The following is a 72089-nucleotide window of genomic DNA, read 5'->3' as shown; positions in this document are numbered from 1 at the left end:
TAGGGTCCTTTTTCAATAAAAACTCATATATCTTCTATAATTTTAGCCGGAGAGCAAAAATATGCGATGACCACATTTATACCCATAAAACGACTCTATGCTGTAGTCTAACACAAAATCTGACACCGAAAAATTTCGGGCATTATCTCTGACCCCGGCCCTTACTCGTTTCGGACCCCAAAAATAGGGTCCTTTTTCAATAAAAACTCTTATATCTTCTATAATTTTAGCCGGAGAGCGAAAATATGCGATGACCACATTTATACCCATAAAACGACTCTATGCTGTAGTCTAACACAAAATCTGACACCGAAAAATTTCGGGCATTATCTCTGACCCCGGCCCTTACTCGTTTCGGACCCCAAAAATAGGGTCCTTTTTCAATAAAAACTCTTATATCTTCTATAATTTTAGCCGGAGAGCGAAAATATGCGATGACCACATTTATACCCATAAAACGACTCTATGCTGTAGTCTAACACAAAATCTGACACCGAAAAATTTCGGGCATTACCTCTGACCCCGGCCCTTACTCGTTTCGGACCCCAAAAATAGGGTCCTTTTTCAATAAAAACTCATATATCTTCTATAATTTTAGCCGGAGAGCGAAAATATGCGATGACCACATTTATACCCATAAAACGACTCTATGCTGTAGTCTAACACAAAATCTGACACCGAAAAATTTCGGGCATTACCTCTGACCCCGGCCCTTACTCGTTTCGGACCCCAAAAATAGGGTCCTTTTTCAATAAAAACTCATATAACTTCTATAATTTTAGCAGGAGAGCGAAAATATGCGATGACCACATTTATACCCATAAAACGACTCTATGCTGTAGTCTAACACAAAATCTGACACCGAAAAATTTCGGGCATTATCTCTGACCCCGGCCCTTACTCGTTTCGGACCCCAAAAATAGGGTCCTTTTTCAATAAAAACTCATATATCTTCTATAATTTTAGCCGGAGAGCGAAAATATGCGATGACCACATTTATACCCATAAAACGACTCTATGCTGTAGTCTAACACAAAATCTGACACCAAAAAATTTCGGGCATTATCTCTGACCCCGGCCCTTACTCGTTTCGGACCCCAAAAATAGGGTCCTTTTTCAATAAAAACTCATATATCTTCTATAATTTTAGCCGGAGAGCGAAAATATGCGATGACCACATTTATACCCATAAAACGACTCAATGCTGTAGTCTAACACAAAATCTGACACCAAAAAATTTCGGGCATTATCTCTGACCCCGGCCCTTACTCGTTTCGGACCCCAAAAATAGGGTCCTTTTTCAATAAAAACTCATATATCTTCTATAATTTTAGCCGGAGAGCGAAAATATTCGATGACCACATTTATACCCATAAAACGACTCTATGCTGTAGTCTAACACAAAATCTGACACCGAAAAATTTCGGGCATTATCTCTGACCCCGGCCCTTACTCGTTTCGGACCCCAAAAATAGGGTCCTTTTTCAATAAAAACTCTTATATCTTCTATAATTTTAGCCGGAGAGCGAAAATATGCGATGACCACATTTATACCCATATAACGACTCTATGCTGTAGTCTAACACAAAATCTGACACCGAAAAATTTCGGGCATTATCTCTGACCCCGGCCCTTACTCGTTTCGGACCCCAAAAATAGGGTCCTTTTTCAATAAAAACTCTTATATCTTCTATAATTTTAGCCGGAGAGCGAAAATATGCGATGACCACATTTATACCCATAAAACGACTCTATGCTGTAGTCTAACACAAAATCTGACACCGAAAAATTTCGGGCATTACCTCTGACCCCGGCCCTTACTCGTTTCGGACCCCAAAAATAGGGTCCTTTTTCAATAAAAACTCATATATCTTCTATAATTTTAGCCGGAGAGCGAAAATATGCGATGACCACATTTATACCCATAAAACGACTCTATGCTGTAGTCTAACACAAAATCTGACACCGAAAAATTTTGGGCATTATCTCCGACCCCGGCCCTTACTCGTTTCGGACCCCAAAAATAGGGTCCTTTTTCAATAAAAACTCATATATCTTCTATAATTTTAGCCGGAGAGCGAAAATATGCGATGACCACATTTATACCCATAAAACGACTCTATGCTGTAGTCTAACACAAAATCTGACACCGAAAAAATTTCGGGCATTATCTCTGACCCCGGCCCTTACTCGTTTCGGACCCCAAAAATAGGGTCCTTTTTCAATAAAAACTCATATATCTTCTATAATTTTAGCCGGAGAGCGAAAATATGCGATGACCACATTTATACCCATAAAACGACTCTATGCTGTAGTCTAACACAAAATCTGACACCGAAAAATTTCGGGCATTATCTCTGACCCCGGCCCTTACTCGTTTCGGACCCCAAAAATAGGGTCCTTTTTCAATAAAAACTCTTATATCTTCTATAATTTTAGCCGGAGAGCGAAAATATGCGATGACCACATTTATACCCATAAAACGACTCTATGCTGTAGTCTAACACAAAATCTGACACCGAAAAATTTCGGGCATTATCTCTGACCCCGGCCCTTACTCGTTTTGGACCCCAAAAATAGGGTCCTTTTTCAATAAAAACTCTTATATCTTCTATAATTTTAGCCGGAGAGCGAAAATATGCGATGACCACATTTATACCCATAAAACGACTCTATGCTGTAGTCTAACACAAAATCTGACACCAAAAAATTTCGGGCATTACCTCTGACCCCGGCCCTTACTCGTTTCGGACCCCAAAAATAGGGTCCTTTTTCAATAAAAACTCATATATCTTCTATAATTTTAGCCGGAGAGCGAAAATATGCGATGACCACATTTATACCCATAAAACGACTCAATGCTGTAGTCTAACACAAAATCTGACACCAAAAAATTTCGGGCATTATCTCTGACCCCGGCCCTTACTCGTTTCGGACCCCAAAAATAGGGTCCTTTTTCAATAAAAACTCATATATCTTCTATAATTTTAGCCGGAGAGCGAAAATATTCGATGACCACATTTATACCCATAAAACGACTCTATGCTGTAGTCTAACACAAAATCTGACACCGAAAAATTTCGGGCATTATCTCTGACCCCGGCCCTTACTCGTTTCGGACCCCAAAAATAGGGTCCTTTTTCAATAAAAACTCATATAACTTCTATAATTTTAGCCGGAGAGCGAAAATATTCGATGACCACATTTATACCCATAAAACGACTCTATGCTGTAGTCTAACACAAAATCTGACACCGAAAAATTTCGGGCATTACCTCTGACCCCGGCCCTTACTCGTTTCGGACCCCAAAAATAGGGTCCTTTTTCAATAAAAACTCATATAACTTCTATAATTTTAGCAGGAGAGCGAAAATATGCGATGACCACATTTATACCCATAAAACGACTCTATGCTGTAGTCTAACACAAAATCTGACACCGAAAAATTTCGGGCATTATCTCTGACCCCGGCCCTTACTCGTTTCGGACCCCAAAAATAGGGTCCTTTTTCAATAAAAACTCATATATCTTCTATAATTTTAGCCGGAGAGCGAAAATATGCGATGACCACATTTATACCCATAAAACGACTCTATGCTGTAGTCTAACACAAAATCTGACACCAAAAAATTTCGGGCATTATCTCTGACCCCGGCCCTTACTCGTTTCGGACCCCAAAAATAGGGTCCTTTTTCAATAAAAACTCATATATCTTCTATAATTTTAGCCGGAGAGCGAAAATATGCGATGACCACATTTATACCCATAAAACGACTCAATGCTGTAGTCTAACACAAAATCTGACACCAAAAAATTTCGGGCATTATCTCTGACCCCGGCCCTTACTCGTTTCGGACCCCAAAAATAGGGTCCTTTTTCAATAAAAACTCATATATCTTCTATAATTTTAGCCGGAGAGCGAAAATATTCGATGACCACATTTATACCCATAAAACGACTCTATGCTGTAGTCTAACACAAAATCTGACACCGAAAAATTTCGGGCATTATCTCTGACCCCGGCCCTTACTCGTTTCGGACCCCAAAAATAGGGTCCTTTTTCAATAAAAACTCTTATATCTTCTATAATTTTAGCCGGAGAGCGAAAATATGCGATGACCACATTTATACCCATAAAACGACTCTATGCTGTAGTCTAACACAAAATCTGACACCGAAAAATTTCGGGCATTATCTCTGACCCCGGCCCTTACTCGTTTCGGACCCCAAAAATAGGGTCCTTTTTCAATAAAAACTCTTATATCTTCTATAATTTTAGCCGGAGAGCGAAAATATGCGATGACCACATTTATACCCATAAAACGACTCTATGCTGTAGTCTAACACAAAATCTGACACCGAAAAATTTCGGGCATTACCTCTGACCCCGGCCCTTACTCGTTTCGGACCCCAAAAATAGGGTCCTTTTTCAATAAAAACTCATATATCTTCTATAATTTTAGCCGGAGAGCGAAAATATGCGATGACCACATTTATACCCATAAAACGACTCTATGCTGTAGTCTAACACAAAATCTGACACCGAAAAATTTTGGGCATTATCTCCGACCCCGGCCCTTACTCGTTTCGGACCCCAAAAATAGGGTCCTTTTTCAATAAAAACTCATATATCTTCTATAATTTTAGCCGGAGAGCGAAAATATGCGATGACCACATTTATACCCATAAAACGACTCTATGCTGTAGTCTAACACAAAATCTGACACCGAAAAATTTCGGGCATTATCTCTGACCCCGGCCCTTACTCGTTTCGGACCCCAAAAATAGGGTCCTTTTTCAATAAAAACTCATATATCTTCTATAATTTTAGCCGGAGAGCGAAAATATGCGATGACCACATTTATACCCATAAAACGACTCTATGCTGTAGTCTAACACAAAATCTGACACCGAAAAATTTCGGGCATTATCTCTGACCCCGGCCCTTACTCGTTTCGGACCCCAAAAATAGGGTCCTTTTTCAATAAAAACTCTTATATCTTCTATAATTTTAGCCGGAGAGCGAAAATATGCGATGACCACATTTATACCCATAAAACGACTCTATGCTGTAGTCTAACACAAAATCTGACACCGAAAAATTTCGGGCATTATCTCTGACCCCGGCCCTTACTCGTTTTGGACCCCAAAAATAGGGTCCTTTTTCAATAAAAACTCTTATATCTTCTATAATTTTAGCCGGAGAGCGAAAATATGCGATGACCACATTTATACCCATAAAACGACTCTATGCTGTAGTCTAACACAAAATCTGACACCAAAAAATTTCGGGCATTACCTCTGACCCCGGCCCTTACTCGTTTCGGACCCCAAAAATAGGGTCCTTTTTCAATAAAAACTCATATATCTTCTATAATTTTAGCCGGAGAGCGAAAATATGCGATGACCACATTTATACCCATAAAACGACTCAATGCTGTAGTCTAACACAAAATCTGACACCAAAAAATTTCGGGCATTATCTCTGACCCCGGCCCTTACTCGTTTCGGACCCCAAAAATAGGGTCCTTTTTCAATAAAAACTCATATATCTTCTATAATTTTAGCCGGAGAGCGAAAATATTCGATGACCACATTTATACCCATAAAACGACTCTATGCTGTAGTCTAACACAAAATCTGACACCGAAAAATTTCGGGCATTATCTCTGACCCCGGCCCTTACTCGTTTCGGACCCCAAAAATAGGGTCCTTTTTCAATAAAAACTCTTATATCTTCTATAATTTTAGCCGGAGAGCGAAAATATGCGATGACCACATTTATACCCATAAAACGACTCTATGCTGTAGTCTAACACAAAATCTGACACCGAAAAATTTCGGGCATTATCTCTGACCCCGGCCCTTACTCGTTTCGGACCCCAAAAATAGGGTCCTTTTTCAATAAAAACTCTTATATCTTCTATAATTTTAGCCGGAGAGCGAAAATATGCGATGACCACATTTATACCCATAAAACGACTCTATGCTGTAGTCTAACACAAAATCTGACACCGAAAAATTTCGGGCATTACCTCTGACCCCGGCCGTTACTCGTTTCGGACCCCAAAAATAGGGTCCTTTTTCAATAAAAACTCATATATCTTCTATAATTTTAGCCGGAGAGCGAAAATATGCGATGACCACATTTATACCCATAAAACGACTCTATGCTGTAGTCTAACACAAAATCTGACACCGAAAAATTTCGGGCATTATCTCTGACCCCGGCCCTTACTCGTTTCGGACCCCAAAAATAGGGTCCTTTTTCAATAAAAACTCATATATCTTCTATAATTTTAGCCGGAGAGCGAAAATATGCGATGACCACATTTATACCCATAAAACGACTCTATGCTGTAGTCTAACACAAAATCTGACACCGAAAAATTTCGGGCATTATCTCTGACCCCGGCCCTTACTCGTTTCGGACCCCAAAAATAGGGTCCTTTTTCAATAAAAACTCTTATATCTTCTATAATTTTAGCCGGAGAGCGAAAATATGCGATGACCACATTTATACCCATAAAACGACTCTATGCTGTAGTCTAACACAAAATCTGACACCGAAAAATTTCGGGCATTATCTCTGACCCCGGCCCTTACTCGTTTCGGACCCCAAAAATAGGGTCCTTTTTCAATAAAAACTCTTATATCTTCTATAATTTTAGCCGGAGAGCGAAAATATGCGATGACCACATTTATACCCATAAAACGACTCTATGCTGTAGTCTAACACAAAATCTGACACCGAAAAATTTCGGGCATTACCTCTGACCCCGGCCCTTACTCGTTTCGGACCCCAAAAATAGGGTCCTTTTTCAATAAAAACTCATATATCTTCTATAATTTTAGCCGGAGAGCGAAAATATGCGATGACCACATTTATACCCATAAAACGACTCTATGCTGTAGTCTAACACAAAATCTGACACCGAAAAATTTCGGGCATTATCTCTGACCCCGGCCCATACTCGTTTCGGACCCCAAAAATAGGGTCCTTTTTCAATAAAAACTCATATATCTTCTATAATTTTAGCCGGAGAGCGAAAATATGCGATGACCACATTTATACCCATAAAACGACTCTATGCTGTAGTCTAACACAAAATCTGACACCGAAAAATTTTGGGCATTATCTCTGACCCCGGCCCTTACTCGTTTCGGACCCCAAAAATAGGGTCCTTTTTCAATAAAAACTCATATATCTTCTATAATTTTAGCCGGAGAGCGAAAATATGCGATGACCACATTTATACCCATAAAACGACTCTATGCTGTAGTCTAACACAAAATCTGACCCCGAAAAATTTCGGGCATTATCTCTGACCCCGGCCCTTACTCGTTTCGGACCCCAAAAATAGGGTCCTTTTTCAATAAAAACTCATATATCTTCTATAATTTTAGCCGGAGAGCGAAAATATGCGATGACCACATTTATACCCATAAAACGACTCTATGCTGTAGTTTAACACAAAATCTGACACCGAAAAATTTCGGGCATTATCTCTGACCCCGGCCCTTACTCGTTTCGGACCCCAAAAATAGGGTCCTTTTTCAATAAAAACTCATATATCTTCTGGACATTATCTCTGACCCCGGCCCTTACTCAATTCGGACCCCAAAAATAGGGCCCTTTTTCAATAAAAACTCATATATCTTCTATAATTTTAGCCTTAGAGCGAAAATATGCGATGACCACATTTATACCCATAAAACGACTCTATGCTGTAGTCTAACACAAAATCTGACACCGAAAATTTTGGGACATTATCTCTGACCCCGGCCCTTACTCGATTCGGACCCCAAAAATAGGGCCCTTTTTCAATAAAAACTCATATATCTTCTATAATTTTAGCCGGAGAGCGAAAATATGTGATTACCACATTTATACCCATAAAATGACTCTATGCTGTAGTCTAACACAAAATCTGACACCGTAAATTTTGGGATATTATCTCTGACCCCGGCCCTTACTCGATTCGGACCCCAAAAATAGGGCCCTTTTTCAATAAAAACTCATATATCTTCTATAATTTTAGCCTTAGAGCGAAAATTTGCGATGACCACATTTATACCCATAAAACGACTCTATGCTGTAGTCTAACACAAAATCTGACACTGAAGATTTTGGGACATTATCTTTGATCCCGGCCCTTACTCGATTCGGACCCCAAAAATAGGGCCCTTTTTCAATAAAAACTCATATATCTTCTATAATTTTAGCCGGAGAGCGAAAATATGCGATGACCACATTTATACCCATAAAACGACTCTATGCTGTAGTCTAACACAAAATCTGACACCGAAAATTTTGGGACATTATCTCTGACTACGGCCCTTACTCGATTCGGACCCTAAAAATAGGGCCCTTTTTCAATAAAAACTCATATATCTTCTATAATTTTAACCGGAGAGCGAAAATATGCGATGACCACATTTATACCCAAAGGCAGCTTTGGGGCTCCTTCATGCTCTTGAAAAATTTGATTCTTATATAAATGATCTTTGTCTCTTGTAAATAAAATTGTTTTAGATAATTAATCTATTTAGTTTTTTTCTGACCGTAATCCATTGTCTTTGGTTAGCAGAATTAAAATACTTTAACACTATGGGCCTTGGTCCTGCAGCTGTATTGCAATGGGATATTGCATATCAAAGGTAACATTAAACCCCATTGCTGACATGCTTCCAGATGTTGACTTTTGCTTCTGTATACTAAAATTCTAATCTATCAGTTTGTTACTTGGATCTGCAATGTTCTGTCTGCTCTCAGAGGGGGGGCGTTGTTATATAATGTATTCTCTTGAAATTTGTTTCCTTTGTGTACTTAAATGAAATTTTCTTTGTAATTTTATTGTAATTTTATAGTCTTGTATTTGGTTAATCTTGCTGCTATAGTTTAATCTTTGAAAGTTTGTTTTCAAGACTAGATTCATAGTCTGTAACTTTAAAGGTTTAATCTAATTCTCAAAGTAATTTCGTAATCTGCTCCCGCAGGAACTTGGTTAATGTCTTTACCTAATTCTATTATGCTTTTCAGTCTTATTGTTTTATGTCTTGATTTGGAAGTTTTGATAAGATAAACTTCACTTCTACATAAAGTCTTGTAAAAATATAAATCAAGTTAACTTCCCTTTAGTTTTTGTCGCCCTTATTATCAGTATTGTTACCAGTAGCGTAACTATACATATTTTGGTAGAAGTTTTTATAGTATATATAGGAAAAATATTTGTTTTTACTGTTCTTAAGATATTTAATTTTTCCTTGTTACCTTTCCTCACTGGGCTATTTCCCCTGTTGGAGCCCCCGGGCTTATAGCATCATGCTTTTCAAACTAGGGTTTTAGCCCAGTAAGTAATAAGCTCTTAAATCTTTCTTTACTCGTAAAAGCATATATGAGGTTTTCAGCGAGGGAGAAAGATCATTAGTCTTAAGTGAACTCTTAAATGGTAGAAATGTCCCCTAGTCCCGTGCAGCCCTTTCAAGTGGGAGAGGGGTGCGAAGTATCTAAGTAAAAAGATGATAAATCCAGCGGAAAGTTTAACAATTTAGAGAAGCCTTTGTCAGTTCTTTTAAAATATGGCCTGGATATATATATATTCACTGAAAGAAGACTGACTGAATTCAAAAATAAAAAAAAAATAAAAACCGATGGAGGAACGTGGTTTCTACATTCTGGGAGAGCATGGCACAATATAGGAAGTAGGATGATTTTTTTTCTAATGAGCTGATAAGTGGGAAACACTGTATTTTCACATAGCAAAGCATAAAATAAATAAAAATAGAATTAAAATTTATATTCAATTCTTTTAAAAAGTATAAAAACTCAAAAATTATAAGTATTTAAAACTATAAAATAAAATAGAAATTGGAACCATTTTACTTATCTTCCAGAATTTCGACAGGAACGGGGAAATGATTCTCGATTGGATGAATGACCATGGGTTAGTCCTATTGAATGGAGATTTAAGATGTAAAGGTATTTATACATGGGAAAGATTGCAACAAAAAAGTGTAATAGACTACGTACTAGTAAACGAACAAATGTATAAATACTTTAGGGAAATGATTATAGACGAGGAAAAATTGAACTTTGACGTCTCAGATCATATTCTGATCACTATAGAGCTGAAATTCATGAGTGACCAGAATAAAAATTTTAATAAAGGAAGATGGGAGGAAGTAAAATACTTTAGGACAGATGAAAATAGTTTAAGAGAATATACAACAATAGTAAGAGATAGACAAATAGACAGAATAGAAGGAATGGATCTGATAATAAAAGAGGCTGCAGAAGAAAAATTGGCAAGAGTATATAAAAGGAAAGTTCTTGATGAAGAAAAGGTACATGAGCAACCCTGGATGAACGATGAAATAAGAAAAGGCATAAAGGAAAGGAAGGATTTGAACAGAAAGAAAAGAAATGAATCCAACATCGAAGTAAAAAAGGTATTAGAAGAGAGATATGATCAAAAGAAGAGGGAAGTGCAAGAAATGATGAAGAAGGAAATTACTAGATTTGAAAAAAAGGTAACGGAAGAAATACAAATGGATAAAAATAAAAAACTCTGGGAGAATATTGATAGAATAAGGAACAGACAGAAAGCCCATGGCAAAGTTATACAACTTTATGGAGAACAAGGAAATAAGCTAAATGAGGAAGAAACAAAAGAGGAATTAATCAAGTACTGGAATACTATATATTGTAAACATGAAAATAAAATACTCAGTCTGGAATGAAGAAAAACAGATAGAATATGAAAATGAAATAGCGCATCAGGAAGACACTACAAGAATAGATGAATATAATATCCCGGGCATACTTAGGGAACACTATGACCTTGTAATGGTAACAAAAGGGAAAATAAAACCAATGAAAAATCCAAAAATCACAACAGAAAAATTAAAGAATTGCCTGGGAAAATTAATGGCAAAAAAAGCGGCAGGACCAGATGGCCTAAAACCCGAACTATATAAGGCACTAGGAAAAAGCAAAATATGTCTTGAAACCATACAGAAATGTTATCAAAATGAGTTTGACGAAAAAGAAAAACCAAATATGAGTTTGACGAAAAAGAAAAACCAAATATGTGGAAGAAGTCAAGAACAAAGATGATTGAAAAGAAAAGAAGGCCAATGGCAAAAGACTTAAGACCCATAGCTCTATTAAATATTTCTTATAAAATATTCATGATGATGGTGAAAGAGGAAATAGAAGACCACATAAGAATGAATGAAGAAGACAATGAATGTCAAGCAGGATTTACAGGTGGAGGCAGGATAGAGGACAATATCTTTATATTGCAGTATTGTGTGGAAGAGAGCTATAGTAACAAGAAACCCCTAATAGTAACCGCGATAGACTTTAGTAAAGCATTTGACTTTGTAAAAAGGGAGGTATTAATAGAAGTTTTAAAAAAATATAAATTTAACACCAAAATTATAAGTGCAATTGCAAATATTTATCAAGGAGATACTACGGGCATTGGCTTAGGAGAAGGTATAGAACAAGAAATGGAGGTTACAAGTGGAATTAAACAAGGTTGCACAGGATCAACTTCACTTTTTAAACTGATTACGTATATTGTCATGAAGAAAATAGAAGAGGAAGGAAACGGTTTCAGAAATCTATTAATAAAGATAGAATCATTATTTTTTTGCAGATGATGCCTTAATAATTGCACAGGATATACATAATGCAAAGCGTAACATCCAGATATTAGTAGAAACTAGTAAAAAATGTGGGTTGGAAATTAATAAAGAAAAGAGTAATATTATGATTTACAATATGAAAGAAAAGCCAGATAACATAGAGGGAATCAAAGTAGTAGAAAGTTTGACATACTTAGGAATAAAGCTAGACAATAGTAGGAATATATTTAAAACTCAGAAAAGGGTAATGATAGAAAAGGCACAAAAATGAGCTAATCTAACATATTCAGTTATAGAGAAAAGTTGCAATAAAGTGATGATAGGAAAAACGTTCTGGAAAAGTATTGCTTTACCATCTATTTTGTATGGAACAAATGTTATAAATCTAACAGAAACTGAAATAGAGAAACTACAAAGAATAGAGAATGGGGTATATAGGAAGATTTTAGGCGCCACTAAAAGCACAGCTAATACTGCTATAATAGGGGAGATAGGTGCATCTTCTATGAAAGCAAGGGTGATGGATGGGAAGCTGCAGTACTTAAATCGTACCCTGAGTGGAAAGAAGGAAATACTGAAAATAATTATCCAGGATATTCAAGAAAAAGAAGGAAGATGGTGGAAACAACCTGCAAAGTATTTGGAAGAATTAAGTTTAGGCATAAGACAAATAAGAAGAATGAACAAGGCAGAAATAAAAACGGAAACCAGAAAGTGGGATACTGAAAAGTGGAAAGAAGAAATAGAAAGTAAAGTGAGCTTAGAAATATATAGAACGTGGAAGAAAGAAATTAATGAAGAGTTAATTTATGACAATACATTTGCTTCAGTGATATTTTTTAGAGCAAGAACTAATACGTTAAAACTAAATATTGTAAATAGACACAACGGAGGGAATGTAAACTGTATTTTTTGTGAAAATGAGGAGGAAGATTTGATACATTTTTTTGTTATTTTTCCAGGAATATAGAAAAGAAAGGAATGAAGTACTTGAGCTACAACAACCATACGACGAAGACCCAAAGAAAATAGTAGGATTATTTTTATTTAGTGAAACAAATATAGAAAAGAAAAAAGAAGTATTAAACATAATGTGGAAGAAAAGACAAAACAGTACAAGAAGATAAGCGTTAGAGGCGTTATATCAATTTCGACGTTGGTATGATTGACAAAATTTTATTAAAATCTGAAACTCCCCTATATGATAATGAGCAAGTCTCTCTCTCTCTCTCTCTCTCTCTCTCTCTCTCTCTCTCTCTCTCTCTCTCTCTATATATATATATATATATATATATATATATATATATATATATATATATATATATATATATGTGTGTGTGTGTGTGTGTGTGTGTGTGTGTGTGTGTGTGTGTGTGTGTTTGCTGAGTGAAAATCCGAAAATTAGTTCGTGGGGGGGGGGGGGAAGTCAGAAAAGTAGTTCATGGCATTTCCTGCTTTTTATCGTAAAATCAGCGGAGTTAAGTATGCATCTAGTACAGTATTTTTTATTTTAACTATATATCAAAGTATTGAAGGGAGAGATGCAATTAGATTATGATTCAATAAAGAAGAAAACCATTTTTCTACATTCCGATATTCCTGGCTACTCTGGAAGAAATAAACCGCGGCGCCAATAAATTGTTTAAATGGCCTTTACAAATGCAATTTCTTTTATAATAATTTCAAAGTGGAAATGTAGATCGATTATTCTATTTCAAATTTCAATGGTTCACAGACAGTTTAAACCATCGTTGTAGAGTCAAAAACAAGATTAACTGACACGCTAAATCAGTTAATGTGCAGGTATTAACCCAGGTCAGATTCTTCACTCATAGTTTCATTGCCTGCTGAGTACTGGCATTATTGTACATGGTACGCAAGCCCTGAAGAGTACATGTACCATTATTATGGTACATATTTTAACCCTGCATACAATGTCTATCAGCTTTTTTTTTTTTTTAAAGTGGGAAAAGGATAAGGAAACTGTTAATTTGTAATTGACCAAACAATCAAACGTGTCACAGATGCGACCAACATATCCAAAACGACTTTGTTTCCGATTTGCAAGGAAAATTGGGTCAAGGCTATTAAGCATACTGATAACATTATAAAGGAAGACATGATAAATGACGTCTGTATTAGCTAATTCATTAAATCTTTTGTGACAGAACTAACTTCATCGGAGGAAGAGTCACCATAAACACGTTTGCTAACTGAACCTTTGTTGTAAAAACTTTTTTTTCCATTAATTGAACAAATTCTAAAACAATACAATCACCAATGTAAATATACTATATTAAACTTAGTTAATTGAATCCTCTTATGATTATGTTGAATTAACAACAAATCTCTTATTTTGCTAATCTTAATTTTGTTAAATGTCATTCAACTAGTATTTAATTTTGCAAAAAAATATACGGCTTTATTTTTGAATAAAAATTATGTAAATTTTTCGATATCATACTCTTCTACAAAAGCTTAGTTGATTGATCTCGATCTCCGCCCTACTTATCTATTTCTATAATATATAATATCAATAGTTTTTAGTACCAATTTAATGATGGCCAAGTTACTATAATTGGGCTACTTTGCCAGGTATGGAGATTTATCCCTAGAGTTTGGGATTTTGGGTGTCTGATGGGGATATTCTGTTCAAATTTCTATGAAGAAAAAAAAGACGAGTAAACTTTAATATTGTTGCAATTAATTTGCTTACGCTTATATGAAGTATATTGAGTAATTTCTATTTTAGTAAAGCCTGCGTGATCAAGACAGAAGAGAACATATTTGTGGAAATGGGGATTTTTAGGTTGTTTTGGGGATATTTTATGAGTTTTGGGGATTTTTATACTAACCCATCTGGCAACACTGGTCATGACTCATTACATTGACGGTAGCAGTTGAAGGAAGACACGTTTCTGATATTTCCAGCAGTTAAACATCTTACGTTTCTCCAGAGGTTGGTACCGTTAATTTACTTACCAGGTCGGGTATATTAATGTATCATTAGAGTTATTTTTGAATAAGAAATGGGTAGATATTTAATGTTGCAGTGTTGGTTGGCCTACTCCATTTGGAGCCGGGAGTCAATGGCCAAGGCATTTTACCAGTGGCAGAACTTCGTAGGTCCAAATCCTATTTATGTGTAATGAATATTAGATTTAATAGGCCATAGAAGTTTTTGCAATATGTTTTTCCTCTTCTGAGTGAAAATATAATTTTATTTCGAATTATAAAAGGAGTTGTGACTGTAAGCATACTCTGGTAAAATTATAGAACAACACGGAACTACATTTCTAATAGTTTAAACAACTTTTCCTACAGTGAATATTGTGCTTTCAACGAATTCTACCTTAATTTCTACGCAAATAAACCGTTCTCCTATTATCCCTCCCCTTTACCAACAGACACAGGTAGGAACCTGAGACTTTGGGGGAACGAAAACAGGAAAAATGCGATTATTTAACACTTTCTTGATTCGTAAACGGCTGCAGAACCTAACAAACCTAACCTAATAATTCCCAGGTCACAGACCTAAGGGGGGGGGCCAGGTCCCTCAGACCCCTCTGACCCCTCTTACCCCTCTTACCAGATCGCAAACCTGCCTAGGTCACAGACCTAGCTGGTAACAGCCCCTAGACCCTCCTTCCCAGGTTACAGACCTAGATGTAAACAAAAGGGAAATACACATTTCAGGGTAATAGAATGCCAATATTTTGAAATTTTATTTTGGATTTATTATGCATCCCAGAGAATAATGCATAAAGGAAAAAAAGACTATAGTAAAACCATTCTGTCGTGGCCGCTGAGACGGTTTCTGTTCCCCTGTACAGCGTACCCATGTCAAAATATTTCGACCACTTTAAGGAAAAATGAACACTGCGGTTAGAGACGAGCCATACAAACTGAGTGAGACTAATGCTACCGTTAATGACAGATAATATTCCTCAGGGTATGCCTAGGGTGCATCCCCACCTTTTTCACTAATCTCACTGGATTAAGACAAGTGAATCTGCTCTCTCTCTCTCTCTCTCTCTCTCTCTCTCTCTCTCTCTCTCTCTCTCTCTCCTGTTATTCTTGTCGAGCATACAGTATATATTTCATTAGGTACACAGGTAAATAAGCGTAATTTTAATAGAACATTATCCATAAAAATATACTGTTCTTAGCCGTAATTCAGTAAAATATGGGAGAGTGTAATTTTTACCCTACCCTGTTATCTTATTATGGGTTGATGATCATAATATCACTATTTAACGTCAATATTTCCGTTTATAAGACGGTAATTGCCTGACAACATCTATTACTGGATTTTTACCGGTTTTTTGGCATATTTCAACAGTGTATGGTATTCATTTCTATAAGGATAATTACAACCAAGTACATGTCCCCCAAAATCATAATCCCAGGATATTTGTCATTTTTATCTTACCGTCTTAATATGACTCGGACAGATGGTAAGTTTTAAATCCGATTGATCTGTCCTTGGAGGTCTCAAGGGTAAATTTATGTAGCAAATATCAGCGAGCCATATCTAATCCCTTGAATGGTTGGTCTTGGGGTATAAATAAAATTTAGTGTTTGAGGCAGTGACTGCATTATCTAGTAAACATAAAGCATGGAAACATCTCCAAACCGTGTTCTCTGCCCCAATGCAAGGGAAATAGTACATAGTGTGTACAAGTATTTCACAAAAGAAAAGATGAATCGCGGCCCTTTTACTGATGTCACCAAAGCATGTATCCGTACTTCTGAAGACACAAATGTTCCAGAAAGAGAGAGAGAGAGAGAGAGAGAGAGAGAGAGAGAGAGAGAGAGAGAGAGAGAGAGAGAGAGAGGGGAGGGGGGTGAGATACAACAAAGATTAAATTGACTTCCTTTAAGAAATCCTAATCTTATAAGCTGGATGACCATTGATTGACAGATGTGACCCGACCACCATAAGTTTGGAGATATCAGTTATGAAAGATAAGTATCTGACAAAGGCAGCACAATAAAATTATTTGAAATATCTCCATATATATTGCAGTGTGCCAGCAGAAAAAACGATAATCAAGGAAGTATAGTAAAGCTGATTTTATTTAGATGATTTAGTACAGTTGTAAAGAAAGGGTAAGGAAAATGGGGTGCCTAATCTCTTAATCTGGCTTTATCTTTGTTTTCAAAGGTTTTCGACTTGTCTTTAAAGAGTGATTCCTTCAAATGAAAATGAACCAAGTGTTTACACTCGAACACGATACCTTTTGGAAATGAGCTCTTCTCAACGGCCACGACAGAATGGTTTGACTATAGTAAACCATTATCGATTCACCAGTAAATTTTCCCCACCCAAATCCCTCGGTTCACATTGGGTGCTCCGTTACCGTAGGATATATTACGGTACATCCTATTAACTATTTATTTGCGATGGAAATGAAGGTCATTTTCTTAAAAAGAAAAAAAAAAAAAACGCAAACAGGAGTTTTTCTATATGAAACTACATTCCTTTATTAGTAAAGCTTTTTCAGTGTTTTTTCTATATCAAATCACAAGTGTATGGTACCTATAATTGGTAAAAATCAACAAGATATTTTTACATTTTCTAAAATTTATTGGTTGTTACATACTTTAATTTTCTATAAGAATATTTGGTTCATGTATTCGTTTAAAATTGTAAAGTATATATTTACCCTTTTATCATATGACTCAACTATTAGAAGAATGCCTACCTGTAGGCCTAGATAAGTTTTTTTCTTGCTGATACCCATTTAAACTATGTAGGGGTTCAAATATTATTTATGGTGTGCAATGATTTATATTTTTAATTTTGAGAAATCTGGTAGTTTGGGTGATTGTGTACACCTAATTGTTCTAGGTTGGTTTACTCTTTAAGTGCTTTGTTTAGTGTATTACATCCTTTTTATAAAAAGCAGAGCAGGAATCTCATCTTTTAGGTGGGCCTAAACCCCCCAGTAAGGCTTAATTATACATATCAGCTCCCAGATAATGGACGGCCCAGTTGGGAAGTCGGGATTTTTGTGTACGGTTGAGCTTTTTGTGTACGGTTGAGCTTTTTGTGTACGGTTGAGCCCATCTTGAAATGTACTGTAATGCACTAATCAAGAAAGTGTGATGTCCATAAATTTTGTCCTAATATTTACATCAAAATTCAACTTTCGTTCCCCAATATTGCAAAAAAAAAAAATCTACAATATAATATATGAATACACAGAACGATAGGGATGTCTTAGCCTAGGGACCAGATCCTGACCTAGCTAACCTGAAATCTTCTCCCAACTAGCAAGACATTAGAAAATGCAAATTGAATAAGGTTAGGTGGGTGCCTACTGAAAAGACCTTTCATAATGTAGCATACAACGTTGTAGACTACAACCAAAATTACAGTCCAGACATAAGATTTAAGACAACCCTTTTAAAGCATTACTACAAAATGCTTCCTATTATATAAAGTAAATATGGGGCTGCCTGGTATATTCAAACAAGATTTACTGCCTATCCCTACCTTAATGCCTATCTAGAAATGTGTACTAATCTTAACCTAACCTAGGATGTGGTCTCCTTACCTAGCCATACTGAGACGCCCCCCTAACCTATGTGACTTATAATGTTGTAGATAGAATTAAATTGAGGATATACAGTATTCCAACTTCACATACAATGCTGTAGATTAAATCAAATTATGGAATTACATCCTAACTTAACCTACCGCGTGACATATTCCTGTTTAGAACATAACTCGAAAAGTTGTCAAACCTTTAATGTAGAGTTTTAAGCTTTGTAATATAGCTTGTGATACAGTTTGGCTCATCAAAATTTCACCTAAGGCACAACTAACAAAAATTCACAGCATAACACTTGGCAACTGTATACTGTAATAGTTAAATAACTTGGCAAAATTAGATTTGCCTATAAGTAGTATATTTTTTTACTTGTTTAAGCATAATTTGTTCTGAACTTGAAGCAGAAAGAGAATAATAACTTGAATATAAAGCAACACGTGTATAGAACTTGCTAGTATATAATGCATTAATTGGTAATATATACTGTACTTATTTCTAGCAAAACTGGAATTTTCTATGGGAAATGGACGGATGCTGGCTATTTTGGCATATTTCTCCATATAGGTAATTGGGACCGGGTCATAATTACTTGTGTATTACTCAATTGTTCACTTTTGAGAGACTGATTGTTACTGCACAAGCATTGCTTTTCAGTCGTTTTTGGTAGCTTTGTTTTTTTGCATAAAGTAATCCTTAGCTTGCTTTATGATTGAATTAAGAGCTGCTAAATATTTATGCGTAAATTTCCCGATGTTGTTTTACAAAGCCATTTTTTCCCATCCGAATCAGTTCCACCATGTCTACCGTTGGGAGAAAATGTCCTCCGTGTGGGAATTCAATCTATTTCGAAATTTAGTGTAATTTAATTTATTTTTGTCATTGATTGTTTAAAATACTCAGTTCAGTATATAGCTATTGTTGCTCGTGTGATAGTGAAACTATCCCCTGGTTAATACGTTATACTCGATTTTCCAGCAGAACTGGAATTTGCTATAAAAAATGGATGTGTGCTAGCTACTTTGGCATTTTTCTCAGTATGATTATTGGGGGTCTGTGATCTAAGTGTCGTCCGATTCAAATGTGGATATTATTTCCAAGTCTTGTCAGTTGTTTACCTTCCGAAACCTAATGGTGGGTTATTAGACGTTTGTTAGTTTCAATTGCTTGGGGAACTGTGTGTTTTTTTAATGACATATTTATCAGCTTGTTTTTTAACCAATTAAGAGCTTATAAGTACTGTACAGTACTTATGCTCAAGTCCCCGAATGTACTTGTACTTCCCCTATCGTCACCCCCATTTTTCTTTAGTTCCATCATGACTAGCGTATGCTCGTGGTGTTATTTAATAGAGTGGGAGGTAACATAAGTATGTTTTAGGAAATATATGACCTGGTATAAGAGTTTTTACACAAATCTGGAGTCATCTCTTCATCCATATAATGCGCTACCTGCGGACATCCGTATGTCTTTAGACCTCAATTGAATCTGTGGGCTTGTAATCAATCGGTCAAGGTTGCTAAGAAAGAGAAAGCATCATGCATGCAGGTTTTTTAACCACATTTAAGGGCATTTTTTTTTTTTTTAAAGCCTACGTTCAAGGGTGACAACTCCTGATTGTGAATATTTTCCTTTAAAGGACCTTTCAGCATGGCACTATTGTCCAGAATTTACTGGCAATTGGAGGGCCTGGCATAGTTGGTGAATTGGATGAATCCAAGTTTGGAGTGTCCAAATACAAAAAGGGTAGACCTTTGTGTGGTGTGTGTATTTGGTGGCATAGAGCTGGAGAGCAAAAAACTTCCAAAAAATGGATACTCACTTGTGCCCTTGATAAAACGTTTTATTAAGTTGGGGTGCTTAATCCAGAGTGATTCATAGGAAAGCTATAAAGGTGTTGCCACTTACGGATATACGAACCTGTGTTAATCATTCAGAACATTTTATGGATACAGACAGGTGCAGGTACCCAAAACATAGAGAGGTTTTAGGGAGATGTCAAAAGTTACATTCTCGGTGGTGGAATGCAAAAGGAATATTTAGTTCAATATTTATCTTATGCTTTATCCACCAGGTAAAATTCATTTTAATACAAATTTTGAATTTTATGTATTTTGTTTTTCCATGAACTATCATACTAATGTGTTTATTTTACCACCACAGGAGGTCCGAGCATTTACATCATTTACTGCCTCAAGCTACCATTTTGTATCCTGACCCAGTGCTCCCACCATCTATAGAGGATCCTCAACCATCTACCTCATAAATTTGAGGTAATGATTGCTGTATGACTACAGTACTTATGATACTTTAGTAGTGACTCTGGATATCCTGTGCAGCATAACCATGTAATGCTTGCCAGAACAGAGCTGTGTGTAATCTTTATTTTTTAGCAAAGTGACTCACGGTGGTACAAAAACTTATTTGAGGGACAAGTGAATCATAGGTAATTATGATTTAGTTTCACTCCACTTATAACATGTCATTTCCTGCTTTTTTATCGTAAAATCAGCGGAGTTAGGTATGCATTTAGTACAGTATTTTTTATTCTAACTATATATCAAAGTATTTGAGAGAAAAACACAAAGGATGATTCAATTAAAAATGAAAGAACATTTTTCAACATTCCAATATTCCTGGAAAATGTATTGTTCTGCAGTCAGGTGTTCCATTTCACTGACGGTAGTAGTTGAAGGAAGACACGTTTCCGACATTTTCAGCAGTGTTAAACATCTTATGTTTCTCCAGAGGTTGGTACCATTAACTTATATACCAGGTCGGGTATATTAATGTATCATTAGAGTTATTTTTGAATAAGAAATGGGTAGATATTTAATTTTGCAGTGTTGGTTGGCCTACTCCATTTTGAGCCGGGAGTCAATGGCCGAGGCATTTTACCAGTGGCAGAACTTCGTAGGTCCAAATCCCATGTTCTGCCTAAGGCCAAGTCTTATGTGGAATGATTATTAGAGTTAATATGCCATAGAATTTGAAAACAATTTAGAGGCCTCCGTTTTAGAAGATTTTTCAATAATGTTTTTCCCCCTGGTAGTGAAAATATATTTTTAATTCGAATTATAAAACAAAATTGTGACTGCAAGGATACTGAAGTATGACTAAATCTCGGGTAAAATTATAGAACAACACAGAACCACATTTCCAATTGATAAAACCACTTTTCGTACAGTAAATAATGCGGTTTCAATGAATTTGACCTTTATTTCTACCGCAAATAAATAGTTGTGCCATTATCCCTCCCCTTTACCAACGGACACAGGTAGGAACCTGGGACTTTGGGGGGGAACGAAAACAGGGCAAACGTGATTAATTAACACTTTAGAGATTCGTAAACGACTGCTGAACCTAACAAACCCACCTAACCTAACCTAATAATTCCCAGGTCACAGACATAAGCAGTGGCAAGCCCCCTGACCACCTTCCCAGGTCACAGACCTAGGTGGGTGCAGGTCCCCAAGACCCTTCTTACCAGGTCACAGACCTAGGTGGGTGCAGGTCCCCAAGACCCTTCTTACCAGATCACAAACCTGCCCAGGTCACAGTCCTAGCTGGGAGAAAGCCCCCAGACCCCCTTCCCAGATCACAGACCCAGATGTAAACAAAAGTGTAATACATATTTCAGGGTAAAAGGATGCCAATATTTTGTGAAATTTTTTTTGGATTTATTATGCATCCCTGAAAATAATGTGTAAAGGGGAAAAGATTAGTTAACGATTATCGATTTGCCTATAAACTTTCCCCCACACAAACCCCTGGTTCCCACTTCCAAATATTTATGCTTAAGTTACAAGAGCAATTTTTTCCCATCCGGATTAGGTTTCACCATGATTACTGCTGGAAGAAGTCTATTTCGGACATTGTTTAAAACTGTTTCTGTTCAGTAAATTGCTATTGTTGCTCATATGAAAGTAAAAAAATACCCCCTAAATGATGACCCACATGATTAATGTGCACAGCTCATCCATGTACCCCTTGCCAGAGCCTAGGAGCAGTGAGATAATGTATATTTGCGACCGAAGCAAGCCACAATGGAACCAAAACCATTTGAGGGATATGATATAGATTATAGGTAATTATGATATTTGAATAGTAACCCATGGAGATAGCGTGTGTAGCACATCCATTTACCGCTTGCCAGAACAAAGGACCAGTGAGACAATCTTTATTTGCGAGCAAAGTGAGCCAGGTCCCAGTAAAAACCACTTGCCGGTCGTAATGTGAATCATGAACAATGACCATACTTCTTACCACTTAAACGATCCATATATTTTTCACCTGGTTATTTTGTGTTTATTATGCAGTTCTGATCATTACTATAGGTGCAAATCACTCTTTTCTGGGGTTTCTCCATTCAAAATCCCGATTTCCCCAAAGTCCCCCTTAATTGTTATTATATGGTGGGTGGTGTTAGAAAACTCATGAACGGATGATGTGCCCCAATAATCTATTTTTTTCTGGCTGATACCCATTTAAACTATGTAGGTGGTCAAATATTATCAATGGTGTGCTGTAATTTATATTTTCAATTCTGAGAATTCTGATAGTTTGGGTGATTGTGTACACCTAATTGTTCTAGGTTTTTGTTTGTTTTATAAGTGTACTGTTTAGTGTATTAGATCCTTTTATAAAAATCAAAGCAGGAATCTCATCTTTTAAGTATGCCTAAACCACCCAGTAAGGCTTATACATATCAGCTCCCAGATAATGGAGGGCCCAGTTAGAAAGTCGTAGTTTTAGGGCATGGTTGAGCACATCCTGAATGTACTGTAATGCACTAATCATGAATGGGGGTTGTCCATAAGTTTTGTCATAATATATGTACATCAAAATTTAACTTTCATTCCCTAATATTGCAAAATAATATAATATATGAATACACAGAACGATAGGGATGTCTTACCCTAGGGACCAGATCCTGACCTAGCTAACCTGAACTCTTCTGCCAACTAGCAAGACCTAAGAAAATGCAAATTGAATAAGGTTAGGTGGGTGCCTACTGAAAAGACCTTTCATAATGTAGCCTACAATGATATAGACTAAAACCAAAATCATGGTCCTGACCTATGATTAAAGGCAACCGTTTTAAAGCATTACTACAAAATGCTGCCTATTATATAAACTAAATATGGGGCTGTCTGGTATGTTCAAACAAGATTTACTGCCTCTCCATACCTTAACACTTATCTAGAAATGTGTACTAACCTTAACCTAACCTAGGATGCGGGCTCTTACCTAGCCATACTGAGATGCTCCCCTAACCTATGTGACTTATAATGTTGTAGATAGAATTAAATTGAGGATATACAGTATTCCAACTTCACATACAATGCTGTAGATTAAATCAAATTATGGAATTACATCCTAACTTAACCTACCGCGTGACATACTCCTGTTTAGAACATAACTCAAAAAGTTGTCAAACCTTTACTGTAGAATTATAAGTTTTGTAATATAGCTTGTGATACAGTTTGGCTCATCAAAACATTACCTAAGGCACAACTAACAAAAATTCACAGCTTAACACTTGGCAACTGTATACTGTAATAGTTAAATAACTTGGCAAAATTAGATTTGCCTATAAGTAGTATATTTTTTTACTTGTTTAAGCATGATTTGTTCTGAACTTGAAGAAAATAATAACTTGAATATAAAGTAACACGTGTATAGAACTTGCTAGTATATAATGCAATAATTGTTAATATATACTTATTTCTAGCAAAACTGGAATTTTCTATAGGAAATGGACGGGTGCTGGCTATTTTGGCCTATTTCTCTTTATAAGTAATTGGGACTTGGTCACAATTGTGTATTGTTCAATTGTTTACTTTTGAGAGAGAGATTGTGAGTTACTGCACATGCATTGCTTTTCATTCGCTTTTGGTATCTATGTTTTTTGTATGATGTAATCATTAGTTGGCTTTATGATTAAGAGCTGCTAGATATTTATGCGTAAGTTCCCCGATGTTTTAAAAATGCATTAGTTCTGCCATGTCTACCATTGGAAGAAAATGTCTTCCATGTGGGAATTCAATCTATTTCGAAATTTAGTGTAATTTCATTTATATTGGTCATTGATTGTTTAAAATGCTCAGTTCAGTATATAGCTATTGATGCTCATGTGATACTGAAACTATCCCCTGCTTAATACGTTATACTCGATTTTCCAGCAGAATTGGAATTTGCTATAAAAAATGGATGTGTGCTAGCTACTTTGGAATTTTTCTCAGTATGATTATTGGGGGTCTGTGACCTAAGTGTCGTCCGATTCAAATGTGGGTATTATATCCAAGTCTGTTAGTTGTTTACCTTTGGGAACCTAATGGTGGGTTATTAGACATGCATTAGTTTCATTTGCTTGGGGGACTGAGTGTTTTTTAATGACATATTTATCAGCTTGTTTTTTTAACTAATTAAGAGCTTATAAGTACTGTACTTCCGCTAAAGTCCCTGAATGTACTTTAACTTCTCCCATCCTCGCCCCTATTTTACTTTGGTTCCATCATGACTAGCGTATGCTCGTGGTGTTATTTAATAGAGTGGGAGGTAACATAAGTATGTTTTAGGAAAAAATGATCCGGTATATGAGTTTTTACACATGACGAGCCATTCCTTCATCCGTACAATGCGCTACCTGCGGACATCCGTATGTCTTTAGACCTCAATTGAATCTGTGGGCTTGTAATCAATCGGTCAAGGTTGCTAAGAAATAGAAAGCATCATGCATGCAAGTTTTTTTAACCACATTTAAGGGCACTTTATTTTTTTTTTTTTTAAGGCTACGTTCAAGTCTAACAAAAACTCCTGATCGTGAATATTTTTCTTTGAAGGACCTTTCAGCATGGCACTATTGTCCAGAACTTACAGGCTAATGGTGGACCTGGCATAGTCGATGAATTAGATGAATCCAAGTTTGGAGTGTCCAAATACAAAAAAGGTAGACCTTTGTGTGGTGTGTGGGTATTTGGTGGCATAGAGCTGGAGAGCAAAAAAAAATTTGGTTGATCAACCAAAAAATGGACACTCACTTGTGCCCTTGATAAAACATTTTATTAAGTTCGGGTGCTTAATCCAGAGTGATTCATAGGAAAGCTATAAAGGTCTTGCCACTTACGGATATACGAACCTCTGGGTTAATCATTCAGAATGTTTTATGGATACAGACAGGTGCAGGTACCCAAAACATAGAGAGGTTTTAGGGAGATGTCAAAAGTTACATTCTCGGTGGTGGAATGCAAAAGGAATATTTAGTTCAATATTTATCTTATGCTTTATCCACCAGGTAAAATTAATTTTAATACAAATTTTGAATTTTATGTATTTTGTTTTTTCATGAACTATCATACTAATGTGTGTTTATTTTACCACCACAGGAGGTCCGAGCATTTACATCATTTACTGCCTCAAGCTACCATTTTGTATCCTGACCCAGTGCTCCCACCATCTATAGAGGATCCTCAACCATCTACCTCATAAATTTGAGGTAAGAATTACTGTATGCCTACAGTACTTATGGTACTTTAGTAGTGACTCTGGATATCATGTGCAGCATAACCATGTAATGCTTGCCAGAACAGAGAAGCTGTGGGATAAGATTTATTTTTTTAGGAAAGTGACTCACGGTGGTGCTAAAACTATTTGAGGGACAAATGAGTCATAGGTAATTATGATTTAGTTTCACTCCACTTATACTAGGGTTCCCCATGATTTTAATTATAGATAGGGAGTAGAAAACCTTATTTACAGGTGTTGTCCCCTAACAATCATGGTAAAAAAAATGAATGAGTAGGGAAAATATATGGTTCATGTACTGTGCAAGCGAGCCAAAGTGGAGCAGAGCCATTTGAGGTACATGATATAAATTATAGAATATTATATTTTGATAGCACAGCACATCTATGTACCGTGTGCAAAGAACTTGGGTCATTGAGATAATGTTTATTTGTTAGCAAAGTGAGTCACAAGATTACAAAAAACCAGTTGAAGGACATGTGAATCATATGAATTTATGCTATAGTTTTGCGGCACTTACAATGGAGCCCCTCATTATTATTATTGGGGAGACGGTGTGAACAGCTGTTTTCCCCTAATAATCATGGTAAAAAAATTAATAAACCACAACATAATGAGTAGGGAAAATATATGGTTCATGTATTTGGCTAGAAGGTAAAGTATTATATATTTACTGTTCAATTTATAGCTATACAGGAATACACTACAAGAAATGGTTGAGTGCTGACTATTTTGCCATGCTTCTCTGTATGGCCAATGAGCCTTGGGCATAATAACTTGGGTATCGATTGACTAAAATGTGAAAGCCGCTTACTTTTCTAAGTTCATTGTATACTTTTGAGACTGTTTGTGGGCTGCAGTACTTTAGTAGTTACTCAAGAGGATGGATTGTGTAGCGGATCCATTTACCACTTGCCAGAATAGAAGAGCAGTAAGATAATGTTTATGGGAGTGAAGCGAGTGACGTAATGTGAATCACAGGTAATTTGGATACTTTACCTTCATGCCATTTACACGAACCATATAATTTTGCAACTCGTTATCTTGTGTTTATTATACATTTCTTATTATTCCTATTGCTGAAAATCATTTTTTTTTTTTTCCAAAACTCTGGTTTCCCACAGGGATCCCATATGATTGTTATTGTATGGGGTATAGTACAGCGGCATAGCAGACCAATTGTTCAAATTGGTCTAAAAGCACCAAAATTGGCACACATGTAGATTAATATATTCTAAACATTTTTGGATATGGAGGCATTCAAGATTAGCCCTTAGGAAGATATGGCGGCCATTGTTCAAAATGGCCGCCATTTAACATTAGCGTCATTACATAGACTTCATTATGTGGTGTTAGTTTGGTGCTAGATGGGCCAAAATTCCCTTTTTTTACATCAGAATTAACATCAATAAATGTTTAACAGATATTTAGATGAATCTTCTCAAAAATGGCCCCCAAACTGGCCGCCATTTTGTGGAAAAAGTGGACATTTGATGAAGATTTCAATACTCAATGACATAATACCTCTAATAACCAGTACCTGATTTCAGGAACACACTTTAATTGCTCAAGTTGCTTTTTTATTTCAAATTGCTGGCAAAATTGCTAGTCAAAATAATACACAGAGTACGGGATGCAGATTGAAGTCGTCAAATTCCACAATCACTCTAGCAACCTCCGGTCCGGCAACCATCCAGCGCCTCAGTGCAGTTGGATTGTCTGTGAGGCCGATGGCTCCTCCATCACCCTTGACATACGCGTTGTTCTGCTCATGTCCTTGGTCAAGAGGGATTGCTGAAAAGATCCTCTTGGTCTTCTGGACTGTGAAGTGTCCCTTGCTAAACTCTGTGAAGACGTCTGGATGTTTGTTTGCCAGTTCTGCCATGTCCCGTAGATGCACTGGTATCCATCGGGCATAGTTCGTGTGGTCTAGTGCGAAGAACCACGGAGCCAGTTCTGTCAGAGCATCCACGTACATGCTAAAATTGGCTTCTCTCAGAGATCGCACATAGATCAGAGTGGACAGCTCCAGTGCCAAGACTGTTGACCAGTACTGAAACTGCGGATAACTCTGTTCTCTCTGACTGCACCAGTCTTCGAAGCTTTCAGGGTGCTCATCATCTTCTGTATTGGTGGTGCTGTACTTGTCATAGGCACGCCGTTGGAGATTATACAACGCAGCCGCTGTGACTTGGTGTGCTCTTCTGGTGCGTGTGACGTGAGCTGCTCGAAGAAATGAGTCTGCTATTCCTTCAGTTGTGATCTCTGCTTGTACCAGTGCTTGGGTCCACCCACTTCCCTGCAACCAGTCACCCAGGGTCTTCAGTGCCGTCATCTCAATATGCAACCCCCCAAACATCACCACCAGTTGGTCTTCTCCATATGTGTTTGGCCACTTCCACTGGATCTGTTTTGCTAGAGTGAATAGTGGCTGGTCGCAAGTCAGAACTGGAGTTTGGCCTGGGTTGAGATGTTTAACTGCACTCCTGACTACATCAATAGAGTGTCTGATCATTGCCACAGTGTGAGCACTCTCCTGGAACAAGGGAAGCAGGGACGTTGGTGTGATGACTGGTTGCTTTGGATCTTGGTGCCTTGCATGGTATGCAGCCCATGATGTGTTTTCACAGGCCTCAACATCATCTTTGAGAACACTTCTCGTGTTCTCCAGCCACATATACTCATCTTCTATGTGCTGCTCACAGTTGTGGCGTCTAAGAGAGGTCACAGAAGTAGCTGGGATCATTTGCCCTTTGACAGAAGAAGCAACAGGACGTACATCCGTGTAATATTCTGGTAGAGGCTCAACCGTCTTTGATCCAGTATCACGCCCAGTGAGAGCAATGCTACGATCCACTCCCTCATCTGCACACGTTGGGTGTTGAAAAAGTGAGATTCCTGTTCCATGGAATGAATTCTTGGCTGTGGTGGCACTTGGGTTGTGGTCAATGTTGTCCACAGCCGCAGTTGTGAACACATTGCTACGCAGGGTAGGCGGGCAGACCACTTCCTCTATGCGGTACAGCTGACACACGCTGTTTCCCATCTGGGCAGAAAGACGTAGGACTCTGTCATATGAGATGCTTAGGCCCAGAGAGAAGAGCTTGTCCACAAGTCCTCTCTTGCGTGTTTCAGCATACAGCATCAGCCCAACATAGGTTGGAAGAGGAGTTTCTTGAGACGTACTGTGTCTGACAGCTGGAGGCTCCTGTGTCTTGGTTGCTCCCTGCTTCCGACTTTGCTTGACACTGTTGAACTTGAGAAGCTGCGCAATGGAAAGAGCTGCTTGTGTTGAAGAGGAATGGCTTTGATTCTTGATGGTGGGGCCATCCAGCACCATATTTACCATTGCAACTAGTACGTTTGGCACAGAGTCCTCCTGACAGCCGCCCGGGAATGATCCACGGAATTGGTAAGTGTCTTCAAACATATATCGACGAACTATCTGTGCAGCACGCGCAAGGTGAATTGCCTCAGTGTCACAGTCTTGCTCGCAGGCTTTGCCTAGCGCTTCACCAATGTCTTCATCAAACGCTAGTAAAACATCTCGGCCTTTGCTGTGGGATCTCAGGCCTGGTATCTGGGCTAACAGGCGCTCTTTCAGCCTTGTGCTATTAACTTTCTGGCACAAAACAACCCCGAGCTGTTCCATTCTTGTTGTGTATAGCTTTACAAGTTCTGCGAGTCTGAAGACTGGGGTGGTGCCCTCTTCTAGGTGGGTTTCCTCGATATACAGGACCAGTTCAGCCAGTACGATTCTTGACATTACACCTTCATGGTCAGTTTTCTGCTCGGCTTCTACAGTGGTCTTTGCACGATAGTAAAGAGCCAACAAACACTTGGAATGGTACTTGGCCTCCAGAGCCACCATATCACCCATGCTGAGCCTGGCTATGAGTTCATTGTCCCCAACTTGCGCTGCACACTTCCGTACGCGTGTGTCCACCTGGAAGGTTGTTACTTCATGTAGGGTCTCTGTGCCAGACTTTCCACAGAAAAAGCAGGTGCCGCCGCTGGTAGTGGCTTCTGAAGAGTGTGTTCTGGCGCGCTTGGCCTGGACATTGTCAGTACTATCAAATGCTGAGCTGCTTGCGATGCGTCTCTTCTCTGCTCTTCGTAGCATTGTGTTATTGTATTTGAGCATACATGTTTTATGCCACTTGGCCTGGTGGGCAACCATTGTCGCCTCAACACCTTGTCCTTCATCTAGTCTCTGTAACTGAACAGTTCTTGGCAGTTCTCCGAGTTCATCAAATTTGACCAAGTTTGCAGCCATTGTCGTGTATCCACTCCCAGTGTCTCGGCGTTTAGACAGTACTGGGCAGACAAGTGACTCTGTTGTCTCCTCTTGACATACAAGACACAGCTTCCAGTTTGTCTCAGGAGGTGTTGTGGGAGTACGTTGCTCAAAAGTATCGACCAGTTGGAACTTCTTTGCCATGGCTGCAGTCTGGAACAACGCGTCTCTGATGTCAGGTGGTGCTGCTGCTGCCTCACCTGCAAAGACACAAAACACCACCATGTTACCACAAGTTACTACTACAAGCACCATGACTATCAACACTATACTATTACTGCAGCCGCCGTCACTGCCACCAACGCTGCCGCTGCAAAGTAAAATTCATTTTCTTGTGAAATGGTAGCCAAATTATTTGGTAAGCACAGAAGTATGTGTAATTGTACAATACTTATCACCTCTAGCACACTTATCACCTTTAGCATCCACAAAAAGACAAATTATGGTACATATTCAATGACGCTAATGGTAAATAGCGGCCATTTTGAAAAATGGCCGCCAAATGTGCTACGGGGAGAATCTTGAATGCCTCCATATCCAAAATTGTTCAGAATGTATTAATCCACATGTGTGCCAATTTTGGTGCTTTTAGAACAATTTGAACAATTGGTTTCATATTTCTTACTATGCCGCTGGGCTAGTAGGGTTTGAACACCTTATAAACAGGTGGTTTGCTCCCTATATTCATTTTCAAAGTGGATAAATCACAAAATAAACAATTAGGAAAAATATATGGTTCATGTATTTAGCTATAAATTAAAGTATCATATATTTACCAAAGAATAGTTGTCTCAATTTTTTTGCGGCTTTACAAATCAATGGTGAATAATTATGCTTATGTTATTGTCCTATGGATTTAGGACTTTTTCATATCTGATGTATTTACTAACTGACCTTTTGAACCCAATGAAACTTCCAAAAGTTTTATGTAACAACCATTTCTTAAACCCTATGGAGTTACTTAATGGCTGATATGTTTGTTGAAAATGCTTGTGGGGGAACAAAATATATAATAAGGTCATCTTCATTTACTCTCTGGCTGCCACTTCTAATAAGTGCTTTAGGGAGAATACAGTCTATTTATACTGGCATTTAATCAAAGTAAGTGATGTATATAAGAAGCTCTTGTGTTATGTACATAAGAAGATCTGTTTAATGTTTACCAAGTGATACAGCAACATTATTTATCAAAAGGGAATACTTACAGCGGTTGAAGACTACAATCCATGAGAAATAGCACCTGAGGCTATGATAGGTGGTGGTGTTTAGATGTGATACCGTACAATCATCTTTCACCGTTTTCCTCACCCTAATCCCAGGTGTCCTGTAACGCACTTGATACGTGTATTTTTCTAGCTGAGTTTGGTGTGATTTATGCTCATCTCATTCGTACACTGTGTAATTCCCTTTTTATGGTATCCCCACCTGTAAAACATCATTTCCCTCTGAGAATCCACGATAATATGGTTCACTTATAAGAGAAGTAAATTAGTATCTTATCTTCTAACAAACTACAGTATATTATCTAATATAAACAGACTATGAATCACAAAATATTTAAATAGCAATAAATGCTATATCTTCAACTTGAACGGGATAAATCAGGTTAACTGCAAGCAAAAATAAGTATTCTGCAATATTAATCTTAATTAAATGCAATTTACACTGTTTCAAAAGATCAGTTATCAAAAGAACCTTCATTTTTTTGAGATGAAAGAACACTTCTAAAGCTAACGTTGCTAAGAGGAAACAGTGGGAAAACAAGTTTTTTATGGTATGGGACCACTGAAAATAAGTAAAATATGATAAATGAGGGAAATTACAAGATATTTCCCCAGCTGAATTTTACTTGATTTGTTGTTTTTTAATTAATAAATGAAAACAATGATTTTTGCATTGTGCGCATATGATACTCATAATAACCACCCAAATATTGTTGACTATGTAATTACATTCCCCACTCTATCCTACAATTATGACGACCTCTTATGCGCTACTTGGAACGTTAGATACAGTAGTAACAATGGGTAGGTGAGGATGAGCCACCTACCTGCCTGCCTGAGCCAAGCCACTTTTGTCTTTGGTTGCATGGTTACAGAATGTGTTGCTACCAGGGTCCTAATTTTAAACCATCACTGTTGGAACTTTCTCTTACTTTGGTTTGTTATAATAGTTTATTTTTGTCAAGTGCACTTTTACTTTTGATCAGTGGAGGAAGAGGTCTGAAAGATATAACAAAGGAAAGTTTTCCTTTTTAGAGAATCTTAATTTTGTGTATCTTTGTAAGGTTAACTGGAGCATGAGCCTAGTGTAACAATTCATCATCATTTCTTATCACGCCAACATTGTACCCACTGCGTAGCAGCCTGTTTACATTCATAGAGCTTCAAATTTGTACAGATTGGCTTCTTTCAACACCCACGAAGTATGTGGTCCATTGTCTGTATGTGATGCCCATACGGGGCCTCAGCAAAGGGGGTGAGACCCCTCTTATGAAGATTGTTAGCAGTCCTCCAACTGTAGCTCGTACTCGATTAAGAGTAACCCAATCCTTTCTACAGAGATTTGGTTCATGGGGAAAAAAACTGACATGGACTCTGTATGGCTTTGCCTGGTGGGCTGTGGTCTGTTTCTCTCCAGCATTCTAGATGGCAAGTTGTTAACTCTGTGTTGTCGAGGCTAGTGGTGGTTATGAAGCTTTTGCAGGATTTCGATCTGTCTAACCATTCAGTGATCATAGCATGGGTGCTTTTCATCATTCTCTTGTTTATATTTTTGGGTCTTTGAAGTGGTTATTCAGCAGATATTTGGTGGTGTAATGCTTGCCAATCTATTGGGTACTGGGAGGGGTGTCGGTCTTAGGGCACCAGTAATTATGTGACATGCCTGATTGAGGTTGGGGTTAACTTTATGGGGATGACATGACCTTTCCCAGACTGGTGAGCAGTATTTTGCAGTGAAGTAGTTGAGAGCCACAGGGGTTTTTGTCTTAAGATTGAGGATTCATTTCCCATTTTGAATGAGCAAATTTGCCAAAGAGGTTATTTCTGGTAGCTACCTTCTCCTTTACCTTCCAGACATGCCCCCTAAAAGATAGCGTAACAGGTGCTTCTGATATACCGGAGGCAAGTGACCAGACCCTGCTGGGATCAAGCACCTGTACCTTCCTGTGGGGAACTCAGGACTATTAATCCTTGTGACATTTGGATGTTAACCTGTTACTTCTTCACAAGTCTAGGCCATATGAAATGATGGGCAACTCCCATTTGTGGCGGTTATATCAAGTTTTACCCACTTTTACCCTTGCTATGTTTAGGGTTACCCAGTCCTTCCTGGTGAGGGTTGTTTCACTGGGCATCCCTTTGTTTGGGCTAGGCAGCTCCTCATTGGATGGCCATCAGTCGTTTTCCCACCGCTTTTGTAGCCTGTGAATAGCTGCCCGAAAAGGTTCTAGTCCGTTCATTGTTGCGAAGCTTTTGTGGTCTTTCAGTCTTTGCCTTGCTTCGTGTTGATTGTGGAATGGATGCAAGGGGTCATTGATTTGTGTATTTTTTCAGTTCTTGCTAGCATTTCTCGTCTTTTATTGGATGGTGGGATACCGTCTACTTTGTATAAAAATGGTAGAGGTGTTGGTTTTAGAATGCCAGTAATAATCCAACATGACTTATTTAGCACTGTGTACCTCATGTGCATGGCTTAGATTTATACAAAGGGGAACTAAAATATAGGAGCTTGCTGTTGTGCGAGTCATGCTGACGCTTTCTAAAGATTTGGTGATCCATATCCATATACCAAGGCACTTCCCCCAATTTTGGGGGGTAGCCGACACCAACAATGAAACAAAACAAAAAGGGGACCTCTACTCTCTATGTTCCTTCAGCCTAATCAGGGACTCAACCGAGTTCAGCTGGTACTGCTAGGGTGCCACAGCCCAACCTCCCACATTTCCACCACAGATGAAGCTTCATAATGCTGACTCCCCTACTGCTGCTACCTCCGCGGTCATCTAAGGCACCGGAGGAAGCAGCAGGGCCTACTGGAACTGCGTCACAATCGCTCGCCATTCATTCCTATTTCTAGCACGCTCTCTTGCCTCTCTCACATCTAACCTCCTATCACCCAGAGCTTTCTTCAGACCATCCATTCACCCAAACCTTGGCCTTCCTCTTGTACTTCTCCCATCAACTCTTGCATTCATCATTTTCTTTAGCAGACAACCATTTTCCATTCTCTCAACATGGCCAAACCACCTCAACACATTCATATCCACTCTAGCCGCTAACTCATTTCTTACACCCGTTCTCTCCCTCACCACTTCGTTCCTAACCCTATCTACTCGAGATACACCAGCCATACTCCTTAGACACTTCATCTCAAACACATTCAATTTCTGTCTCTCCATCACTTTCATTCCCCACGACTCCGATCCATTCATCACAGTTGGTACAATCACTTTCTCATATAGAACTCTCTTTACATTCATGCCCAACCCTCTATTTTTTACTACTCCCTTAACTGCCCCCAACACTTTGCAACCTTCATTCACTCTGACGTACATCTGCTTCCACTCCACCATTTGCTGCAACAATAGACCCCAAGTACTTAAACTGATCCACCTCCTCAAGTAACTCTCCATTCAACATGACATTCAACCTTGCACCACCTTCCCTTCTCGTACATCTCATAACCTTACTCTTACCCACATTAACTCTCAACTTCCTTCTCTCACACACCCTTCCAAATTCTGTCACTAGTCGGTCAAGATTCTCTTCTGTGTCTGCTACCATTACAGTATCATCTGCAAACAACAACTGATTTACCTCCCATTCATGGTCATTCTCGCCTACCAGTTTTAATCCTCGTCCAAGCACTCGAGCATTCACCTCTCTCACCACTCCATCAACATACAAGTTAAACAACCACGGCGACATCACACATCCCTGTCTCAGCCCCACTCTCACCGGAAACCAATCACTCACTTCATTTCCTATTCTAACACATGCTTTACTACCTTTGTATAAACTTTTCACTGCTTGCAACAACCTTCCACCAACTCCATATAACCTCATCACATTCCACATTGCTTCCCTATCAACTCTATCATATGCTTTCTCCAGATCCATAAACGCAACATAAACCTCCTTACCTTTTGCTAAATATTTCTCGCATATCTGCCTAACTGTAAAAATCTGATTCATACAACCCCTACCTCTTCTTTGGTGATGTAAACACATTATATTAGTCAAAACAGTATTTAGTTCGTTATTTGAGGATATATAAGATCATTAATTTGATGAGACAATGATTGGTCGGTCAAGGGACGAAGGCAGGATAGGGCATCCAATGGTGGATAAAGGCAGGATAGGGCAGCCAATGGGGGAAAAAGGCAGGATTATATTAAAGAATAAGGTTGGATAGATTTTTCATTGATTTAAGGTAACATTGGTTAATCATTGGCAAAAGTCATATTGCTGTTGTGTTAATAGTTAATAGTTTTGGATAGGTTAGTTAAAGTATACCCAGTAAGTAAAAAACAACATGGAATAAGCTTGTCAATGAACTAGTCGAGATTAGGTTAGCGAGTCAAAGAGTGTGTGATAAAGTTATCCATATTTAAACTAGTTAAGATGGTGAAGATTGATAGAATAAGCTGGTTCATTGATTGAAGGTTAACCAGAAAATTCACTTGGATGTATTAAGTGAGTCAAAGATTGTGTGATAAGGTTTAGTATAGTTAAACTAGTTAAGTAAGATGGTGAAGATTGGTAGAATAAGATGGTTCATTGATTGAAGGTTAACCAGAAAATTCACTTAGATAAATTGGTTGATTTGATAGGATAGCTGGAGTTATGTTGTGGACGATCCATGCTATATATAATGAAAGTTTAGTATGCCATTTCAATTACGAGTGTGTTATATTTCGTTGATAAATTTAGGAAGTTGCAGGTCTTATTTTAGGTGAGGCATAGTCGATGAACTAGCTGAATCGAAGTTTGGAGTGTCCAAATACAAAAAAGGTAGACCTTTGTGTGGTGTGTGGGTATTTGGTGGCATAGAGCTGGAGAGCAAAAAAACTTTGGTTGATCAACCAAAAAATGGACACTCACTTGTGCCCTTGATAAAACATTTTATTAAGGTGGGGTGCTTAATCCAGAGTGATTCATGGAAAAGCTATACAGATCTTGCCTCTTGAGGATATGTGCAATTCTATGTTAATCATTCAAAACATTTTATGGATGCAGACAGGTGCACCTATCCAAAATATCGAGAGGTCTTAGGGAGATGTAAAAAATTACATTCTCGGTGGTGGAATGCAAAAAGGAATGTTTACTTCAATATTTATTTGTCTTTATCCACCAGGTAAAATTCATTTTTATACGAATTTTGAATTTTATGTATTTTGTTTTTTCATAACTATCATACTAATGTGTTTTATTTTACCACCACAGGAGGTATGAGCGTTTACATCATTTCCTGCTTCAAGCTACCAACTTGTTTCGTGACCCAATGCTCCCACCATCTATAGAGGATCCTCAACCATCTACCTCACAAATTTGAGGTAATAATTACTGTATGCATACAGTACTTATGGTACTTTAGTAGTGACTCTGGATATAATGTGCAGCATAACCATGTAATGCTTGCCAGAACAGAGAACCTGTGGGATAATATCTATTTTTTAGGAAAGTGACTCACGGTGGTGCTAAAACTTATTTGAGGGACAAGTGAATCATAGGTAATTATGATTTAGTTTCACTCCACTTATACTAGGATCCCCCATGATTTTAATTATAGAGAGGGAGTAGAAAACCTTATTTACAGGTGTTGTCCCCTAACATTCATGGTAAAAAAAAAAGAATGTGCAGGGAAATATACTGTGCAAGCGAGCCAAAGTGGAGCCGAGCCATTTGAGGTACATGATATAAATTATAGATAATTATATTTTGATAGCACAGCACATCCATATACCGTGTGCAAAGAACTTGGGTCATTGAGATAATGTTTATTTGTTAGCAAAGTGAGTCGCATGATTACTAAAACCAGTTGAGAGAGGTGTGAATCATATGAATTTATGATATATTTTCACGCCACTTTCAATGGAGCCCCTCATTATTATGATGGGGGGAGGGTATGAAACTTATGAACAGCTGTTTTCCCCTAATAATCTAGGTTGAAAATTAATAAATCACAACATACCGAGTAGGGAAAATATATGGTTCATGTATTTGGCTGGAAGCTAAAGTATTATATAATTACTGTTCAATTTATAGCTATACAGGAATACACTACAAGAAATGGGTGAGTGCTGACTATTTTGCCATGCTTCTCTGTATGGTCAATGAGCCTTGGGCGTAATAACTTTGGTATCGATTGACTAAAATGTGAAAGCCACTTTTCTAAGTTCATTTTATACTTTTGAGACTGATTGTGGGCTGCTATACTTAAGTAGTTGCTCACGAGGAGGGATTGTGCTGTGCATCATTGTACCACTAGCCAGAACAGAAGAGCAGTAAGATAATGTTTTATGCGAGTGACGTAATGTGAATCACAGGTAAATCAGATACTTTATCGTCATGCCATTTACACGAACCATATAATTTTGCAACTCGTTATCTTGTGTTTATTATACATTTCTTATCATTCCTATTGCTGAAAATCATTTTTTTTTTTTTCCAAAACTCTGGTTTCCCACAGGGATCCCATAGGGTTGTTATTGTATGGGGTAGGGTTTGGACTCCTTATAAACAGGTGGTTTGTTCCCTAGATTCATTTTCAAAATGGATAAATCACAAAATAACAATTAGGAAAAATATATGGTTCATGTATTTAGCTATAAATTAAAGTATCATATATTTACCTAAGAACAGTTGTCTCAATTTTTTTGTGGCTTTGCAAATCAATGGTGAATAATTATGCTTATGTTATTGTCCTATGGATTTAGGACTTTTTCATATCTGATGTATTTACTAACTGACCTTTTGAACCCAATGAAACTTCCAAAAGTTTTATGCTACAGGTCTCAAAGTTTTATGCAACAACCATTTCTTAAACCCTATGGAGTTACTTAATAGCTGGTGTGTTTGTTGAAAATGCTTGTGCGGGAACAAAATATTTATTAAGGTCATCTTCATTTACTCTCTGGCTGCCACTTGTGTAATATGTGCTTTAGGGAGAATACAGTATTTATACTGGCATTTAATCAAAGTAAGTGATGTATATAAGAAGCTCTGTGTAATGTACATAAGAAGATCTGTTTAATGTTTACCAAGTGATACAGCAACATTATTTATCAAATGTAATACTTACAGCGGATGAAGACTACAATCCATGAGAAATAGCACCTGAGGCTATGGTAGGTGGTGGTGTTTAGATGTGATACCGTACAATCATCTTTCACTGTTTTCCCCACCCTAATCCCAGGTTTCCTGTGACGCACTTGATACGTGTATTTTTCTAGCCGAGTTTGGTGTGATTTATGCTCATCTCATTCGTACACTGTGTAATTCCCTTTTTATGGTATCCCCACCTGTAAAACATCATTTCCCTCTGAGAATCCATGATAATATGGTTCACTTATAAGAGAAGTAAATTAGTATCTTATCTTCTAACAAACTATATTATCTAATATAAAAAGACTATGAATCTCAAAATTTTTAAATAGCAATAAATGCTATATCTTCAACTTGAATGGGATAAATCAGGTTAACTGCAAGGAAAAATAAGTATTCTGCAATATTAATCTTAATTAAATGCAATTTACACTTTCAAACGATCAGGTATCATAGGAACCTTCTTCTTTTTTGAGATGGAAGAACACTCCTAAAGCTAACGTTGCTAAGAGGAAATAGTGGGAAAACGAGTTTTGTTATGGTATGGGACCACTGAAAATAAGTAGAATATGATGATAAGTGAGGGAAATTACAAGATATTTCCCCAGCTGAATTTCACTTGATTTGTTGTCTTTTAATTAATAAATGAAAACAATGATTTTTGCATTGTGCGCATATGATACTCATAATAACCACCCAAATATTGTTGACATGCAATTACATTCCCTACTCTATCCTACAATTATGACGACCTCATTGGGAAATCATTTGATCCTACATTATCATAATTATTCCTTTTGTCCTATAAATAAGCGATAACTTATGCGCTAGCTGGAACGATAGATACAGTGGTAACAATGGGTAGGTGAGGATGAGCCACCTACCTGCCTGCCTGAGCCAAGCCACTTTTGTCTTTGGTTGCATGGTTACAGAATGTGTTGCTACCAGGGTCCTAATTTTAAACCATCATGGTTGGAACTCTCTCTTACTTTGGCTTGTTATAATAGTTAATTTTTGTCAAGTGCATTTTTACTTTTAATCACTGGAGGAAGAAGTCAAAGATATAACAAAAGAAACTTTTCCTTTTTTAGAAAATCTTAATTTTTTTGTAGCTTTGTAAGGTTAACTGGAGCATGAGCCTAGTGTAACAATTCATCATCATATCTTATCTCGCCAACATTGTACCCAATGCGTAGCAGCCTGTTTACATTCATAGAGCTTCAAATTTGTACAGATTGGCTTCTTTCAACACCCACAAAGTATGTGGTTCATTGTCTGTATGTGATGCTCACATGGGGCCTCAGCAAAGGGGGTGAGACCCCTCTTATGAAGATTGTTAGCAGTCCTCCAACTGTAGCTCGTACTCGATTAAGAGTAACCCAATTTTTTCTACAGAGATTTGTTCCATGGGGAAGAAACTGACATGGGCTCTGTATGGCTTTGCCTGGTGGGCTGTGGTCTGTTTCTCTCCAGCATTCCAGATGGCAATTTGATACTGCATGGGGTCGAGGCTAGTGGTGGTTATGAAGCTTTTGCAGGATTTTGATCTTTGTCTAACCATTCAGTGATCATAGCATGGGTGCTTTTCATCATTCTCTTGTTTATATTTTTGGGTCTTTTAAGGAGCTATTCAGCAGATATTTGGTGGTGTAATGCCTGCCAATCGATTGGGTACTGGGAGGGGAGTTGGTCTTAGGGCACTAGTAATTATGTGACATGCTTGATTGAGGTTGGCATTAACTTTATGGGGATGACATGACCTTTCCCAGACTGGTGAGCAGTATTCGCCAGTGGAGTAGTTGAGTGCCACAGGGGTTATTGTCTTAAGATTGAGGATTTATTTCCCATTTTGAATTAGCAAATTTGCCAAAGAGGTTATTTCTGGTAGCTACCTTCTCCTTTACTTTCCATACAGGCCCCCTAAAAGATAGCGTAACAGGTGCTTCTGATATACCGGAGGCAAGTGACCAGACCCTGCTGGGATCAAGCACCTGTACCTTCCTGTGGGGAACTCAAGACTATTAATCCTTGTGACATTTGGATGTTAACCTGTTACTTCTTCACAAGTCTAGGCCATATGAAATGATGGGCAACCCCCATTTTTGGCAGTTATATCAAGTTTTACCCACTTTTACCCTTGCTATGTTTAGGGTTACCCAATCCTTCCTGGTGAGGGTTGTTTCACTGGGCATCCCTTTGTTTAGGCTAGGCAGCTCCTCATTGGATGGCCATCAGTTGCTTTCCCGCCGCTTTTCTAGCCTGGAGAGTAGCTGCCCGAAAAGGTTCTAGTCCGTTCACTGTTGGGAAGCTTTTGCGGGTTTTCAGTCTTTGCCTTGCTTCCTGATGATTGTGGAATGGATGCAAGGGGTCATTGATTTGTGTATTTTTTTCAGTTCTTGCTAGCATTTCTCGTCTTATATTGGGTGGTGGGATACCGTCTACTTTGTATGAAGATGGTAGAGGTGTTGGTTTTAGAATGCCAGTAATAATCCAACATGACTTATTTAGCACTGTCTACTTCATGTGCATGGCTTAGATTTACACAAAGGGTACTAAAATCTAGGAGCTTGCAGTTGTGTGAGTCATGCCTACGCTTTCTAAAGATTTGGTGATGTAAACACTATATTAGTCAAAACAATATTTAGTTCGTTATTTGATGTTAAAATTAGTAATTCGATAAGACAATGATTGGTCGGTCAAGGGACAAAGGCAGGATAGGGCAGCCAATGGTGGATAAAGGCAGGATTATATTAAAGAATAAGGTTGGATAGATTTTTCATTGATTTAAGGTAACATTGGTTAATCATTGGCAAAAGTCATATGGCTGTTGTTAATAGTTAATAGTTTTGGATAGGTTAGTTAAAGTATACCCAGTAAGTAAAAAAACTACATCGAATAAGCTTGTCAGTGAACTAGCCGAGATTAGGTTAGTGGGTCAAGAGTGTGTGATAAAGTTATCCATATTTAAACTAATTAAGATGGTGAAGATTGGTAGAATAAACTGGTTCATTGATTGAAGGTTAACCAGAAAATTCACTTAGATGTATTAAGTGAGTCAAAGATTGTGTGATAAGGTTTACTATAGTTAAACTAGATAAGTAAGATGGTGAAGATTGTTGGAATAAGCTGGTTCATTGATTTAAGGTTAACCAGAAAGTTCACTTAGATAAATTGATTGATATGATAGGATAGCTGGAGTTATTTTGTGGAGGATCCATGCTCTATATAATGAAAGTTTGGTATGCCATTTCAATTACGAGAGAGGTATATTTCCTTGATAAATTTAGGAAGTTCCAGGTCTTATTTTAGGTGAGTGAACATAATAATTATTCATTTGCACAGCACTATACTCTTGTATACTAAAAAGTATTCTACTCCTGAAACTGTTACTGTGTCAGTAAATGTTGTTTTTAGGCCTACTCAGAATTTATAAACATAATTTTTATATGAATGTTTTTATGAGTAGTTTGTGTTTTTGACCAGGTATCCTCTGTGGTGTAAGGTAGAATGTTTTATTCAGGGAATTTATGGTTTATCGAATATCTCTTGAAGAAAACAGTGGAATACCAGAAGTCTGTCATTCGATTTGTGAAGTATTTCCTTGTTAGGATTCAGGAATTAATACTTTTTTGCTTTACATGGTATACTTTGGGTTGTAATAGTTGTTATTATTAATGTAGTGGACATGTCTAATATGTCATTATTTCCAATATTTTAGAATATTTTTTTATTTTTAGTTTATCATGCAGAATGTTTTACCAAAAGTGTAGTCATGATATTGAAGTGCACAGTAAAATATTCGAGTAAGAAATATATATCTGTAAAATTAACGTTTTTTATTTATTTTTCAGACTAGAATCATCAAAATAAAAGGAAATTATAGTATCCTGCTCAAGCTAGAAAATTAAACTGCTGTAAGACATTCCTAATGACGTCAAGATGAAGATCTGCAGCAAATATTCTAGGATTTACTACAGAAAAAATTCCAGGAGGTTTCAGAAGACAAAATTTAATTTCAAAAGGAGTAGCAAATTGTCTCGACTGAAGTGGCCACACTATCATCAAACATTTTATTGTTACTATTATCACTAGCCAAACTACAACCTATAGTAATATTTTTTAGTGGGGCAGATTTGCACCGACTTGCAGGGGTGCCCTTTTAGCTCGGAAAAGTTTCCTGATCGCTGATTGGTTGGACAACATAATTCTAACCAATCAGATAGCAGGAAAATTTCCGAGCTAGAAGGGCACCACTTTGAGTCAGTGCAAATGAGCCTCATTAAAAAAAAAAAAATAGTATAGTTGGAAACCCTAGTGAAAACCCTTATGATAAATATAATTATAGTCCTTCAAATATTTTAAATGCTCAATTTATTAGAGTTATTGAGATTTTAATGATCTGTGTGTTACAAAGGTCACTCCATTTATATCCCATAGGTTCAATACTAGTCACTAACTGAGAATTGAAGAACAGAAGTCGAGTTAAAGTAAATATGTCATTTACAATATCACCAGATTGTTTGAAGTTTATCAGTCTTTATTTTTGTAATTTAATTATAAAAGCCATTAATTTTTACTCAGTTTAGTAGCTAGTATTCTATTGGCTCCTAATCATTGCTAGTATTCTATTGGCTCCTAATCATTACAGAGTCAGTGCATATAAAGCTATTTTAGTTCATTTTGAATTTTCTGTATCTTTCCCTTAATAAACACAAGTGAAGCTATTTTTTCTAGTAAATTTTAAACGTCTAAAATTTAATTTGAAAATCAGGTCCAGAGCTACATTTTTGAGCATTGACTTTTCTGATTAAAATTCAGATTGCAATTTCTTAATTGTTATTTGATATTAAACGATCACAATTGTTTGAATAGTTAACTGGTTCCAAGTACCTCTTAAAATAATTAGCCAAAATTATTATAGTTCATGTTAAATGGAGTGGCCTTATATTATGTATTATTATGAATGGTTTTTTTTTTTTTTTTTTTTTTTTTTTTTTGAAAAGGTAAATTTAACAATAACAATCAGGTAAGACTAACAAATGTAAATGAGGAAGGACTTCAGCCTTAGAAATTTTGCTGTTCATGTTTTCAATTTTTATTAACTATTGTTGAATCAAATATTGGTTTCCTCTGGACCTCCTTAACATCAGGATTGTATTATTTTTAGAATTGTGTACTGTAAACAAGTTATCTAAATGCGTGACTGAAGGGAAATTTATATTAATCATCTTTTTAGCAATCAATTTAAATTCTAGTACATTAATTGTATGTGGATATAACCTCCAACTACTTATTTTAACCATGAATATTTTTTTCATCTCTATGTATGCCATTTCATCTCTGCCTTTCGAGATTCTCATCCAATTAGTAGCTACTGACATTGAAATTTTCTCCTGAAAAAGGTATAAGCAGATATGCTTAAGATCGTAGCTACTAGATAAAAAAAAAGTCTGGTTTTCTAATTAGCCAGTTTGTCACAGTTCAGTAACTTTTTTTCACCTTTTGGGGGGATAGCATATATTCTAGGAGTCAACACATGTATAAGTTTTGCTATTTTGAATATACTAGAGAAGTAAAATAAATGCTAATTGATGGTTTTTGCTAATATATTTCAAAATATACGAGAGAAGAAAAAAATTAATATCAATGATTTTTTTGGCTTACATATTTCAAAATATACTAGATAAATAAAAAATGCTAATTGATGATTTTGGCTTATATATTTCAAAATATGCTGAAGTAAAAAAATGCTTATTGCTAATTTAGCTTAAATATTTCAAAATAACCGTCCTATTTCCTTTCCTCTTGTAATAATGGCATATATTCTTCTTATTTGAAGACTAAATAAATCCCCAGTACTTGAATTATTTCCATATATTTCACTTGAAGAGAGAGAGAGAACCAAGTATGCTCTGTAAAGAATTAGTTTTTTATTTATTGAATAAATTTATTGTGCGAGTAACTGGTCCATTCATGATTAGAATAATTTTGAATGTTTATGAAGGGAATCCCTGTATTTAAGGTCTTAAATAGTATTGCTAAGTATTAGAAGGCTAATATATTCTCTCTCTCTCTCTCTCTCTCTCTCTCTCTCTCTCTCTCTCTCTCTCTCTCTCTCTCTCTCTCTCTCTCTCTCTCTCTCTCTCTCTCTCCTCTCCCCCCCCCATATGTTGGACCCATTCAAGAACAATTCATAAAATTTCTAATCTAGTGGTAATTACCACTTCATTCTCTCTGTCCATTCATGGAAATGAAAATGTATTTACTAGGGTGAAGTAAAGTGTCCTTTGTAACTGCATTCTCTCTCTCTCTCTCTCTCTCTCTCTCTCTCTCTCTCTCTCAAGTTTAATCTCAAAATTTCACATCAAATGGTTTAATTATTTTAATTAAATTAATAATTTTCCGAAAATATCAATATTTTAATTATTCCAAGAGCTTGTTTACAGTAGATGATCCTATTTAATTTTCTTCAATCTAGTGAATGTTAATTTGTTTAATAATACAGTATTAGAATGACAAAATTGCTATCAAAAGGATAGAATATCTTATCCACTGTTTTTAAGCTTTTCGTAACCTTTATACCAAAGATGGCATTAGCTGCCTCGTGTTCTAGTTCAGAATGTGGTCTATATAGTTAATAATAATTGTAGTTTGGAACATTTTACAAATTAGGTTATATTAAAATGTTTTATGAAGGGAATAGTAATTTGAGTTATGGTAGTCTTAAAAACCATCAGTGAAGTTGGGTTTAATTAATATTCACGAAATACATCTTGATTATAGTAGATGCTCTAAGAGTGGTTTTGATGTAAACTTTAAGGATTAATCCTGAAAGGCTTAATTAAGTATTAGTTATACCCAAGGAAAGGGTCAAGATTAATATTTTGTAAAGAAAATGCTCATATACATCTAGTTTTTGATACGTAGGCTAAACTTGAAAGGGTTTAGGAATTGCAAGTAGACAGTGCTTCTGAGGAAATAAAAATAATCAGTTATTTAGGATATGACCAATTATTTAGGACAATTGGAAGAATAATTACTTTTAGGGAAACTCAAATAATGGATTTTAAAGTAAATTTTCAAGATTATTCCTTAAAGGCTTAATCAAGATATTCCTTAAAGGCTTAATTAAAGGAGTAGTTAAACTTAATGAAAGGGTCAATATATTTGCAAAGAGAATGCTCAGGTACATCTGTGTTTTTGATACGTAAGCTAAACTTGAAAGGGTTTAGGAATGGCACTTAAGCAATGCTTCTGAGAAAACAAAAATAATCTGGTCGTGATCAGTTATTTAGGGCAATGGGAGGAATAATTACTTTTAGGGAAGCTCAAAGAAAAACAAGGGTTCCAGGAAACAATTTTGTGAATACCTGCGAGATTCTACCCAATGTAACATTTTGAAGTAATAAAAAAATTTCTTTAAGTACATTTACACATTTAGAGGGTAGTGGATTTTGGAAATTTCAGTTGGCCTAGAAATGTAGATTGTATCCCTTAAAATGTTAAAAGGGGTTTTGTAGGTAGAATAGCTTTGCAAATCTAAAATGTAACTTCATATAAATAAGTCACGAATCTAAAGAGGTAATTAGGCAGATATCATTTTGAAATTGTATCTTAAAGGTTAGTACTTTTGAAATAATATTTACAGAACAGAGGGTATTGTTATAGTTGAAATTTTCAAGTAGATTAAAAGTGTAGATTTTATACTATTAAAAGTGGGTTTATAGGTGAAATTACTTTGCAAAAAAAGAAAGTTGTTGAAATTATCAATTTGTTTAGAAGTGTAAATTTTAAACGTAAAAGTGTGTTTATATGTAGAATTACTTTGAATTTTTTTTTTTTTTTTAATTATCAATTTGATTAGAAGTGTAGATTTTTAACTATTACAAGTGGGTTTAAAGGTAGAACTGCTTCGCAAATAAAAAAAAATATAAATGGGATGTGAAAAAAATTGTAATTAGGCAGATATGAAAAGCTTAAAACCAGTTGTTTTTTATGTTAAAAATATAGTTTTTTTGGCCATTTACAATTTTATTAAGTACAAATATTATTCCTTAAAACTTGAGATGGGAGATGCTTGTATAATTCATAACTGTACATTGGTTAAAATTATTTCAAATATTTCTTGTAAATAATAGTTGCTATTTACTAATGTCTACCTCTCCAGCACCCACTCTAGCATTTAAGTCACCCATGACAACTACATAATTCTTTCTACACACTTAGTTTATTCATTCCAGAACTCATTCCGCTCTTCTTCACTTTTCTCACTACCTGGCCCATACGCACTGACAAACGCCCAACATTCCCTACCCAACTTAACCCTTACCCACATTAACCTAGATGATATCTCCTTCCATTCCACTACTTTACCTGTCATCCATTCACTCAGCAATAAAGCCACACCCTCTCTCGCTCTTCCCCTTTCAATCCCAGACACTCTACCAGACATTTCACTAAACATCACTTCACCCTTGTGCCCTTGATAAAACATTTAAGTTGGGGTGCTTAATCCAGAGTGATTCATGGGAAAGCTATACAGATCTTGCTTCTTGAGGATATGTGCAGTTCTATGTCAATCATTCAGAAAATTTTATGGATGCAGACAGGTGCACCTATCCAAAATATCGAGAGGTTTTAGGGAGATGTAAAAAATTACATTCTCGGTTGTGGAATGCAATAAGAATGTTTTGTTCAATATTTATCTATCTTTATCCGCCAGGTAAAATTCATTTTAATACAACTTTTGAATTTTATGTATTTTGTTTTTTCATGAACTATCATACTAATGTGTGTTTATTTAACCACCACAGGAGGTCTGAGTGTTCACATCATTTCCTGCTTCAAGCTACCAACTTGTATCCTGACCCAGTGCTCCCTCCAGCGATAGAGGACCCTCGACCATCTACCTCACAAATAAGAGGTAAGAATTACTGTGTGACTACAGTACTTACGGTACTTAAGTAGTGACTGGATATCATGTGCAGCATAATCATGTAATGCTTGCCATAACAGAGAACTTTGGGATAATCTTTATTTTTTTACCAAAGTTACTCACGGTGATGCAAAAACTATTTGAGGGACAGGTGAATCATAGGTAATTATGATTTAGTTTCACTCAACTTATACTAGGGTCCCCCATATTTTTTTTATTATAGGGAGGGGGTAGGAAACCTTATAAACAGGTGTTGTCCCCTAACAATCATGGTAAAAAAAATGAATGTGCAGGGAAAATATATGGTTCATGTACTGTGCAAGCGAGCCAAAGTGGAGCCGAGCCATTTGAGGTATGTAATGTAAATTATTGTATAGATAATTATGATATTTTGATAGCACAGCACATCCATGTACCGCGTGCAAAGAACTTGAGTCATTGAGATAATGTTCATTTGTCAGCAAAGTGAGTAACAAGATTACAAGAACCAGTTGAGAGACGTGTGAATCATATGAATTTATGATATATTTTCACGCCTCTTACAATGGAGCCCCTCATCATTATGATGGGGGTAGGGTATGAAACTTATGAACAGCTGTTTTCCCCTAATAATCATGGTAAAAAAATTAATAAATCACAACATAATGAGTAGGGAAAATATATGGTTCATGTATTTGGCTAGGTGAATTATTATATATTTGCTGTTCAATTTATAGCTATACTGGAATACACTACAAGAAATGGTTGAGTGCTGACTATTTTGTCATTCTTCTCTGTATGGCCAATGAGCCTTGGGCATAATAACTTGGGTATCGATTGACTAAAATGTGAGAACCACTTACTTTTCTAAGTCCATTGTATACTTTTGAGACTGATTGTGGGATGCTATACTTAAGTAGTTGCTCACGAGGAGGGATTGTGCAGGGCATGATTGTACCACTTGCCAGAACAGAAGAGCAGTAAGATGTTTTATGTGAGTGACGTAATGTGAATCATAGTTAAATCAGATACTTTATCTTATGCCATTTACACGAACCATGTAATTTTGCAACTCGTTATCTTGTGTTTATTATACATTTCTTATCATTCCTATTGCTGAAAATAATTTTTTTTTTTTCTCCAAAGTCTGGTTTCCCACAGGGATCCCATAGGGTTGTTATTGTATGGGGGAGGGTTTGGACTCCCTATAAATAGGTGGTTTGCTCCCTATATTCATTTTCAAAGTGGATAAATCATAAAATAACAATTAGGAAAAATATATGGTTCATGTATTTAGCTATAAATTGAAGTATCATATATTTACCAAAGAATAGTTGTCTCAATTTTTTTGTTGCTTTACAAATCAATGGTGAATAATTATGCTTATGTTATTGTCCTATGGATTTAGGACTTTTTCATGTCTGATGTATTTACTAACTGACCTTTTGAACCCAATGAAACTTCCAAAAGTTTTATGCTACAGGTCTCAAAGTTTTATGCAACAACCATTTCTTAAACCCTATGGAGTTATTTAATGGCTGATATGTTTGTTGAAAATTCTTGTGGGGGAACAAAATATATAATAAGGTCATCTTCATTTACTCTCTGGCTGCCACTTGTAATAAGTGCTTTAGGGAGAATACAGTCTATTTATTCTGGCATTTAATCAAAGTAAGTGATGTATATAAGAAGCTCTTGTGTTATGTACATAAGAAGATCTGTTTAATGTTTACCAAGTGATACAGTAACATTATTTATCAAATGGAATACTTACAGCGGATGAAGACTACAATCCATGAGAAATAGCACCTGAGGCTATGGTAGGTGGTGGTGTTTAGATGTGATACCATACAATCATCTTTCACTGTTTTCCCCACCCTAATCCCAGGTGTCCTGTGACGCACTTGATACGTGTATTTTTCTAGCAGAGTTTGGTGTGATTTATGCTCATCTCATTCGTACACTGTGTAATACATTTTTTATGGTATCCCCACCTGTAAAACATCATTTCCCTCTGAGAATTCACGATAATATGGTTCACTTATAAGAGAAGAAAATTAGTATCTTATCTTCTAACAAACTATATTATCTAATATAATCAGACTATGAATCACAAAATATTTAAATATCAATAAGTGCTATATCTTCAAATTGAGCGGGATAAATCAGGTTAACTGCAAGCAAAAATAATTATTCTGCAATATTAATCTTAAATAAATGCAATTTACACTATTTCAAAAGATCAGGTATCAAAATAACCTTCCTTTTTTTTTGAGATGAAAGAACACTCCTAAAGCTAACGTTGCTAAGAGGAAATATTGTAGTGGGAAAACAAGTCTTGTTATGGTATGGGACCACTGAAAATAAGTAAAATATGATGATAAATGAGGAAAATGACAAGATATTTCCCCAGCTGAATTTCACTTGATTTTTTGTCTTTTAATTAATAAATGAAAACAAAGATTTTTGCATTGTGCACATATGATACTCTTAATAACCACCCAAATATTGTTGACTATGTTATTACGTTCCCCACTCTATCCTACAATTATGACCACCTCATTGGGAAATCATTTGATCCTACATTATCATAATTATTCCTTTTGTCCTATAAATACGCGATAACTTATGTGCTAGCTGGAACGATAGATACAGTAGTAACAATGGGTAGGTGAGGATGAGCCGCCTGCCTGAGCCAAGCCACTTTTGTCTTTGGTTGCATGGTTACAGAATGTGATGCTACCAGGGTCCTAATTTTAAACTATCACTGTTGGAACTTTCTCTTACTTTGGCTTGTTATAATAGTTCATTTTTGTCAAGTGCACTTTTACTTTTGATCAGTGGAGGAAGAGGTCTGAAAGATATAACAAAGGAAAGTTTTCCTTTTTAGAGAATCTTAATTTTGTGTATCTTTGTAAGGTTAACTGGAGCATGAGCCTAGTGTAACAATTCATCATCATATCTTATCACGCCAACATTGTACCCACTGCATGGCAGCCTGTTTACATTCATAGAGCTTCAAATTTGTACAGATTGGCTTCTTTCAACACCCACGAAGTATGTGGTTCATTGTCTGTATGTGATGCCCACATGGGGCCTCAGCAAAGGGGGTGAGACCCCTCTTATGAAGATTGTTAGCAGTCCTCCAACTGTAGCTCGTACTCGATTAAGAGTAACCCAATCCTTTCTACAGAGATTTCTTCCATGGGGAAGAAACTGACATGGGCTCTGTATGGCTTCGCCTGGTGGGCTTTGGTCTGTTTCTCTCCAGCATTCCAGATGGCAATTTGATACGCCATGGGGTCGAGGCTAGTGGTGGTTATGAAGCTTTTGTAGTATTTTGATCTCTGTCAAACCATTCAGTGGTCGTAGCATGGGTGCTTTTCATCATTCTCTTGTTTATATTTTTGGGTCTTTGAAGGGGCTATTCAGCAGATATTTGGTGGTGTAATGGCTGCCAATCTATAGGGTACTGGGAGGGCGTTGGTCTTAGAGCACCAGTAATTATGTGACATGCTTTATTGAGGTTGGCGTTAACTTTATGGGGATGACATGACCTTTCCCAGACTGGTGAGCAGTATTTGTCAGTGAAGTAGTTGAGTGCCACAGGGGTTTTTGTCTTAAGATTGAGGATTTATTTCCCATTTTGAATTAGCAAATTTGCCAAAGAGGTTATTTCTGGTAGCTACCTTCTCCTTTACTTTCCATACAGGCCCCCTAAAAGATAGCGTAAAAGGTGCTTCTGATATACCAGAGGCAAGTGACCAGTCGCTGCTGGGATCAAGCACCTGTACCTTCCTGTGGGGAACTCAAGACTATTAATCCTTATGACATTTGGATGTTAACCTGTTACTTCTTCACAAGTCTAGGCCATATGAAATGATGGGCAACCCCCATTTGTGGCGGTTATATCAAGTTTTACCCACTTTTACCCTTGCTATGTTTAGAGTTACCCAGTCCTTCCTGGTGAGGGTTGTTTCACTGGGCATCCCTTCGTTTAGGCTAGGCAGCTCCTCATTGGATGGCCATCAGTCGTTTTCCCACCGCTTTTCTAGCCTGTGAGTAGCTGCCCGAAAAGGTTCTAGTCCTTTCATTGTTGCGAAGCTTTTGTGGGCTTTCAGTCTTGGCCTTGCTTCCTGATGATTGTGGAATGGATGCAAGGGGTCATTGATTTGTGTATTTTTTCAGTTCTTGCTAGCATTTTTCGTCTTATATTGGGTGGTGGGATACCGTCTACTTTGTATGAAGATGGTAGAGGTGTTGGTTTTAGAATGCCAGTAATAATCAACATGACTTATTTAGCACTGTCTACCTCATGTGCATGGCTTAGATTTATACAAAGGGGCACTAAAATCTAGGAGCTTGCAGTTGTGTGAGTCATGCCGACGCTTTCTAAAGATTTGGTGATGTAAGCACATTATATTAGTCAAAACAATATTTAGTTCGTTATTTAAGGTTATATAAAATTAGTAATTCGATGAGGCAATGATTGGTCAGTCAAGGGACAAAAGCAGGATAGCTCAGCCAATGGTGGATAAAGGCAGGATTATATTTAAGAATGAGGTTGGATAGATTTTTCATTGATTTAAGGTAACATTGGTTAATCATTGGAAAATGTCATATTGCTGTTGTGTTAATAGTTTTGGATAGTTTAGTTAAAGTATACCCAGTAAATAAAAAACAACATCGAATAAGCTTGTCAGTGAACTAGTTGAGATTAGGTTAGTTAGTCAAAGAGTGTGTGATGAAGTTATCCATATTTAAACTAGTTAAGATGGTGAAGATTGGTAGAATTAACTGGTTTGTTGATTGAAGGTTAACCAGAAAATTCACTTGTATTAAGTGAGTCAAAGATTTTGTGATAATGTTATCCATTTTTAAACTAGTTAAGATGGTGAAGATTGATAGAATAAGTTGGTTCATTGATTGAAGGTTAACCAGAAAATTCACTTAGATGTATTAAGTGAGTCAAAGATTGTGTGATAAGGTTTACTATAGTTAAACTAGATAAGTAAGATGGTGAAGATTGTTGGAATAATCTGGTTCATTGATTTAAGGTTAACCAGAAAATTCACTTGGATAAATTGATTGAGTTGATAGGATAGCTGGAGTTATTTTGTGGAGGATCCATGCTATATATAATGAAAGTTTAGTATGCCATTTCAATTACAAGTGTGTTATATTTCCTTGATAAATTTAGGAAGTTGCAGGTCTTATTTTAGGTGAGGGGAACATCATAATTATTCATTTGCACAGCACCATACTCTTGTAACTAAGTAATATTTTACTCCTGAAACTGTTACTGTGTCAGTAAATCTTGTTTTTGCTCAGAATTTATATAAATGTTTTTATGAGTAGTTTGTGTTTTTGACCAGGTATCCTCTGCGGTGTAAGGTAGAATGTTTTATTCAGGGAATTTATGATTTATCAAATATCTCTTGAAGAAAACAGTGGAATACCAGAAGACTGTCATTCGATTTGTGAAGTATTTCCTTGTTAGGATTCAGGAATTAATACTTTTTTGCTTTACATGGTATACTTTGGGTTGTAATAGTTGTTATTAATGTAGTGGACATGTCTAATATGTCATTATTTCCAATATTTTAGAATATTTTTTTATTTTTAGTTTAGCATGCAGAATGTTTTACCAAAAGTTTAGTCATTATATTGAAGTGCACAGTAAAATATTCTATTAAGAAAGATTTAGCTGTAAAATTAATGTCTTTTATTTATTTTTCAGACTATTAATGTCTTTTATTTATTTTTCAGACAAGAATCATCAAAAGGAAAGGAAATTATAGTCTCCTGCTCAAGCTAGAAAATTAAACTGCTGTAAGACATTCCTAATGACGTCAAGATGAAGATCTGCAGCAAATATTCTGGGATTTACTACAGAAAAAAAATCCAGAAAATTTCCGAGGAAGACAAAATTTTAAGCTCAAAAGGAGTAGCAAATAGTCTCGACTGAAGAGGCCATACTATCATCATCAAACCTTTTCTTATTATTATTATCACTAGCCAAACTACAATCTAGTTGGAAACCCTAGTGAAAACCCTTATGATAAATATAATTATAGTCCTTCAAATATTTTAAATGCTCAATTTATTAGAGTTATTGAGATTTTAGGGATCTGTGTGTTACAAAGGTCACTCCATTTATATCACATTAGTTCAATGGTAGTCACTAACTGAGAATTGAAGAACAGAAGTCGAGTTAAAGTAAATATGTCATTTACAATATCACCAGATTGTTTGAAGTTTATCAGTCTTTATTTTTGGAATTTAATTATAAAAGCCATTAATTTTTACTCAGTTTAGTAGCTAGTATTCTATTGGCTCCTAATCATTACAGAGTCAGTGCATATAAAGCTATTTTAGTTAATTTTGAATTTTCTGTATCTTTCCCTTAATAAATACAGGTGAAGCTATTTTTTCTAGTAAATTTTAAACGTCTAAAGTTTAATTTGAAAATAAGGTCCAGAGCTACATTTTTGAGCATTGACTTTTCTGATTAAAATTCAGATTGCAATTTCTTAATTGTTATTTGATATTAAACGATCACAATCGTTTAAATAGTTAACTGGTTCCAAGTACCTTTTAAAATAATTAGCCAAAATTATTATAGTTCATGTTAAATGGAGTGGCCTTATGTATTATTATAAATGTTTTTTTGAAAAGGTAAATTTAACAATAACAATCGGGTAAGATTAACTAATATAAATGAGAAAGGACATCTGCTTTAGAAATTTGCTGTTCATGTTTTCAATTCTTTTTAACTATTGTTAAATCAAATGTCAATTTCCTCTGGACCTCTTAACATCAAGGTCGTATAATTTTCAGAATTGTGTAAAATACTGTAAACAAGTTATCTAAACGTGTGACTGAAAGGAAATTTATATTAATCATCTTTTTAGAAATTCAAGTACATTAATTGCATGTGGATATAACCTCCAACTACTTACTTTAACTATGATTTTTTTTCATCTCTGTCTGTGTATACCATTTCATCTCTTTCTTTCAAGATTCTCATCCAATTAGTAGCAACTGACTTTGAAATTTTCTCCTACACAACGTCGAATCTATGGTAGGCCTGCATTTCATTCAAAAAGGTATAAGCAGATATGCTTAAGTCGTAGCTACTAGATAATAAAAAAAATTGTCTGGTTTTCTAATTAGCCACAGTTTGTTACAGTTCAGTAATTTTTTTTTTCTTGGGGGGATGGGTGATAGCTTATCATATTCTAGGAATCTACACGTGTATAAGTTTTGCTATTTTGAATATACTAGAGAAGTAAAATAAAAGCTAATTGATGGTTTTTGCTAATATATTTCAAAATATACGAGAGAAGTAAAAAATTAATATCAATGATTTTTTGGCTTACATATTTCAAAATATACTAGATAAATAAAAAATGCTAATTGAAGATTTTGGCTTATATATTTCAGTATATGCTAAAGTGAAAAATGCTTATTGCTGATTTAGCCTATGTATTTCAAAATAACCGTCCTATTTCCTTTCCTCTATTAATAATGACATATATTCTTCTTATTTGAAGACTATATAAATCCTCAGTACATACATACATATACCAAGGCACTTCCCCCAATTTTGGGGGTTAGCTGACATCAACAAAGAAACAAAAACAAAAAGGGGACCTCTACTCTCTACGTTCCTCCCAGCCTAATAAGGGACTCAACCGAGTTCAGCAGGTACTACTAGGGTGTCACAGCCCACCTTCCCACATTATCCACCACAGATGAAGCTTCATAATGCTGAATCCCCTACTGCTGCTACCTCCGCGGTCATCTAAGGCATCGGAGGCAGCAGCAGGGCCTATCAGAACTGCGTCACAATCGCTCGCCATTCATTCCTATTTCTAGCACGCTCTCTTGCCTCGCTCACATCTATCCTCCTATCACCCAGAGCTTCCTTCACTCCATCCATCCACCCAAACCTTGGCCTTCCTCTTGTACTTCTCCCATCAACTCTTGCATTCATCACCTTCTTTAGCAGACAGCCATTTTCCATTCTCTCAACATGGCCAAACCACCTCAACACATTCATATCCACTCTAGCTGCTAACTCATTTCTTACACCCGTTGTCACCCTCACCACTTCGTTCCTAACCCTATCTACTCGAGATACACCAGCCATACTCCTTAGACACTTCATCTCAAACACATTCAATTTCTGTCTCTCCCTCACTTTCATTCCCCACAACTCTGATCCATACATCACAGTTGGTACAATCACTTTCTTATATAGAACTCTACATTCATGCCCAACCCTCTATTTTTTACTACTCCCTTAACTGCCCCCAACACTTTGCAACCTTCATTCACTCTCTGACGTACATCTGCTTCCACTCCACCATTTGCTGCAACAATAGACCCCAAGTACTTAAACTGATCCACCTCCTCAAGTAACACTCCATTCAACATGACATTCAACCTTGCACCACCTTCCCTTCTCGTACATCTCATAACCTTACTCTTACCCACATTAACTCTCAACTTCCTTCTCTCACACACACTTCCAAATTCTGTCACTAATCGTTCAAGCTTCTCTTCTGTGTCTGCAACCAGTACAGTATCATCCGCAAACAAAAACTGATTTACCTCCCATTCATGGTCATTCTCGTCTACCAGTTTTAATCCTCGTCTAAGCACTCGAGCATTCACCTCTCTCACCACTCCATCAACATGCAAGTTAAACAACCACGGCGACATCACACATCCCTGTCTCAGCCCCACTCTCACCGGAAACCAATCACTCACTTCATTTCCTATCCTAACACATGCTTTACTACCTTTGTAGAAACTTTTCACTGCTTGCAACAACCTTCCACCAACTCCTTATAACCTCATCACATTCCACATTGCTTCCCTATCAACTCTATCATACGCTTTCTCCAGATCCATAAACGCAACATACACCACCTTATCTTTTGCTAAATATTTCTCGCATATCTGCCTAACTGTAAAAATCTGATTCATACAACCCCTACCTCTTCTAAAACAACCCTGTATTTCTAAGATTGCATTCTCTGTTTTATCCTTGATCCTATTAATCATTACTCTACCATACACTTTTCCAACTACGCTTAACAAACTAATACCTCTTGAATTACAACACTCATGCACATCTCCCTTACCCTTGTATAGTGGTACAATACATGCACAAACCCAATCTACTGGTACCATTGACAACACAAAACACACATTAAACAATCTCACCAACCATTCAAGTACAGTCACACCCCCCTCCTTCAACATCTCAGCTCTCACACCATCCATACCAGATGCTTTTCCTACTCTCGTTTCATCTAGTGCTCTCCTCACTTCATCTATTGTAATCTCTCTGTCATTCTCATCTCCCATCACTGGCACCTCAACACCTGCAACAGCAATTATATATGCCTCCCTATTATCCTCAACATTCAGTAAACTTTCAAAATATTCCGCCCATCTTTTCCTTGCCTCCTCTCCTTTTAACAACCTTCCATTTCCATCTTTCACTGTCTCTTAATTCTTGAGCCAGCCTTCCTTACTCTCTTCACTTCTTTTCAAAACTACTACTTATTCTCTTCATATGAATGACCCAATCCCTGACCCCACCTCAGGCCAGCTGCCCTCTTTGCCTCACGTACCTTGCGCTTTACTTCCACATTTTTCTCTTTATATTTTTCATACTTCTCTATACTATTACTCTGCAGCCATTCTTCGAAAGCCCTCTTTTTCTCTTCCACCTTTACCTTCACTCCTTCATTCCACCATTCACTGCCCTTCCTCATGCTGCCTCCAACAACCTTCTTTCCACACACATCACTTGCAATCCCAACAAAATTTTCTTTTACTAACTTCCATTCCTCCTCTAAATTGCCAATTTCTCTTACTTTCACTTCGTCATATATAATTTTCCTCTTACTTTCACTTCGTCATATATCATTTTCAACCTTTCCTGATATTTACTTTTTACCCCCGGTTTTATTAGCTCTTCAACCCTCACTAGCTCCCTTTTACATCCACCTACTCTATTCCCCCATTCTTTTGCTACAACTAATTTTCCTTCCACCAAAAAATTATCAGACATACCATTAGCCATACCCCTAAACACGTGCACGTCTTTCAATCTTCCAAACATTCTTTCAGTTATCAACACATAAACCATTAATGCCCTTTCTACTACTCTTCCATTTGCCACTCTTACCCATGTATACTTATTTTTATCTTTCTTTTTAAAAAAGCTAGGACTTATTACTATCTCTTGTTCAACACACACATCTACCAGTCTCTCACCACTCTCATTTTCACCTGGTACGCCATACTTCCCAGTGACACCTTCTACCTCTCCAGCGCCCACTCTAGCATTTAAGTCACCCATGACAACTACAAAATTCCTTCTACCCAGTCCTTCCACACACCTAGTTAATTCATTCCAGAACTCATTCCGCTCTTCTTCACTTTTCTTACTACCTGGCCCATACGCACTGACAAACGCCCAACATTCCCTACCCAACCTAACCCTTACCCACATTAACCTAGATATCATCTCCTTCCATTCCACTACTTTACCTGTCATCCATTCACTCAGCAATAAAGCCACACCCTCTCTCGCTCTTCCCCTTTCAATCCCAGATATTCTACCAGACATTTTACCAGACATTTCACCAAACATCACTTCACCCTTTCCTTTTATCTTCGTCTCACACAAGGCCAATATATCCATCCTTCTATTCCTAAACATACTTCCAATTTCACATCTTTTACTCTCTATCGTACTACATCCACGCACACTCAAACACCCCAAAACTAGAGTGCGGGGAGCAGTCACTCTCCCCCCAGCTCCATCTTTGTCGATGTCTCACAGGATGTAGATACAGGAGAGGAGGTTCTTAGCCCCCTCGTCCCGTCCTTTTTAGTCACCTCTTACGACACGCAAGGATAACGTTGGCGCTATTCTTGTTTTTATGCCCCCGTGGCCACAGTACTAGGATTATTTCCATATATTTCACTTGAAGAGAGAGAGAACCAAGTATGCTCTGTAAGGAATTGTTTATTTATTGAATAAATTTATTGTGCGAGTAACTGGTCCATTCATGATTAGAGTAATTTTGAATGTTTATGAAGGGAATCCCTGTATTTAAGGTCTTAAATAGTATTGCTAAGTATTAGAAGGCTAATATTCTCTCTCTCTCTCTCTCTCTCTCTCTCTCTCTCCCCCCCCCCCCCCCCCATATGTTGGACCCATTCAAGAGCAATTCATAAAATTTCTAATCTAGTGGTAATTACCACTTCATTCTCTCTGTCCATTCATGAAATGGAAATGAAAATGTATTTACTAGGGTGAAGTAAAGTATCCTTTGTAACTGCATATTCTCTCTCTCTCTCTCTCTCTCTCTCTCTCTCTCTCTCTCTCTCTCTCTCTCTAATGTGCTGCCAGCTCATCTAAGAAACATATCAGGAGTGAGCGTAGATGTGTTCAAGAATAAGCTCGATAAACACCTAAGATGCATTCCAGACCATCCAAGACTGGAGGATGCAAAATACACCAGAAGATGCATAAGCAAATCTGTGGTGGATATACGAGGTGCCTCATACTGAGTGACCTGGGTGAACCCAAACATAGAATAAGGTGCTCGCTCTCTCTCTCTCTCTCTCTCTCTCTCTCTCTCTCTCTCTCTCATCTTGGAATTAAGGTTATATCCACAACATAAATATACCTGTTTATAAATAAGTTTTAGATTGTTTTGAATTTTTAGTTTTTTGCCAAAGTGTTGGTAAGTTTAATCTCAAAATCTCGCATCAAGTGTTTTAATTATTTTCATTAAATTAATAATTTTCCCAAAATATCAATATTTTAATTATTCCAAAAGCTTGTTTACAGTAGATGATCCTATTTAATTTTCTTCAATCTAGTGAATGTTAATTTGTTTAATGATACAGTATTAGAATGACAAAATTGCTATCAAAAGGATAGAATATCTTATCCACTGGTTTTAAGCTTTTCATAATCTTTATACAAAAGATGGCATTAGCTGCCTCGTGTTCTAGTTCAGAATGTGGTCTATATAGTTAATAACAGTTGTAGTTTGGACCATTTTACAGAGTAGATTTATATTAGAATGTTTTATGAAAGGAATAGTAATTTTAGTTATGGTAGTCTTAAAAACCATCAGTGAAGTTAGGTTTAAATTAATATACACGGAATATTTCTCGCTTAAGCTAGGTGTTCTTATATTGGTTTTAATGTAAACTTTCAGGATTAATCCTGAAAGGCTTAATTAAGGATTAGTTATACCCAAGGAAAGGGTCAAGATTAATATTTTGTAAAGAGAATGCTCATATACATCTAGTTTTTGATACGTAGGCTAAACTTGAAAGGGTTTAGGAATTGCAAGTAGACAGTGCTTCTGAGGAAAGAAAAATAATCAGTTATTTAGGATATGACCAATTATTTAGGACAATTGGAGGAATAATTACTTTTAGGGAAACTCAAATAATTGATTTTAAAGTAAACTTTCAAGATTATTCCTTAAAGGCTTAATCGAGATATTCCTTAAAGGCTTAATTAAAGGAGTAGTTAAACTTAATGAAAGGGTCAATATATTTGTAAAGAGAATGCTCAGGTACATCTGTGTTTTTGATAAGTAAGCTAAACTTGAAAGGGTTTAGGAATGGCACTTAGGCACTGCTTCTGAGAAAAGAAAAATATTCCAGTCGTGGTCAGTTATTTAGGGCAATGGGAGGAATAATTACTTTTAGGGAAGCTCAAATAATTGGTTTTAAAGTAAACTTTCAAGATTATTCCTAAAAGGCTCAATTAAAGGAGTAGTTAAACTTAATGAAGGGGTCAGTATATTTGTAAAGAAAATAGTCATATACATCTAGTTTTTGATACGTAGGTTAAACTTGAAAGGGTTTAGGAAGTGTACTTAGGCACTGCTTCTGAGAAAAGAAAAATATTCCAGTTGTGGTCAGTTATTTAGGGCAAGGGGAGGAATAATTACTTTTAGGGAAGCCTAAAGAAAAACAAAGGTTTCACGAAACAATCTGGTGAATACCGGCGAGATTCCTTCCAATGTAACATTTTGAAGTAATATAAAAATTTCCTTTATTACATTTACATATTAAGAGAGTAGTGGATTTTGGAAATTTCAATTGGCCTAGAAATGTAGATTGGTATCCTTTAAAATGTTGAAAGGGGTTAAGATAGAATAGCTTTGCAAATCTAAAATGTAACTTCATATAAATAAGACACAAATCTAAAGTGGTAATTAGTCAATTATATTCACAGATTCAGAGGGTATTTTTGGTTGAAATTTTCAAGTGGATTAAAAGTGTAAATTTTAAACTATTGAAAGTGGGTTTATAGGTAAAATTACTTTGCCAAAAAAAAAAAAAAATTGGTTGAAATTTTCAATTTGATTAGAAGGTTAGATTTTAAGCTATTAAAAGTGAGTTTATGGGTAGAATTAGTTTGCAAAAAAAGAAAGTGGTTGGAATTATCAATTTGATTATGTGTAGATTTTAAACTCTTAAAAGTAGGTTTATAGGTAGAATTGTTTTTATAAAAAATGTGGTTGAAATTTTCCGTTTAATTACAAGTGTAGATTTTGAAATGTTAAAAGTGGGTTTATAGGTAGAATTGCTTCGCAAATAAAAAAAAATATATTGTAAATGGGATGTGAAAAAAATAATGTAAGTAGGCAGATATGAAAAGCTTAAAACCAGTTTTTTTTTTTTTTTTTTGTTAAAAATAGTTATTTTGGCCATTTACGATTTTATTAGGTACAAATATTAATCAAAACTTGAGATGGAAGATGTTTGTATAATTCATAACTGTATATTGGTTATAATGGTTATTTCAAATATTTTGTTGTAAATAATAGTTGCTACTCAATAATGTCAATTGCATAAGAGAAATTGGTATGGACGAAAATACTTGAAGGTACAAGAGCTTGAGTCTTGAATGATAATTTATGGCAAAAAAGTGACTTACCTCTGCTAATAGTATAACTGCATGTATTGAATAAGTAAAGGTAGATGGTCCAGCATTTTGACGTCAGTATTATGGGTCATTATTGACTACTTTAGTCATATCCTTGGTTCATTATAGTCGAGCTTGAAAGGGTTACGTGTAATTCATAAGATTTGAGTACAATATAGTTGAATAGCTTAATGAATCAACTTTATACGAGAAGTCGAGCAATACTGGGGTTTAGCAAAGGAGTTAATTCTTAATATCCTCATAGTCACCACTAATAGGGATATCAAGAATTTACCCCATTGGCTAAACCCCGAGATTGCTCAACTTCAGATATCTCATATCTGTTATGAATGAAGAAATTTACCCAAATTATCTATTCAAATATCTGGTACCCAATCTCATGAATGAATGAAGAAATTTACCCAAATTATCTATTCAAATATCTGGTACCCAATCTCATGAATGAACCTTTTCCAGCTCTATAATGAACCTAGAATATCACTAAAGTAGTCAGTAATGTCCATATCACTGAGGTCAAAATACTGGGCCATCTACCTTTATTTATTCAATATATGCAGTTTTACTATTAGCAGAGGTATGTCACTTTTTTTTTGCCATAAATTATCATTAAAGATTCAAGCTCTTGTATTTTAAAGTATTTTTGTCTATACCAAATTTTCTTATGTAACTGACATTATTAAGTATGTCATAAAAAATATATTAAACTTCATTAAGCTGTTAAGATATGTTTACCATATTCAAACATTGCATTGTAACTAATGAGGAATTAGAAAATAAAATGCATAAAAGTATTACAATTTTTTATTTAGTTTCCCCTGGTACATAAAAAGAAAATGGGATGAAATGAAAATGGAAAATAAAAAAAAAATGGAAATAAAAAAAAATATATTTAAGGACCAAGAGTGTTCTCCCTAAACGCCCCCCTCCCCCTTTTAGCACCAGTAAATGCCTTATTCCCCATGAAGAATGGACCAAAAAGCTCATGAAATAGTCTTCTCCTAACTAGTCACTTGTCCTTTTGGACTGTTATTAATCCCCCATGTACAGAATTTGTTCACCCCCCAAATGGGGTATGAGAGCAGTAGTACCAATGTTTTATGGTTGAATATATGCAGTCAAGATGGCCGAACTGTCTGGTAATTCATTTTGGACCAAAGTCCACTTTTTAATCCAGCTCTTTGTCAAATAGGGTTTTACCTGACTAAAGTCATGATAAATACTAGCCTTATTTCCATTAGATAATATTGCTCAAAAGCTTCTTTAACATGGCTATAAATTAAAGTATTAGGTACAAAAGTGTACCTAAATATGGGAACCTTTAACACATTATGGATTAAGTAAAACTTAGAAATTTGTTAAAAGACCTTTATTGTAGAAGATTGAATGCCAAACAGGACACAGGTTTCAGTGTAATTAGTTTAGTTATATGATGAAAATACAAACACTATGAAGTCAATGACATATGCATCAGATTCATGAAACACCAATTTCTGAAAGCTTTAAACTCTCTTGATTCAAAGAAAACTTAATGTTTGTCATGCATTAAGCTCATGATTCGACAAAGAAAGTCTCATAAGCGAGTCTTCTTCCATCCAATATGGCGCCCAGAATGACAAACAATCCCGTTTTCTTTGTTTTCCGAGTCAGTGTCCATTTTCTTTTACTAAACAACTGTTGGTGCGTTTGAAGCTCAGCATTTGAGGTTACATATTCTATGATTGTGTAAGTAAGCAGTGCATTATCTAATATAATAAAATTATTAATAAAAAAAGAAGGAAAAGGAAAGCCCACCAAGGCCATCCCCTGTCCCACCTAGTAACCAGAAACTTAATGCAAAATTTTCTTCTGAGGAAGCAATGTTACTAGGCCCTTGAATGCTTTCCTTTTCCTTCTTTTTTTTTTTTTTTTTTTGTCTTTTTATTAATAATTTTACAAACAATGACATCAGTATTGTAATTCAATGGCTTCAGGAATAGTTTGGAGCTCACATGAAGTTGAATGGTAAAACATTTGTCATAATCTACATTACTATAAGGCAGATTCCCGCTATTATAGCTACGTTAATTCTTTAATGAACACATGAAATTATACACTTGAACAAGACAACATTTCTAATATGGAAAACAAATTAAAAATCTAATAAGTAAAAGGGTAATTTTCAGGCCTTCTGTGCAATTTCAGAACAATCCATTACTACAGACACCTGAAGCTCTCTCAAAAGCAGACAAGATTCACAAATGCCAAGATGCCTCCTGGTCTCGCCCCATTCCATACACATGATTGAGTCAGGTAAAAGAGAAGAGCCGTGCAAGACTACTGCCCTGACCATCCTTGCTACTCCTCCCAGCAGACAGTCAGATCGGACCGAAGTACGCATTCATCTTACACGTGGACACCCAAATCACTTTAGCTGTGTAATAGTTTTCAAATACATACCCTACAAAAACCTCCCTTGTAAGCGCGTTTAACCTGGAACTTTCTATAAAGCTAATATATTTAAAAACGAAATAGTAAACTTATTAAAATTATCTGAAACATATGACTAATTGAATATCTAACTACAGTTTGAGTTAGATTAAGTTTTGATTCCAACTTTATATAACAATTAATAAACTTAGGCTTAACCAATACCTCCAAAAATATACAATAATCCTGCAATTATTAGCATTTCTTATACACCCATAGGATTAAAATTCATCCTCACTAAATTCTATCCTCAACTCATACTATCCTCCTTGCTAAAGTATACTATCCCCAGCACATAAGCCCTTAACATACTATCGTCTTATAATTACTTATAATACACCCCTTATCTCTTATTGTACTATCCTCAACTCACAATTCCTTTCTATACCATCACGTGCATATATTCCCTGACTAAAATATCCTCAGCCAATTACCAAAGGAGATTTATTATTATTATTTATGACGCATTTTACACCGGTCCTGTGTAACTCAATATACCACAACGAGTTACGGTCAAAATAGTAATGATCGAGCTATTTTCAGTGATTAGAATAATTTGGTACTTTCTGGATTTTCGCCTTTAAAAAGAGTTTTGATTAACCAAACCTAAAATGAAGTTTTAAACGCTTTTTTTAAAGTTACTAGAATGAGCTCAGCCACAAAAAGACAGACAGACGGATATTATGTTTGTTGAGTATGATATTTTCTACTGAAAACTCGCACAAGAACAGATATTAAATTAGATATTAAATTAGATATTGAATTAGATATTAAATAAATATCAAAGATATTAAATTAGATACTAAATTAGATATTAAATAAATATCAAATTGAATATTAAATTAGATATTAAATAGATATTGAATTAAATATTAAATTAGATATTAAATAGATAATAAATAAATATTAAATGAATATTAAATAGATATTAGATAAATATTAAATAGATATTAAATTAGAAATTAAATAGTTTTCTTCGGAGCACGAGCGTCTCAAAGCTCCCAAATACCTTTCAATGTAAGGTAGTTGAAAAATTATAAACAAGAGGAAATTTATCTTTAGATTATTAAATAATTACCTACATAATGACATTTAATAACGAATTGATTGCGTCTTTAAAATTCGAATTATACGAAAAAACCATGAATAGTTTTCATAATAGAGAAACACGAGGCCATGAATTATAACTTCTATACAAGTACCAATGAAGTGAAATATATCTGTAAATTATCAAATACTTATCTATAATACTCAGCAGTTCAATAACAATGATATTTAATAATGATGAATTCATTAAGAGTTTAAATTCGAAAAAAAAAATAGCTTTCGTATAGAGAAACACAGGACCAGGAATTATAACTTCTATAAAAGTTAATTAATTAAGAAAATATATGATAAAGAACAAAACATCAAACTCATAATCTAATATTTATTTCTAGATGACTTTATGAAGACTGAAATTTACTATTTAGATAATTCATATCGCGTAATTGATATTTGAAAACTCTAAAATTGAGATGATAATTTATTCTTTAAAAGAATTTCAGGTTAAACTCACAGTTCTCTCAGAAAATTTACAGTAATTAAGCTTTTACTAAAACTTCGTGATTTCTTGGTGACTTTACAAAGACTGAAATTTTCTATTAAAAATAATTCAAATCCACAATTAATAATTCAAAATTCTATAATCGAAATAATAATTTGGTCTTTAAAAATTTTTTATATAAATTTATATAAAAAAACAACTTTTAAGTTAAATTTCATAGTCATCAGGAAAAATTATATTTAGGCATATACTCAAACTTTGTGATTTCTTTACTCTAATATGCCTACATTTTTGAGATTGGTCTATTTCAAAATCTCAAAATGACAAATTTTTTTTCTTATATGTTCTGCTTACTGAAAGCTGTGGATTCTAGTCTTGGAAAATACTTTTTTTAAGCAAATCTAAATTGAAACTTGCCAATGAACTGACTGACAGGATGTTGAACTTGCTAAATGGATAAAAAGGATATTTTTCACATTTTCACAGTTAAATAAGATTTCTTTTTAAGCTACGTTACATAAATTAGTGCAAAACCTACCCTAATTCTGCGAGAAAAACCTAATTTGTACCCATCTACATAAAAAAAAAAAAACAAGTTTTAACAAATCCTTTCAATCTAACTTCTTTAATTAACACTGACAAAAGCTGACTTCCCATGTCCACCTTGGGACATGATCTATTCAAGTTAAATAGGCAAAGTAACGACCTAACTTCTTCATAAGAATCTCACACCAATCATTCGATACTAGCACAATCATCCCTCATTCCTTGCAGTGGAATTCATAACACTTTCATAGCACAAAGTCCCAATATTTAACATTTGCAAATTTTTATCAAGATTAAATTAGATACTTTTCAAAGATCAAAATCTACTGGGTTTTAGTTTTATTTATACTGATGTGCAATGACTTAAGAGTGCAATGACTTAAGAGTACAAGTGGCTTAAAAAACTATTGATCTTGTTACCAATAAGAAATATAATAAAATATTCAAAGGAAATCCTGTGATTAACGTTTTATAAGATTGAGTTTGGACTGAATGAATTTAGGAATATGGCCCAGCGCTTGAAGGCTATTAAGCTACTGCAGATACAGTACACGATTAAGTCAGTTTTTGAGAGAGAGAGAGAGAGAGAGAGAGAGAGAGAGAGAGAGAGAGAGAGAGTGTTACCCTATTTCACTGAGCTGTGGGGAAAAATAAACACTAAGGTAGCTAAGTTATACAATATCCAATTTCCCATACAGTATTTCATTTTCATTACTTTTGCTGCTTCATCAAATATTTTTAATCTCATAATTCTCAATTTAATACTCAAAACTACTTTAGGCAGAGTGAACTCTGGTGACCCCAAGGCCAAACAACTAAACCAGAGGTGTCCTTGAAGGGTGTAGGCGCAGAAATAATTACTCGCAAGGTCAGTAGTGGGTACTTTGTTTTTTGTCTAGATTTAAACCTTAAGTGATATAGAAAGACATAACTTTTAATATTGTACTGTAACATTTTAAACTGTACCCTCTTTCAATATGACAATTTATAAATTTCTCATTTTAAATAATGAATAAAGTTTGTAATTACTTTTATAATGTACTGTAACATTTTAAACTGTACCCTCTTTCAATATGAAAATTTGTAAATAATGAGCAAAGTTTGTTATTACTATAATATTTTACTGTAACATTTTAAACTGTACCCTTTTTCAATATGATAATTCATATATTTCTCATAATAAATAATGAGCAAAGTTTGTTATTACTTTGATAACCACCCATGTTCTAAGTGTGAATTATGCTAATCATTTCAATTCTACTCAAAGTTCACGCCAGTCTCAAATGGAATAAATTGATACCAGTTATCTAATGAATTAGAATAAAAACTGGCCAAGGGGTCAGGCAATCTAACAAAAAAACAAACAAAAAAAACTAAATTGGCTACAAAAAAAAAAAAATTAAAAAAAAATGCCAGGTATGAACCTGCCCATGATCCACTGCATTATTGAACAATCTTACAATTTCTGCTCATTATCAAGATATCTCATCATAAATATAGTTAAAATATTAAGAAAGGAGCAAAGCGGATTATGAATGATCTATATTTAAGAGTGTTAACGAAGTTTTGAGGACGATATTCCAATTACTGTGAATTGCGTAGGTATAAGATAGCTAATAACTCTCAGAATTTTATGAATTTTCTTCAGGGAAGGATACTGTTTGAAGACGGAATATTTCTGCACATCAGTATTGCATTAAAAAAGAATAAAAAAAAAAAACTACCCAGAAATCTATGCATCTATGGAAACACAGGTTATGAGGATTCCTAAAGGAAATGGGACTTTGAACTATGTAAAGAAATAAAAAAAACCTTCTCATAAATCCAGGAAACTTTTCACATAAAGCCCACAAACCTGATGAGATTTTTTGCCCACAATTTATAAACCTATTTTTCATACCATATCAGTTCTCCCATCCTTTAAACAACACAAACACACAAACTAACCTGGACAGCCTTTGCGTCAGCGGCAAGATATTCAAAAACTTTTTACACAATTTATCTAAAAATGATTAAAGTGTTATTTATCCCTTCTTTATGTCATGGGTACAAATGACACGAGCCAAGAAACAAAATGGAGTTTATGAACCGAGCTGTGCACCTTTTCATAAAGCCCAGATGTCTCGCCATAATAAAAAGTTCTGAAATGCAAGACTTGAAAATGACCCTCTTACCTTTAAACACTTACGTTAAGTACACTTATCATTAATCTTTAGGATTTAAATTTTACCTGAAATTAAGGTTTTTATGAAAAAAATTTAACAATTACCACTGATTACACATTAACTTCAAAAAGAGCATAAACATGTCTGGAGCACATTGAATCACAATCCTTTTACATTAGATAGATATTTCACTACTTACATTACACAATTCATAACAAATTTGATGTTATTTGTCATTGACAAAAGTGCATACAATTTTACTTGAAATGAAAATGATAGTACCAAAACCTGTACATTTGACATTATAACCTCCTACAATATTCAAATAAGATCATTTATGAAAAATTCTAAAATCTGATAAACCATTACAAGCAAAGAATTTGAGACTTTTGAGCAAGTTAATAATGGCATAACACAGGACATAATTTTTCATGACTTTGGCTCTTAAGATAAAACCTGCACATGCAAGACAGCTGGATCAATAAGCAGACTAAAGTTCAAAATATTTACCAGTACAGACTGTGGCCTTTGACAAGTACAATATATTCAAGCCACACATTGAGCTACAGCTCTCAATACACCAGTAAAAGAATGAACAAATTCTGTACATGGGGAATAAAATAACAGTCCAAAAGAACAAGTGATTACTCTAGTTAAGATCAGGATCTATCTCATGGACTCTCTAGCCCTTTTTGTGGTGAGGAATAAATTGGCAAATGCTGATGATCAAAGAGGAGGGGGGCAGTGGGAGACACATCAGCCATATGAGGCGAGTGTCTTTTTTTTTATAACATTTCCAAATTTGGGATAAGGAAGGATCAAGGATGAGGAGTGGGAGATCTGAAATTGGAGGTGAGTATCAGTATAATATATAAGAGAATTTCTCCATAATTAAACCTCATTGGAAAAAGTGATCAAAATTTTCCCATTACTATTAACAATTAGCATGTTATTCTTCAAGCTATATTCATGCAGCTCCAAAAGTTTGAGAGAGAGAGAGAGAGAGAGAGAGAGAGAGAGAGAGAGAGAGAGAGAGAGAGAGAGAGAGAGAGAGAGAGAGAGAGAGAGAGAGAGAGAGAGAGAGAGATTACTTGAAGTACCTGGAAATTAACGGAACTTCCTCAGATTGGAGAGGCCATTAAAATGCATCTAGTTTATATCTCACCCATGTTATACGTATCACAAATCCACTTATATCTACACAACTTTATGATTCCAAATTCTTCTCCCTCCTTTACCTAAACAAAACATTTCACACTAAGGTCTTATTGATCCCAGAAATTAACATTTTCATCCAACTATGCAATTTGCTGGAAAATGTTTTCGATAATCGGTTGCTGCTCGCTGAGGTTGCCTTCTAAAACTCCTATTAACGAGAGATCCTTTCTAATATCAGTGACAATACGGTCGGAAGGAACGTGGAATTGCAGGTGGGGTCAAAAGGAACGTGTTAAGGCAGGTGGGGTCAAAAGGAACGTGTTAAGGCAGGTGGGGTCAAAAGGAACGTGTTAATGCAGGTAGGGTCAAAAGGAACGTCTTAATGCAGGTAGGGTCAAAAGGAACGTGTTAAGGCAGGTAGGTTCAGAAGGAACGTGTTAAGGCAGGTAGGGTCAGAAGGAACGTGTTAAGGCAGGTAGGGTCAGAAGGAACGTGTTAATGCAGGTAGGGTCAAAAGGAACGTGTTAATGCAGGTAGGGTCAAAAGGAACGTGTTAATGCAGGTAGGGTCAAAAGGAACGTGTTAATGCAGGTAGGGTCAAAAGGAACGTCTTGATGCAGGTAGGGTCAAAAGGAACGTGTTAATGCAGGTAGGGTCAAAAGGAACGTGTTAATGCAGGTAGGGTCAAAAGGAACGTCTTCATGCAGGTAGGGTCAAAAGGAACGTCTTAATGCAGGTAGGGTCAAAAGGAACGTGTTAAGGCAGGTGGGGTCAAAAGGAACGTCTTAATGCAGGTAGGGTCAAAAGGAACGTCCTAATGCAGGTAGGGTCAAAAGGAACGTGTTAAGGCAGGTGGGGTCAAAAGGAACATGTTAATGCAGGTAGGGTCAGAAGGAACGTCTTAATGCAGGTAGGGTCAAAAGGAACGTCTTAATGCAGGTAGGGTCAAAAGGAACGTGTTAAGGCAGGTGGGGTCAAAAGGAACGTCTTAATGCAGGTAGGGTCAAAAGGAACGTCGTAATGCAGGTAGGGTCAGAAGGAACGTGTTAAGGCAGGTGGGGTCAAAAGGAACGTCTTAATGCAGGTAGGGTCAAAAGGAACGTCTTCATGCAGGTAGGGTCAAAAGGAACGTCTTAATGCAGGTAGGGTCAAAAGGAACGTGTTAAGGCAGGTGGGGTCAAAAGGAACGTCTTAATGCAGGTAGGGCCAAAAGGAACGTCTTAATGCAGGTAGGGTCAAAAGGAACGTCTTAATGCAGGTGGGGTCAAAAGAAACGTGTTAAGGCAGGTGGGGTCAAAAGGAACGTCTTAATGCAGGTAGGGTCAAAAGGAACGTCTTAATGCAGGTAGGGTCAAAAGGAACGTCTTAATGCAGGTGGGGTCAAATGGAACGTGTTAAGGCAGGTGGGGTCAAAAGGAACGTCTTAATGCAGGTAGGGTCAAAAGGAACGTCTTAATGCAGGTAGGGTCAAAAGGAACGTCTTAATGCAGGTGGGGTCAAATGGAACGTGTTAAGGCAGGTGGGGTCAAAAGGAACGTCTTAATGCAGGTAGGGTCAAAAGGAACGTCTTAATGCAGGTAGGGTCAAAAGGAACGTGTTAAGGCAGGTAGGGTCAGAAGGAATGTGTTAATGCAGGTAGGGTCAAAAGGAACGTGTTAATGCAGGTAGGGTCAAAAGGAACGTCTTAATGCAGGTAGGGTCAAAAGGAACATGTTAATGCAGGTAGGGTCAAAAGGAACGTCTTCATGCAGGTAAGGTCAAAAGGAACGTGTTAATGCAGGTAGGGTCAGAAGGAACGTGTTAAGGCAGGTAGGGTCAGAAGGAATGTGTTAAGGCAGGTAAGGTTAGAAGGATGGTGTTGATGCAGGTAGGGTCAGAAGAAATGTATTGATGCAGGTAGGGTTAGAAGAAATGCCTTAATGCAGGTAGGGTCAGAAGGAACATGCAAGAGCAAATAGGGTCAGAAGGATGGTGTTAATGCAGGTAGGGTCAGAAGGAACATGGAAGTTTAAGTATGATCAAAAGGAGTGTGTAAGTGTAGGTAGGCCAGAAGGAACGTGTAAAATGCATGTAGGGTCAAAAGGAACGTACAAGTATAGGTAGGGTCAGAAAGAACATGGAATTACAGGTAGGGTTAAAAAGAGTGTGGAATTACAGGTGGGGTCAGAAAGAACATGGAATTACAGGTAGGGTCAGAAAGAACATGGAATTATAGGTAGGGTCAGAAAGAACATGGAATTACAGGTAGGGTCAAAAGTAACATGCAAGAGCAGCTTGGATCAAAAGAAATGTTGCAAAGACCATTAAGCAATGCCTACAATGGACCATTGGAGGCCCACTGTTGGCACTACACCCCTACAGAGATAATATATTTGATTTCATATCTAGCTTTTCAGGAACAAGTAACATATTCCTATGACCTTTAGTTCCCCAACTGATGTTTCATAATCTTCTAGATAAATTGACCTATATTTCATTACTTTCTTTACCATATAATCTTTCAGGTTTCATTGGCTAGCCTCTCCAAAGAGAGAGAGAGAGAGAGAGAGAGAGAGAGAGAGAGAGAGAGAGAGAGAGAGAGAGAGAGAGAGAGAGAGATGCCAACTGTTGTAAAGCATCACAAGATGTCAAAGGGAGGATGGGTAATGAGACAAAATTTGACTAATATTCAAGAAATATTCACCCATAGTATTGGGACGAAATATTAGTTATATCTAAGAATTATTCACCCATGGTATTGGGACAAAATTTTAGTTATATTTAAGAATGATTCACCCATGGTATTAGGAAGAAATTTGACTAATATTCAAGTATTATTCACCCGTGGTATTGGGACGAAAGTTTAGTTATATCTGAAAATTATTCACTCATGGTATTGGGACGAAACTTTAGTTATATCTAAAAATTATTCACTCAT

At 36.2% G+C, this 72089-nt stretch overlaps 1 long non-coding RNA gene across 4 annotated transcripts; it reads left to right on the top strand.

The window, feature by feature from the left end:
• The first annotated feature begins 14529 nt into the window (after positions 1-14529).
• On the top strand, positions 14530-54079 carry LOC137653803 (uncharacterized). 4 transcript variants are annotated; one of them, XR_011046549.1, is made up of 7 exons: positions 14530-14614; positions 20376-20485; positions 25601-25710; positions 36486-36595; positions 42218-42358; positions 47180-47289; positions 53050-54079. It is a non-coding gene; the product is annotated as an uncharacterized lncRNA (long non-coding RNA). The 4 variants fall into 4 exon arrangements; XR_011046547.1 differs by having other exon boundaries at positions 42218-42475; XR_011046550.1 differs by lacking the exon at positions 14530-14614 and adding an exon at positions 14690-14777 and having other exon boundaries at positions 42218-42475.
• The last annotated feature ends 18010 nt before the right edge of the window (positions 54080-72089 follow it).

The sequence above is a fragment of the Palaemon carinicauda genome, chromosome 14 (genome assembly GCF_036898095.1).
Source record: "Palaemon carinicauda isolate YSFRI2023 chromosome 14, ASM3689809v2, whole genome shotgun sequence".
In the NCBI taxonomy this organism is placed as follows: Eukaryota; Metazoa; Arthropoda; class Malacostraca; order Decapoda; family Palaemonidae; genus Palaemon; species Palaemon carinicauda.
The sequence above is the reverse complement of the archived record's forward strand: the minus strand, read 5'-3'. Positions and strand labels throughout refer to the sequence as shown.